Source organism: Carya illinoinensis, chromosome 9, assembly GCF_018687715.1.
Source record: "Carya illinoinensis cultivar Pawnee chromosome 9, C.illinoinensisPawnee_v1, whole genome shotgun sequence".
Lineage (NCBI taxonomy): Eukaryota > Viridiplantae > Streptophyta > Magnoliopsida > Fagales > Juglandaceae > Carya > Carya illinoinensis.
Window position 1 is genome coordinate 5,597,311 of NC_056760.1, and position 60,948 is coordinate 5,658,258.

Consider the following 60,948-nt stretch of genomic DNA (forward strand, 5'->3'; position numbering starts at 1 on the left):
TCCTACGTATTCGTCAGTAACATTCGAACGTTTATATAGTACGTTCGAACGTACTGTGGAAATTTGGTTTAAGCGGGAAATTTCCCTCCGAATTTATTATAACGTCCGAACGTTTCACATGAACGTTCGAACGTAAAAATTATTATTTACATATTAAAATTTAGTATATTCCTCATAATATATTTATATATTAAATTATAAATTATAAAATATTAATTAATAAATAATTTGTACCAATTATAATATATATAACATAAGTATAATATAAGAACGTACTACATATATATTATAACCTTATATTAACTAATAATATAAAATATATATTATATTATAACTATAATATAATAAGTATATTATATATTATAGTTATAACAAGTATATTATAATATATTATATAGTACAAAAATTGTATATTATCCTAGTAATTAGTATAGTATACTTTAATATAGTATATCTAATAACTATATTAAAGTAATATAGTTATTAGATAATATAGTATAAATATTATATAATATATTATCTATATTATAGTCTATAATATAGTATTATTATTTATATAATATATTATCTATATTGTAGTCTATAATATAGTATAAGTAGTATATAGTATGTTAAACATACGTAATAACTATATAATATCGTATAATATTATATATAGTAAATATATAATAGATATAATATAGTACTAGTACTATGTTATATATACTACTTGTATATAATATAGTATATATACTACAAATATCGTAATATATAGTATACTATACATTACTATACATATATATATACTATATATATTATATACTATATATTACTATAGTTAATATATTACTATATATTATATAGTAGTATATAATGTTAATATATATAGTACATACTATAGTTATTATATAGATACTATAGTATATTAACTATAGTATTGGATAAATAAATAACTATATAATACTACTATATAATATATACTATATAATATTAACATTATATACTACTATATAATATATACTATATATATAAACATATTAAATAGTATTAAATATATATATTAATATTATTACAATAATATATACAATAATATTATATAAGTATACACTAGATATAATATAATATATTAGTATATATAATATAATATATTAGTATATATAATATAATATATCATAACATACGTATATATACTATATCTATATACGTATATAATATAGTATACTATATTACTATATACTATATAATATAGGTTTCAATAATACGTATATAACACTATATACGTATTAAAACTACATACTATATAACAGTATATAGTATACACTATATACACGTACAACAGTATATAGTATACGCTATATACACTATTAACACTATATACTATATAATATACGTATATTATACGTATATAATATTATACATTATATGATATATAATATTACCTATCATATTATATAGTAATATATAGGTAATATAATATATATTATAATAATATATTATATAATATATATAATATAATATATAGTATAAAAACGTTCGAATGTTATAACTAAAACGTTCGGACGTTTTGATTGACGTCCGAACATATACGTTATACGTTCGCATGTTAACACAACGTCCGAACGTAAAAGTTATACGTTCGCACGTTTGATTCAACGTCCGAACGTAATCTACATAACGTTCGCATGTACATTTAACGTTCGAACGTTAATTAATTAACGTTCGAACGTTAACTGTATATAAGGCCAGGCACGACGGTTTCCAGGCCGTAACTTGTACGAAACCGGCCACCGAACTCAAACTCTCTCTTCCTCTCCGCCACGCAAGCCGCCGCAACCGTCGCCATCCTCCACCGCAACCGTCACTAAAAGGTAATGTGCCCTCTCCCTCTTCTATTTCCTTGCTTTTAATCGGTGGGTTTCAAAAATTCGAAACCCACCGTACCCGGTTATAAAACTTGCATTTTCGGCCACCATTCGCAGTAAATTGATAAAATAGGACCGTAGAAACATTCCCCACTGTATATAAATGCTTATTTTGGTTGTTTGTGGCTTCGAAACATGCGTTTCGAAGCTTTCGGTAATGGCTGAGTCGACTCAGCGATTACGTGTCGTAACGTTCGGACGTCACGACACAACGTCCGAACGTGCGACCTTTGGTATTCTTTACGTTCGCACGTTATATTGTAACGTGCGAACGTATTAGTTTCACGTGCGAACGTTTTTATCCAACGCTTTAACAGAACGTTGGATAAAAACGTTCGAACGTAAACCGTTGGTATTCTTCGGCTAGTAAGAATGTCCGAACGTATGACGGTTCAAATTCATTACGTCCGAACGTTTAGATAATACGTCCGGACGTAATGAACTCATTCGCACGTTTTTATCGAACGTTTGAATGAAACGTTCGATAAAAACGTCCTGTACGTATCATCTTTTTGTCGAACGTATCCTGACTAACGTGCGAACGTTCCTTCAATAACGTTCGAACGTTTCCTGTTAAAATATTTTTATATTGTTCCTTTTAAGTATTATTATTTTATATATTGAAAAAGTGAAATTATTTCAAAGTTTTACTGGCGAAATTATGTAAATTTATAATAGATGATATTTTAATTTTCTGTATAATCCATATATGTCATAATACGTATGTATCTGTGATTATAATCATTTTTTTTAAATGTTACAATTTATATATTTTTTTTAATTTTCAGGATATGGCTCAGTATATGACGACAAGGAAGCGAGGGAGGGATGGAGGCAATCCGGACATTGCTCGACTGGGGGCACGAACTGTTATGGGGGAACGAGAAATTCTCATTAATGAGTTTGATGAGCTCAGCTGGGAGCAGAAGACGCTGAGAGACGTCTTCGTCACCAGAGGCTGGGGCCCCATATGCACATTGAGGGGAAAGATTTACCCCACAATGGTTCGAGAGTTTTACATTGGGATGGCCACCATGCCTAACGATGCATCATCCCATACTCTCAGTGTACGCGGTGTACAGTTTCAGTTCTCGGCAGATGTTCTCGCTGACTTACTCCAGATTCCGCGTATACTACCTGAGTCGACAGCTGCTCAGGCTGATGACATAGCAGCTGCATTTTCCCCGGGCATATTCGAGGCAGATCCAGCCGCTTCTGCTTCATCTTCGGGCCCTGTTGAGTTTATGCCCAGTCATGAAGAAGATCGACCCGAGGGCGATCCTATTGCTGCTGAGGTTGGTGACGATGAGCGGGACCAGGATTTCTACATCCTCACTGGCACGGACCGCACAAAGCTCGATAGGCCGAACTCCTTCAGCCAGAATCAGCTGCTGCCTTTCTTTCGCATGTTGCACATTTTTGTTGCAACAAATGTAGACCCGGTGGCACATAAGAGCACATTCAGTCGGGCTCGTGCACAGTTCCTGATTGGCTTGGCACGTGGTGAGCCCATTGACTTGCCCCTTGTTATATTTGAGCGGATCCGTTACGAGGCCAGCATCGTTACCACGGATAATCTCCCGTACGGAGTCATCATCAGCCGCTTATTACTAGCCCGGGGAGTGCCACTCCAGGCGGAGGAGATGGTGATAAACCAGATGAGCCCTATCGACATAACCACACACCGCCGGAGCATTGCACAGGGGAGAGGCTCAGCTCGGCGTCAGTCTGGTCCTACGCCAGATCTTGTTCCCCCGACTGAGTCTGGGGCCGATGTTGCTCGCCCGTCGGCGAGTACTAGTCAGCAGCCGGGAGTTACATCTGCTGGGGATGTGCGACCTGCTTGGGTTGATACAATGATGACAGATATGAAGGCGCATATAGACCGACAGATCGATAGACAGATTGCACATATAGATCAGGCTGTCGCACATCTTGCACATCATGTAGATGTGCTAAACAATAAGGTTGAGACATTGACTGAGGAGTTTCGATCTTTTGTAAACCAGCAGTTCTGAAAGTGATTTGTAAAAATTTATCATTCGAACGTTTTTTATTTTCGACATATGTAATGGACACAAATATTTAATGTATGTATTGTGTAGCTTAATTTCTACTCTTAATTTTTTTTAATATAACGTTACTCAACCTTACTATTAAAAAAATATATATTATGGTTAATTTATGTAATTTAACATATAACGTTCGAACTTTATCACATTAACGTTCGAACATTAGCGCTAATATATTCACGTTCGCATGTAATAAGTTAAAACGTTCGAACGTTCGCGCTAAATTTTTTTACGTTCGCACGTAAATATACATAACATTCGAACGTTACTGTGACGTGCGAACGTATTATGTAAAACGTCCGAACGTTTTGAAATTCTTGCCCAACATTTAGTGACAGTTCTCACAAACCGTCACAATAAATACCTTTTAGTCACAGTTTAGAAACCGTCACTATTTATAATCTGTCACTAAAAGCCATATTTGTTGTAGTGTATGTTTTATATTGAAAGTATTTTTATAAATTATATTGTATATCATGTATCATTTGAGCTTATATTCCTTTTTAATAGTAACAAATGGCGGCCCCCAAAAAAGTATTAGCACTTTATTTGAGAAACATGAGTACTTATACATCTCAATTACAATAATATAGAATTAAAAATAAAACCCTACAGATCATGTGTATTCAAATTAGATGCAACTTTAATATATTTTAAACCATATTACAAAGTGCAAAAAAGCGTATAATCAAGCTCTAAAATGTATCAAGTACTGAAATAAATCAATCAGTACAATCTTTCAAACTTGGTTTTTACAATTTGCTAGTAAATATATATATATATATATATGAAATCTGTAGGTATCCTTTAGTAAGCTGATTCAAGTGCCTCAACGTACCAAAAAATATAAGCCCATTCCTGACAAATATCCTGACCTATCAAATAAAAGGGATGAAATATCTTTGATTTGTTGTCCATTTCACAATCTAATTATGAGTTCCAAACAAATAAATGGATAGTGAAAAAAAAATAGGGAGTAGATCAGCAGCATGCAGCATGCGGCAATTTGCAGATCCGGTAGTGACGATCGATCGACACTACAACAAATATTGGTTTTTCTCACGAGGTAATTTGGTCAAAATAAGTGGGGACTATGTGAGAAAAAATCTTTTTCCACCAATTTTGTTTGTGAGATGTTGGTGGCATATAATTCATGAGCAATAAACTTTTTTCAGAAAAAAGTTATTTCGTGGGAAAAAACTACCTTTTGTCACGACTAGAAGTTGTGGCAAAACTTGTTTTCATCCGTGGCAAATGAAGACAGAAACCTAACCCTTTGTGGTGCCAGTAACATCAATTGTCATCAGAGTGGAGACCGAAAAAGTGATTAGTCACGTATGATTTTGTCACACATTTAGTGGTATAAAGTTTTTGGCCACTCCCTAAGTCGTGACTATTATTAGTATTAGGATGACACCGTCTAGTGATAAATATGTTTTAGTCACCTTTATATTTGTCGAAAGAACATTATTCACTTGTTATACTATTGGAAATAAGTATTCCCTGTGATACAATATCGTAGCTAAAGTCTTTTTTCCACCAAATTTCCTGGTGAGAGGCTCGTGGCATATAATTTTCATGGGCAATAATAATTTACCCACCATTTCTACACTCATTGGACAAATACTAGTGTAATTAAGGAGTAAATATTAAATCTGTCCATTACAATCTGAAATTACTCTTAAAACCCATGAACATACTAATAATAAATCCATAGTCCACTTAAACTCAAGCCAAAACATAAGGCTACATACAATCAAAACAGAACATACTATTAATAAATCCATAGTCCACTTAAACTCAAGCCAAAACATAAAGCTACATACAATCAAAATAGAATATACTATTAATAAATCCCTACTCCACTTAAACTATAGATTTAAGTGGTGTTAAACAAAAAAAGGAACTGTTGCACGGCACTCACAAACTACAGCATGTAGATGAGTCAAAGCCAGGGGGTAGATTCCCACCAGGGATGGGCTCCCTATGCAAAATTAAAATTAAAAGGAAAAATGAATAAAATAAAGCCTAGCAGTTCCAAGATAATGTCCTAGATAAAATTAAACAAAGATGCCAAAGAAAACATAAGCACCTAACAGAATCTACAAGCCTGGTATAAATCTAACCTCTGTAACTTTTTCATAAATACTGAAAAAACAAAAGAAACCATTTTATTTATACATGCCTTGGGTAGGGCATATTCAACAATTGGGAATTCACTCAAGGAGGAACAAAGGGAATATAATCAAGAACTAGATCTCCACAATTTAAGCATAGGAGAAACACAAAAAAAATATTCAAGAAGCAATCATGCCCAATATAGATAGTTGATGCATTAATAATAATGTCGACCAGGAGAATATTCAAAATATAATCATGAGTGAAATGTTGAAAAAAGGTCCAAGTGAATCTATAAATGTATATAAACAAGTCTGAAGAAAATTTTGTCTAAATTTTATCTAAAGAAAAAATTAAATGAAATTTTCGAAAAAGCTTTCAAGGAATATAAGCCTTGACTAGTTTATCTCTAAAATCACCATAAATTCAAACTAAGAATACATTTCCACCACCCTCGTCCCTCCTCTCCTCCAAATAAGAATAAATTCAGTTCTTCTACATACCCAACAAAAATAACTCCAATATTAACTCAAACTCATCAAGTGCAAGTCTGCAACATCCATCCTATTTTAATTACTCATGCGGGTTCAAGATTAACATACACATCAATAAATTCCCACAGAAATTTAAGCACAGATCAAATATAAATTCAATTTAGACCAAAATTTTCAAAGACAAGCTTGCATTAACTATATATAAACGAATTTCAAGAGAAATTTTAAAATCCTGTTTTACCTTCAGGTTCTCCACGGCGCTAGAAAAGTCGTTCTTGCCCTAAACTCCATTAGTCCTACAGAAAGGAAAACCAAAAGAATTACATTTATTTACGAAAAAATTGTAAAACAATAAAAACTCAATGTATTAAATCATCAAACACAAATGGAGATAGTGAGGCTTCAAAGGTGGCGAATCGGGGCTGGGGAAGGATGCTTTGGGTTGCTAGAGGATCGGTAATGAAATTGTGAGAAGATGGTGTCCAATGGTGGTGCGATGGCAGTGCGGGAATGATTTTGGGCCACGGCTTGCAGCCGTGCGTGGAGGAGTTTGGCGGCTCGAGAGGGGCTGAAAATAGAGGGGTGAGGTTGCCAACTGATGGGGAAGAAAATGGGAGCAATGACGACATAAATGGGCGGCGCAACAACCCACAACCCGAATGAGTTTCGCACGACCAACTGGGAGGGGAGAGAGAGAGCGTGGGGAAGCAAGGTTGGGGTGGGGGAGGTCGTCGGAGTGTGGGGGAGCTGGTGGGCTAGACGGTGTCGCCGGACGGCGGGGCACGGCGTGGCTGGGTCGCGCACGGGCGATCGGGAGGCTGGGTCACGCACGGGCTGGGGGAGAAATAAGGAGGAGAAAAAGAAAAAGAAAGAAGAAAAAACAAAGAAGAAAGAAAAAAGGAAAAAGGAAAAAGAAAAGGAAAAAGGAAAAAGAAAATGAAGGAAAAGAAAAAAAATATAGGGAAAGAAATAAGGTGTAGTCTTTTTAACCTGAGTCTCAAAATAGATCTAACGAAAAAGGTTTTATAATGGTAAATTTAAATAATATAATTTAAATGTAGTGATTTAGTAAAATAAAATAATAAAATTTATTAACTACAAAATAATAATTAATAACAAGAAAGTATATCAAAATAATTTTCACAACTAAAAAAATTATAAAATAAATCCATTGAGAAATCTGATAAATTTAAAACAAAAGAATTAATCTTTTAAATCTCTAAAATAATCTCTAAAATAAATCTATAAAAAAAATAAAAGAAAGATAATTGACGTTAGGTGTGGGTGTGAGGTATACAGTAGGCTGATATATAGTATTCCTCTATTTAAAAATATATAGAGATTTTTATGGCGAGTAGTATTTGTGGGAATTACTTATTTAGTAGCGGGCAAAAACAATAAGCCACAATGATGAGGGTACAAGTTAAATAGTAATTTTGCGACAACTTCAATCCGTGGTAAAAAGTCAATTTAACTCGTTACAATAACTATTTTTTTACTAAAGGTGCATATGTTGTCTATATTTATTATCCAAGAAACAAGTTGGTGACAAAAACTATAGAAGTGGTAGAGAAAAATTTTTTGCCATCAAACACTATCGACCAAGACAATTTCATGGAAAAATGTCTATATTTATTCTCTCCAAATGTTTTGGTGACAAAAAGCTACTTTTTTCCACGATAGCTAGTCGAAAAAAAAGAATTCATGGCAAAATCCGCAAAATGTTGTAGTGCGATATTGTCTTCCTTAAAACTTGTTTTGTTGATATTCTTAGTCCCAACTTCAGTGAAGCTAAAATAGCAGCAAAAATGGCAATGCATAGAGCTAGGAAACAGAAAATAGAAACATAAAAAAATAAAAATAAAAATTCCTTATTGATCGAAGGAGACATATATGAGCCAAGTGGTCACAACGTACTACTGTTGTATCTCAACCACGTCCTGTATCGACAAACTGGTCCATCAATTCTATCCTAACGAATATCAACCACTTTCTACGTAGCTTTGAAAGCTTGCATTAATATATATCTTGAAAATACAAAGCAATTAGGGACGATGTTACCAATAATTTGCATGAGAAATTAAAATTTAAATATTATTTTTATAAAAGTATTATGTCAATAACATAATTTCATGATAATAATTTGTAAATATATAATCTTTCATTTGTGGGATAACATGATATCATTGTCAAGATCCTCCTATTCCTTATATGTTTTTAGATTTCCCCTGACTGTGTCTTGTTATTAAAAACCTATACTATTAGATGATCTGTAACTTCCATTAACGAAGTAGCTTGCTTAGGAATTCAGAAAAACAAAAACAGAAAACAAAGATATGGATTGGCAATCAACTGGGCTAAACTGTAGAGAGAGCTCCCCCAAAACAGTGATCCTAGACCCCACACTCTCAAAGTTACAAAGCCCTCGCTCTCCCTGTGTTAACTCCCTCGCACATGCTCCATGTCGAGGTAGGTGGTGTTGTCCCCCCTCATGGGGCCCTTTGAACCTCCATTGTCCCCACCTGTAGTCTCTTTCCTCCACGTGTCATCCAAATAACCAATCCCAGTCTCTCGCCACGTGGCATGAGCTGGACAGGTCGGGTACTGGGTTGGGAAAAGCAATAAAACGCAAAGCCAACGATTCCCATTAACAATGTAACGTAACACAAAAACCGACATAGCAGCTTCTCATGTCGGTGTCGGCCTTTTCAGCTCCTAATCAACTTGTGAGAGACCCCGAATCCTCAAAATTGTCCCCCACTTGCACGGTCCCGATTCCTTTCTCACAGTATCGCCGAATCTCGGCCTTTGATGCGGATAGCAGAGTCAAACTCACACGAGTTAAACATCAGTTTCAGATAGTTGGTGAGGAGGTAGAGAGAATCTCGCGCGTGCGTGGGTACAGTTGCACGTGTGATCGCGTGTCCAATGTAGAAATTGTCAAGGTCACTCTGAAGGGCTCTGACAGGGACTAGGAAAGATGTTAAGAGTGCTAAGGGTGTGTCAGTAGTGGGTCAGCGGTCAAGAGTCATGTCAGGAGGCAGGGATCAGGGGTCAGGGCTGTGGCTCGTGTCGTGGGAGAGCCTGAGCTCATGGCTCACGTGAATGATCCATCTATTTTCTCTTCTTTTAACGTAGGAAAAAGCTTGGAAAACTTGACCACTTGAGAGCTAGCTGCAGCCTTGGGCTTGCTTTTCGGGGCTCACAAGCCTATGGACAGTACTTTAGTAGTGACCCAAAACTATTTTGAGGGTGGGTGGGTCCTACTTTTTGATCGTGGCCCACCTAGACATGGACCCAGAATGGGGTATTGCCTCTTTGCTTCATGAAGAAGGTCCTGCCCATTTAGATTTAGGGTTGTATCTTGACGAGTACAGGGACTTCCAAAAGAATGGGGGAGCATATGGGGACATTCACAGGGTCCAATTTGGAAAACAAGGTTGAAGTAATGACACTGTGTCACTGTCTGAGACCATATAAACAAGTCATAATCATAATTTGGGTCACTAGGAAGAGGAACCAGTCCTTTTCTTTGATGAAGATTAATGGAATGTTCAAAACAAGCCTAGCCTAGTGAGAATATAATCATGATTTGGGTCAGTTAAGTTCTTTCTAATTCTGGACAAACACCATCAAAATGCCTCAAACAGATCCTAGCTGGTCTGTTAGTTTTGGGTATTAAAGGTATTATGATCTGGTTCTGTACTGGACCATTTAATATAAATCTTCGCAAAGCTCTTCCTCAGACGATTTGTATAAATTTCCAACAAGAGTGATCATATATCCCATGACGTACACATTAAGCTCTACCTTGTCTCTATATTAAGACCTAATGCTTACATTATTACATAGTCACACTCCATGTGTGCATCCTAATTACAATTGCAAATACACAATCTTAGTTCCTTTTTTTCTGGTTAGTGATGCAATTCGTACAAACAATATCATAAAGACATCAAATTTCAGATCACACTCGAATCTCAATTGGAATAATCAAAATCGTAAACTTTAATAAAATTGTAGGCAATGATTCCTAAATCCAAGACATTTGTATGTTTTAAAGTCCAAGAAACGCAAAAGCTTAATTATATGGTACAAGATTTTTCTTATTTGTTACTAAAGGTAGGAAAAATCACGTGGAGTGTGGACTCCCTAGTGGTCACAGTTTGAGTAATTAATGCATCCGACCAAGATGCCTAGGATACAAACTTAATATAAGTGAAATTGGTACGAAAACTCACACGCTATATTACTTAGTCCACTAAATATTTGAGCCGGTAAAATGATGTCGATCCATCGACTGTTGCTGGCTAGAAAGCTTGCTGCTGGACTTGAAAAACACAACAATGGCTACAGAGCTCTCTCTCCCTCCTCTTCCATCGGCTCAAAGCTCCTCCACGTCTTGCTAGCGGCCGCCGATGTGTCGAATACATGGACCCTAGACATTGTTCTTGATGAATCCCCGGCCGTCCGACAGCCTGTCAAGAAATACAAATGGGTCCCTATTGGTGCCATTGGGAGGTAAAGCCGTTGATTTTGTCGCCAATCTACATTAAGAGCACGTTCTGACCCATCGAGTTCGTTCCATATCATGTTAACACCATCATAGACCTCAGTATGACCCTTCCTTGCGTTTAGGCAATCCCCACATCTAAATAGCCTGCCATTCATCGTGACAATTTGATTAGGTGGCACATCCAGTGGCCACATCCTGGGCACGTGGCCCCAATTCCCCGCTTGCGAGTCCTACACGTCAGCCGAGCTACGCAACACCATAAATAGCCCCGGGTCTGAGTCCTCTCGCTCTGCGAATCCCCCGACCACGTAGAATTTACCTTGCCACGTCACCCCTACACACTTGTATCTCAATATGCTCATGTTAGGCAACGGGGCCCAAATGTCGGGTTCCGGATCATACACCTCAGCAGAAGAAAGACCCCTTAACTAGCCAGAGTGGACTTCCCCCCTGCAACGTACATCTTATTTTCACAAATGGAGCATGCAAAATCATAACGTGGTGTGCCTAATGGTGCACATGATTCGGACCATTGGTTGGACCCAACATTAAAACACAAAACAACGGGCAGGACTTTAACATCCTCTTCTGCATAGTCATCTGAATCTTGAGAGCCTTGAGCTGTCTCTTTGTGACATAGCCTCCCACCAATCACGTAAATGGAGTCTCTTAGAGAGACCATTGCAAAGCCCTTCAAGACATAGTTTTCAAGTAGGCCAGGGATTGAGGTAATATGACTCCAAGTGTTGTTAGAGGGATTGTAGGAATCTATGGAATTAGATCTGTTTGTGTTTGGGAGTTGATCCCTAGGGCAAAAAGAGCCAAAAACTTGATAATTGGAAGTAGAGTTTTCGGGTGAGGGTGGTGGCGTAACTGGTCGTGGAGGGGAAGGGAGTGAGCCCATTGGAGAGCTGGAGGAAGTACTCGTGGCTCCTATGGTTTTTCTTAGTGTCAAAGAGGAAATGAAATATAAGGGGATGTAGATGTTATAGAGAAAGCCGGAGTACTTGTGAGCATCGATGGGGAATAATTGGAGATGAAATCTAAACTTTTCTTCTTGTAATGAATGACATGATTGAGGGGATGGGTTCGTGGGTTGTTGTCCCTTTCCTTGTCCATTATTAATGCTGAAAAAAGATTATTTTCGGAAAAATCGAGGACTAACTGATCATGGAAAGTTGAACAAGATTACTCCGTCGAGAATTTTATTAGCTTAATAATGAGTACTCTCCAAAGCTTGTTCTTTTATCATACCAGTCCATTCCCACGTTTTTGGATGAGAAGGACGTTTTGGAATTTCTGATTGAGAAAGTTTTTTAAGGGTCTGATGACCATAAAGGTGTCCTAAGATGGTAAAATTAAAAAAATGGCCACTCAATTTAGGTGGAAATTTGGCTTCAAGTGTCTTGATTTCCTTTGAATTCGTCCCAAAATGTTGGGATATTACATTCCGATTTGACCAAAGGAACATCATTTGTTAGTTAGGCAGTTGATTGGTGTCAGTGGGATAGCATCTCTACTTTTAATGGTTTTACTTTTCAAATGATGCAAATCGAGGAGTTGGGGGGGGGGGGGGGGGGGGGGGTGGTGGTGGTAGAGTCTATATGGGCAGGCTACAAACACCAATGAGCCATTCTGAAAAGGCCCACAAAAAGACTTGGGCAGCAAATCCATACAAGGTACCGCTGCATGATACTTGCAGGTCTAGAATCTTTAGACTTTCAGCTTTTCTTTTCTTTTTTCCTTTTTTTTTTTTTTTATATATTTTTTTGTGGGCGACTTTAGCTTTCATCGAGCCAACACAAATTCGGGGTACAGGAGTTTGGATTGTTTTCTAGAAATGTGAAATGTCCCTTCTTTTCAAGTACCAATACGTTTTGTATATATATATATATATTAAGTAAAGTTCATGCTCCTGGGATCTCATATCTTGGTCCGCTTTTCATCATATAGATTTGATACAGTTAAAAGAAGTATATATGTTTTGGGGAACAAATAGCAATCAAGGTATGTGACAAGAAAGCAAACCTACACGAGGATGTACTCTTGTCAAAGAATATGGACAGCCCAATCCTTTTGTAACATGTGTCTTCACTGTACCTTAATCATGTTACTCGTCTCAACATCTGCCATTAGCAATATTTTAAGTTTTCTTCTACAAGGGTAGCAATATTTAAGTTAACAGTTATGTGTGGGGGCTTTGACAATACCCATCTACAGTCTACTGAAATCCATCAACTTAGACCTAAATCCAACACAGAATTGTTGTTAAAAATTCCAAAAGCAAGGTGTTGCAGCAGCGTAATTTTGAATAACTCAAGTTTAAATTTTGAAAAGAATGTTCTCTTCAATCTGTATTTTCAAAATAAATTTTTCTATATATAAGTAAAATCGTGTACTAATTTGTGTATCAATACTGTTTTTAAAATTTCAATTAATATTATTTTCAATAAAATCTACTTTTTGACTAATCACATTAAATTAATGCAAATATTAACGCAAAGTTATTCTAACAACTAGATTTTTCTTTTCACAATTGGCAGAGTATCGTTGCAACTTCTTTGAGGTTCATAAGAGCACCCAATATCCAATCTTTAGAAGCGTTTCATACCTCTCCTTGACCTGGATGTGCACTGTTTGTGACATTTAAAACGAAACCAACTCCAGACAGAGCATCCTAAGTCTTAGAAAGATAGAATTACAGATACAATAAATTAGACAGGAGAGGGCACAGTTACAGATATGTGAAAGTTCCAAATAGAAAAGGCCATAATTCTACGGACTGTTCCAGAGAAACCATACAAGCAAATATCGTGAAGGAAATAAGACAACTAACTCCGATGTGAATAATTTGGGCGGACAGTGTGTGTTCACTCTGCATGAGTAGCATCCAGCTAAATGAGAGAGAGAGAGAGAGAGAGTAGCATTTAAAAATTTGGGCTTTACTGTTCGGCTTCAATGGGCATACCAAATGGGTTAAGCTCTAAAGCCAGATTCTGTTGCAATCAGCCAAAAGAGGGACCCACTTCCAGCAAAATGTCAAGCAGCAAAACCTAATCCTTGAAAATCCAAATTCACCCAAGGCTAAATAGAAGCCCAAATCCACACAAAGGTAAAAGCTTAACAAAACAGTTCACAGAGAGGAGACCAAGGCCTAAGACAACGGTTGCCTGGTTGACAAGAATGACAGGTCATTTGTGCGAACCCACATCCCAAAAGAAACCACAGTAGGTCGGGGTCTATATTCTACAGTGAGGAGGCAATAGGCCGAAGCAAAGATCTGAGAAAGGGAGCTGTGGAGATAGACAAGGGAGAAATAAAGGTGGATGTAAACAGCACATGGATTTTGGAGGTCAAGACAAAAACAGAAGAGAAAGTAGGAAAGATGATCAAAGTGACCACATCCCTCCCACATTTCATTCTGCAGGAGACAAAGCAGTTAGGAGCAAAAAGAAAAGTTTGAATTGATTGATCACTGTAGGATTTCATAGCCGATTTAAAATGTTCAAAAGAATGGACCACTCTCATTCTGGCAGTGACAAAACCTTGACGATGACTCTGCAGCTCACTCGCTCGGTATTTGTCAACGAGCCACATGCATTAATGCCAACGAAATCTGCAGACAATATGCATACATAATATATAGAGACAAGGGTAGAATTAAAGCGAGGAAAGATGGGTTGAATTGAAACTTTTTTTTTGAGCGTTAAAGGACGAGATAAATCCAATGATACAATGCCTACATGATTGGCTAAACAGAAATTTTGGGATACTTAGGTACAGTTTGTGGGGGTGAAAAGTGACTTTTTTTTTTTGGCGTAGGGAGAAGGGTAGGCCCTAGCGACTAATGAAGGCTGGTTTGAAACATCATAAGGCGTGATGAAATAGGGTAGCGATAACTAACAACTCATTCACAATTTATAAATAATTTTAAATATAGTAATATTTTTTATTATATTTTATCACATCAAATCAAAAGAAAAGTCAAAATAAAATTGAAAATAATGTAATTTTATTAGATAGTTGTATACAAGTTGATAAGTGATAGGGTTAGCCAAGAAAATCAGTGAGAGTGGGGTGAGTGGGGTGAGTGTGGGAGCTAAGTGGACGGGGTCTCACAAATCACAATACGTGTCCCGGGAAGAAAGGCAGAGCCCAGGAAATCTACATTTTAAAGTGCCGAGGAATATGGATTCGTTATGCTACAGCTTACACAACCACATTCTGATGGTGAAAGGACCTTAGATAGGCTCTCTGCCCACTACACCCCTCCCCCAAAACAACCTCAATCTCTCTCCTCTCTGTGGATGATGGAATTTCAGCATCCCAATGCGATTCCCAAAAAAGTATATTACTGTGAAGGCTGCTGCTGAAGCTGCGCAGCTTCTTTGAAAGACCAAAAAGATTGCGTTCTTTCTCATTTTCAATTTCCCATTTCCCTTTTCCTTGTCCTGTCCTACTCCCCCTTTCGGAGCTTGAATCTGTTTATAAGTCCTCTTATTCCATCGTTGTGCATTGTAAAATATTGGATCGCATTCTGTTTCTGTGTCTCTCTCACAGGCCCGCAAAGAACTTCTTATAGCCTGGCTGTTTTTTCTTCTTCGAAGGTATTTTTATTGAGACTGCATCAAACCAACGAAAAAAGAGCAGCCTCTGCCAATCAACTGAAGCCATTTGAAAAAAGAAGAACTGGGTTTTATATCGAGACTGCTAGATGCCGATAGATATGGGTTTGGGTGGAAGTTTAGAGTGGGTGAGTGCTTACAGTAAGAAGCAATGCAGGAGTCTATTCTGGAGGATGAGAGCGGCAGTGAAGAAGGCCGTCAAGAATGCAGGAAAGCAGCAGCAGCTCAAGTTCCAGTATGATCCTTCCAGTTACGCTCTCAATTTTGATGATGGCTGTGGCAATTTGGGAAAGGGAGGAAATGAATTTAAACGTGCAAAATCTCAGGATTTTCCAGATATTAAAAAGACTGCTTGGGTGTATGTTGTCTGGGTCAAAGTTGAGTGTGCCAAGGGGTAAAGAGCAGTTTCATGCTGTTTCAATTTGTTTCAATTTTAGACTGCATCCGCATTTGCATATTTATGTGCTTTGCTTCAGTTTATGTTTTTCACTTGGTAAATAAGGAACACAGTTTTCGTGATCAGGGGAACATTGCTAGTCAATGATTGTATCATTTGCCTGGAAATGTGCGAATTTTGTATTACTGAGTGACAAACATGGCAAAAAGAGGTCCTTTTACAGAGCTCTAGCATAAATCTTAGTTCTCCATAATATGGTAGACAGCATAACAACGAGATTAAATTGTATCAACTTCAGCTCATCCATTCTTCATCAAATTGGATTTTAGAGAAATTCTCAACCACCTAAGTAATGAATGTAATAATGAGACAACATTCAAAATCGTTTGTACAACAGAATAAGGCCACTAAAAAGCTTTAGGAAAGGAATTAAATCCAATCTGAATGACAGGCAAGAGACGACTAGATACCCTCTTTTTTCAAATGAAATTGCATACATCACGTTCAATTACACCAAACTTGATCTAAAGTCTAAACGCCTACACCTCCACTCTCGGACCCGAGGTCACACCGAGTTTTACTTTTCAGAGAGCAGGGTCTTCAAGCATGGCCCCTTCTCAGATGGCAGGGTCTTCAAGTATGGCCGTAGACAAGTCGTTAATGTGAGGATAAGCAGCCTTCTTATCAAGCTGGTTTTGGGCCCATATCAGCATCTTTAACAAGCTGGGAAGCTTTGGGTCTGTAGTTACAACCAAATTATAAAGAAATCATTAATTTGGAGATTTACGTTAATTAAAAAAAGTTAGGTGAGCTAAATTAGCAATGACTACCGAAAGCGACATGTAGCATTTGAGAAAAACATTGCTTACAAACCAAAAGATCCAACTCCCAACAACCAAAGTTCGCAGTTATACAAGGTCACTTGCATTGCTTTGTTTTGCTTTGTTTTGTTATAAGCATTCTATGGAATCCGTATGACATAAAATTATTGAAAATTGACAATAAGAGTAGAAGTTAAAAAGAAAAAGGGCTAACTTAAAATGTGCTGTCATTCCCAATTCACACAGGTCTTCATTTCTATGTACACAGAATGTCACCGTCCAAACAAAACTTGCCAATTTTACCCAAATTCTTCATTCAAGCAGAATAGGTTCAAGACTCACGACCATCTGTAGGAAGATGGTGACATAGACCCAAATTAAATTGGGAGTCTAGGAGGATGAAGAAATTTGTTGAAAATTATATGATTTTTTGCAGTCATATATATATATATATTAAAGATCTGGCAACAATACTTTACAACGAGAAAACCACGTATCCTAACAAGATCCCTGGTACTTTTATTGCTATTAAAGATAAGATGGCAAACACGCTAACCTTTTTCATGACTCTGGCTGGTAAGGATGGCTGCATTCACCTCACTAGCAGTCTTTAGCCGCTGTGATATGTCCAGAAGCTCTCCAACAGGACAATTGGAAACATCTTCAAAAGCGAGAAGTGAAACAGTCCTCTCCAACTCTTCTAGAAAGCTTTGCTGTAGACCACAAATTTTCTTAGGCCAAATATTAGAACTAAATTTTATCCAATGAAACAAAGGTGAATGCTCATATAGTTGCCACTTATGAAGTTCTATGAAGAGACACCTATCTTCATATTTGCCACTATATTCAACATTTCAACTTTCACTAGTATCATGCAGGGATGGCAACAATGAACTTCATCAAATCATGAACAATGAAACCAGAACAGACTTTGAAATCAAATATACATGCATGACTTGAAACCGCAATGGTCATAAAGAATGAAGTCACACATTTTCTTCTCCCCTTGGTGCAAGCTCCTCCTGGGCAAACTCTAGAGCCTCTTCTATTTTCCCATTCCGAATTAACTCTATGAATCTTTGCTGTTGGAGATGGAAAAACAAGTGGGGATTTGTGTCCAGTATCTGCACATTAAATTTCCACATAATAGCAATTAAACCTGAAATTAGAAACGATTGGCTCAATGAAATTATGAGAAAACTTCAGATGAACAGCCTACATCGTTAAATATCAAAGATACCAGTTACGCATGTTCTCGATTTGGACAAGAGAATGGGCATAACATAATTATTTTCTCAAGGTTCCAGTTTAGATTCTCAGCAGCAAGTTAACAAATAGAAAACAGCATATAAATAAACAAGCAAACTTCTCAAAAAATGAATTTAATATGTAAAATTACGTGCAAGTACTATTGCTTATCCCAGATCAGATGAAAATTCCTCATCTAGAAGGTTTTTCCTGTTTCTGTAATACCATGAGGGCAATATGATACAGATAAGTAACTTAAAGATTGAGTAATATAGTAGCTTGCGTTGTTTAGGCTGATTCTTTGTGTTTTTGAGGATTTTTTGGTACTCAAATGTAGGCCTCCTTTGTTGTCTCACCTACTCAAAAGTGATTTAGAAAAAGAAGAAGCTACAATTCCTCAAATGGGAAAAGGTTTTGCAGAGCACAAAGGACACACCTTCATCAGTAAAGATGAATTCCTTCTGGCGGTCAAACCTTGGTGCCATGAGCCTAACAACAGGTATATGATCTCATGGGAAGCTCTTGTATCTGGATGTGTTGCATTCTTTAAAACAACCTAGTACCTGTCTATTTGAGAAGAATTCTAGAAGGAAGTTGGGGCTATTTAATGGGCATGAATGGCAACTTATTCTTATTTCTAGACGTATCCACAAACTTTTGAGGTGCTTTTCAACAACCAATCAGCAAGGGACTTTGTGCAGATATACAGGCATCCCATACATTCTCTAGCAAGCTAAATGGCAGTCAGGCTGATTACAGAAGTACCTGTAACAGAATAAATCTGCCAGATTCTTTGCCCCTACAAATATAGGACCAGAAATAAGTGAATTCCTGTTTGATGCTTTCAAGCCTCAAACAATTGAATCCACTCGACAACAACATTAAGGAACTAAATGGTGTGACGAAAAATATAAAAAAACTGCTAAGTGCTAGGGATATAACTGCTTCCCTACATGAAAAACAAATATCGACCACTTGAGTTGTAGCTATATTTTCTATCTACAACAATAACAATTTTGCCTGAAATTAATATATCCATAATGAAGTGAGGGAAGCATGGATAACAAGCAACATGACTACCTAATTTGATACAGTTGCATGATTCATTCATTTTATAAGCCGTATTGATTGAATATAGGTTGTGATCAAGTCAACTGCGACAAAACAAACGAGAATAGTCCTAAATTAACAAATAACTTAAATATGCAACTACAAAATCCTATATTATAGAGGTGATTTATAAGATGTGATTTCCCAACTGTCGGCAGAACAGGTGTAATATGCCAAAGGATCAGCAATAAGCTATAGATTAGGATATCCAACCTCAGGATTTAAGTCATTAACTTTCTCAATTGCGTCCTCCACATTACCACACTGAACCGCCTTTTTAACTGCCATGCGATCTGTAATTGTTGCAAGATCTATATCTGCTATTTATGCATAAGAATTAACAAGATAGCACTAGACACTCTGAGAGAGAGAGAGAGAGAGAGAGAGGCAATCATTATAAACCAAGGATACGTGCAGTTCCAGATTCGATACGGAATTTTTCAGCAGCATCAACAAAACCTTCCGTGACAAGGAAATTCATCACCAATTTATTCACGTCTTCTTTCCTAATCTTTACATCGTTGAGCTTTTTCTCCCACTCTTCTTTCGTAATCACTTTCTTTGATGTGGCCTGAGTGCAGATAAATAAAGGAAAAATCACAACGTCAATTACCAAAGTATTTATGCCACGTTAATACACCCCATGCAACTTACACTTCTTCATTTCCCATCCTAAGTTCTCTGTTTGGTTGCCAAGGAAATAAAGGTCAAAAAGAATATGAAATTATGTCATCTTTGAACCTATCATTTTCCAATATCTAGAACCTAAACAACAAACCACCACTCCACTGAACCTACTTTCATCCCTTGAGTTTGGAATTTTACTTCTCATATTCGAAACAATACAAGAAACGCTTCTGCCAAATTGCCAACTTCCTTTCTTCCTCTAAGTTTCTCCCAACCAAACAGAGACTATAATGCCACGCACATAAACACTTCCATTTACTTTAAAGAATCAAAATAACCACCCCCAATTAATTAAAGGCGGAGGATTTTTAAAAGAATAATTACCATTGCTCCGATCTCTGCAAGCTGACGAATCACAGTCCAGAATAGTGACATCAGTGCACCGTGTTCAGAGTCATCCCCACAACGGTTTCCCCTACAGAATACAAAATCAGAGACTGTTGCATTCGGGTAGGACTGGTAGAAAAAATCCCTAGACTGGCCAAAATGCTGGCAAAAAGAGAGAGATTTTCCTAATCTCAAACCCCGGTTCTCTCCAAACGAGATAATGTATGGAACTGACGCGGAGTAGAAAGCTTTCGCCTGGGATTCGAGTTTTCTTTGTTTCCAAGAAAATTGAGAAGCAAAGGTACCTTGTAACGTTGATTTTTTTTTCGCCCCGACGTCCGAAACTGTAAAGAAGGAGTTGCTTGCGGGCAACAACTTCCGTCTGTGAGATTGCGTCGAGTTCCGGGCTTTTTTCTTCCTTTCTTTTGGATGCAGCCTTGTTGGGCCCGGTTCGATCTTCGATAGTTCGTCCCGGTTTGTCTTGTACAGTTTTACGAAGAAATTAAACGATATCTGGAGTTATGGTTCGGTTTGGCATCAAAATTTTTATTTCAAATTTTAAATTTTTATTTTATTATTATAATTTTTTCGAATTTTTATATAAAATATAATAAATAATTAAAATTTTTTAAATTTTAAAAAATAATAATATTAAAATTTAATATTTTAATATTTTATCTTAAAATTCAAAATTTTCATCTCACTATCAAACTATACGTAATGCAAAAGCAAATAAGCAAATTTGTGATTTATACGAGAAAATAAATTTTTAGTATAGTGTACTTTATTATTATTTTTTTAAAATGTCTGGAACTTGTATAACCAATAACTATATCTAATATTATTCTTATCCACATTGACTTATAAATAAAAGATGCAAGCACTTTACTAATTATGTCATGGAGAGACTGCGTATGTTCATATGTTACCTGCATGGATATGAAAGATTAACTACATTATCAAAACATGATAGGCATGTAAAATTAGAATATGTTTTCACACAAGCTACATATTTGTTGTCAAGTTAAGCTTCTCATTGACCATATTAATCACAATCATAACAAGAGGATTTATGTTAAAATATAAAATAAATAATAAAATTTACATCTTTTTATTAATTTAAATTTTTGAAAATATTGATAATTTTACATAGTATCAGAGTAGATCTTGAGTTTGAACCTTAATGTACACTTTGCTTTCATTTAATTAAATATTTCACTTGTTGAGTTTACTCATTGGGAAAAATTTTAGCCTACAAATGAGGAGAGCATTAAGATATAAAATATATATATATATATATTCTCATCAGTTTTTAAGATCAATGATAATTTCATAATTTAGTAGTGCAATTCTATATGAATTGAGTTTTGCTATATACAAGCAAAGTCGCGTACTAATTTACATACTAATACTGATTCTTTCATACTTAAAATTTAAATTAGTACTGTTTTAAATAAAATCTAGTTTTTGATCAAATACAATAAATTAGTGCATATATTAATATACAAGTATACTTATAATTAGACTTTTTCTTAAGAATTTAGTTCTCAACCTAATACAAATTTAATTGGGCTCTTTTGCCTCTGCATACAAGAGCTATTTTTTGCTCACATTCGGATGATCTGTAACAAAGCCCACTCTCCCATCTCCCTCGCACGTAGTACAATATTATTGGAAAACTCAAATTAAATGGATCAGGATGCAAATGCCCATCAACTCGCCGAAGTGAGAACATATATTAATGCAGCCCATGAACTCAAGCAGACGGAACCCTTTTGGGCAAGCGAACCCTATTGGGATGAGTTCGGCTAATTTGTATTGTTTTCTTCACATCATTCTTATATGGTTAGTGGTTTATTGTCATCAGATTACAATTTCTTTTTTGTCCAACTTGATTCTCGTGAATGAAGTCGAAGTTTAGAAAAAAATATTACACATTAACCATATATCAAAAGTTATATTAATGTGCACCAATCTTGATATTTGGTAGTTGAGATTTTATTGAGGTTATGCTTTGTTGTTAAAGATAAATATATGTATATATCTCAAACTAATTATTGATGAGACTTATTACTTTTTCATTTATCATGAAAAGTTAAATTCATCTCAACCTATTTGATAAATTCAAACATATGATCTCAATGAGACTAAAAAAACACTACAATTTATAGATCAGCTCAATTATTCAATCATATGAGATCACTTCAGCGTCTAAACACAGCCTAATAATTCGTTATTTACATTTCCTCTCTGATCTTAACTATTAAAACTGTACAAAAGTATAAGTTATTGTTTTTTATAAATAAATACTGCCTTAAGTTTTTTTATAACAAAAAATACAAAATATAGATCTTATATATTATATAAACTCGGTGAAAACTCGTGTGTAATTAGCTAGCTAGCTGGACCCTTTGGTACGTCGACCTAACATCATACATCATTGTTGAGCATATGATTCTCATGTGTCAAGTCTTCGTAGGATCGAATATTTTTATGGTCGTTATCGGTTTGCAAGATGCTATATATAAGTCACAGTCAGGTGTGTCAGAAATTCCATGTTTGAATGGGTTTAATTCCTAGGTTAGCCTTTAGCCCTGCCATGGATATGTAAGAATGGGATTCAAGGTAAGGTAGCCTAGCTAAAAAGTGCATGCAACACATGATCATGGACTGCTAGCTAGCTAAATCTGATGCTTTTTCTTTTTCTTTTTTCTTTTGAAGAAAAGATAGCTGAAATTAATGAAGCCTCGTGTCAGATCTAATAATTAATTGGCTGTTGAAGTTAGGTAAAATTGCAATCAGCCCTAGTAATGTTTGTTTACTGATAATCTCTATTGCATGTAAGTAACCTCAAGAAGCTTAATTATAAGAACACGATTGTATTGGGCATATGATCAGATGCAATCAATGATGGGCATGATCTATATATGTGCCTAGCAGTAGCTTATTTGCTCAATGGTTTGCATGCATGGGAACAACAAACCCAAGTAAAAAATGGCGGTTCCCTTTTGGCCTCACCCGCCTTTACTCTCTTCCTAAATTCTCAAATCTGACTGAAGTTAATTGGAGGAAGTTGATTATTATTATTGATCCTGGTTCTTCGCTCGAAGGTAATCATGATCATGCGCGCTATATCTATATATATAATGTATTTTGGAAAGATATATATATATATATATATATATATTACGTACGAACAAACGGCAAAGATATATTTGGGACGAAGACTGCCAGCTTCCAGTGGTGTTGGATGCGTGGACAAATTTCCAAAGAAAAAGAAAAAAAGAAAAGAAGTATTCATTGCATGCTCTTAGATGACAGTAAGATCATCAGTACTGCATGCTTGTATAAGGTTTATCCGTTTCGCACAATTGGGTTCGGTTGATCGGATATATATAATGCTGCAATCCGAATGTTTGATTAATTATATGTATGATGAATGCCGGCCACTTATCCAGAAGATGGTTCAATATAAATATATATATATTAACTAGCTAGCTAGCTAGCTAGGAAGAGCTAACATAGTGTTAACTTTTTTTTTTCTTTAAAAGAACATAGTGTTAACTAGAAGTATGCATGCAGGATGGAACATGCATATATATATATATAGTTCCGGTGGTCTGATCCGTAGGTACGTAGGTAGCATTTTGCAGAAGTTTAATGATAGCTAGCAGACTAAGAGTATTGGTAATGGATTTTCTATTTTTATGTGTAAAATTACATATTTTGAAGATTGATTTTTAATATGAAAAAAAATTCCTATATTTTTTGATCAAATAATAATAAAATAATAAAGAGAGAAAAGAAAAAAGAAAAGAGAGAAAAAGAGAGAGTTGGGAGGAGAGAGAAAAAATAATAAAAATATAGTTTGAAGAATGAAAAGGTGGTCTTTATGTTTGAATAATAACTGTAGCAAGTTATTTAAAATTTTACATATGAATAAGTCAATGTAGATGATTTTAAGGGCATATTTTTCAAATTTAAAAATAAAAATGAAGATAAAAAATCCATTGCCAATGCTCTAATTACCATCATCTCCATCTGCATCCTCCCATCTGCAGGAGCCGCTATAAAAAAATTATTTATTTATTGTTAATTATTTTTATTTGTTAATGTGATAATTTTTTATCAAAATAAGTCTATTCCCGTCACAAATAATTCGTTATAGATATTAGTTTTTCTTATAGCTAGTGATGTACGTCTTTCCCTTGGGATTTGGTTTGTTGGCTACGTGCCTAATTATTTGATCTACATATATATGTTTCTTCTCATGAAATGAGATTATCTCATTTATCCAAAAGATAGAAAGAAAAGAAGATTGATAATCTTAGAGTTCCATGTTATATATCTAACATGCATCATCAACAACATTCATGCATGGTTTCATTGTATTGAAGTCGATCGACTTTCGTGATGAATGGGTACGTTCAGATAATACTCGTGACAGCACTATTTCCAATCATAATCTATCACTACTGATCTCCACATGAGTCGTACTCTCTAGCTAGCTAGGTCATGATGAAGTTGATAACACTCATACCTACCAAACAAAATGCAAAAAACAAAAATTTGTGCTATATATTTATGTCAAGTACGTACTTGAAGTCCATTGGTTAGATCATCATGCATATTCCAAGAAACATACACTGGCACTTTAAGTGAGGCTTATCAAAATCTAATATATATTCAGTCAATGATCTAGAGCTTTATGCAAAGTGAGTCCCATATAAAAATGTCTTTCTATGCTTCATTATAGTCAGAGAACCACTCAAATAGAAGCTAGCATGCACCAATGGCTCCCATACAACAAAGGCTCGATTACTTGAAAGTGCTTCCCTGCCAAATTAGGGGTAGTAGAAGTTCGGATGAATGGCTTTGGTCGTACCATATCATGCGGTTGGAACTCGGGATTGAAATACTTCACGATCGAGCATTTTTCATACATCAAAGATTTGTATCAAATTAAGAGTGATTGCTATTAAATATCGATTAAAGTTTTCAAACTAATTATAATTAGAAAACAAAATAGATCAGTAGCTGTACAAAAGGATGATGATGAGTCTAATCAAGCATCGATCCATTAATTGAGGATGGAAAACCTAAGTTGATCATAGGAAGTGGTACTGTAAATTAAGAATGGGATTCCCCAAAAATTGTTCTGCATGGTCCCTTTAGTGTCTGGTGGGTTGTAGCAGATTTGACACCACCGTCTTCACTTTCGAAGGGTGATGTTACGTTAAAGATTAGTGCGCTTTATCTCAACTTTGATCAGAGTAGTACTGATTTCAGATTTGGTCGTTCAATACCAGGCGATCCAGTCTGGAAAGCCGGAAATTAAATGAAGATAATATGTCACGTGAGAGAAGTTAGACCCTTTAGGTATCCATCGTATATTTACTACATGTAGGTGGATATCCATTTAAGCCAACACTTAGTCCCGTTTAGTTACAAAGATGAGATAATATGTTTTGAATAGTAATAAATAAAATATTATTATAATATAATTTTTTAATATTAATTTTGTATTGAGATTTGAAAAAGTTAAATTATTTATTATATTTTGTATGAGAATTTAAAAAAGTTGTAATGATGAGATGAGATAATCTTTTTAATTTTGGTTAACCAATTCGGGCATAAAATGATAGCAAAACAATAAAAAAAAGGGCCAATACTAAGATCAAGATAGATGCATGGGGAAAGTTCCTTTGTTGGTGGCCATTTTCTGCTGCAAAAGATAAGGACGATGCATGCGTCGGCCTGTTATTAATAATGTGATCAAAGATTAGGTACGTACCCATGCTAATTAGTTTTCATATGTTTTAAGAAATTAAGGTTAAAAAAGGATATATAATACCGATCGAGATGAGTATGTACTTAGAAATATTTTGCAAACAATAAACATAATGAAATAACATCGATTCCAGTCTATATATATATATAATCAAGCGTATATATACTCCAAACATGTTTTAGTTATGTAAGGAACTGCGTACTAAGAGCTAGCTGGACAATAACGTGTATACAATTTACCTAGAGATTAAAGATCAATTATGTTTATATCATGGGTATGCATTATCTTTTCTTTTTTTAAAAAAAGAAAAAAATTTATTGGGCACTAGGTGTCCAGGTATGTATCCTGACTAATCCCAAGAATGTTCTCGGCAATTAGAATTTTCCCTCAAGTGCATGCCGGACGGTAATTCAAAAAAAAAATCTTCCAATCTAATAACTCTTATGTAGGAATTGTTTATATCTAAGAGGATTTGAACATTAAATTTGGAAGAAGTATACCACCAAGACCAACCTCTTTACCACTTGAACCAACTCTTAAGGATTTGGGATTTCATTGTGATCTACTGCTTATACCGCCCGATAAATTCCTTTAATTTTGTCTATGATGTATATCTGATTGTTGATCAAAAGCGGACCTTATAGTTTAAAATCACTTGCTAAAAGTGGAATATTATATATAAAAGGAAAAAATATTCTTTTTTTTTTTTTTTTATGGAGAAAAAATATTCTATTGAACAATATATATATATACAGAATATTTTCTTCTTTAATCAGTAATATATGGGTACTGATTAGAACCAGTATATTAAATGCATGGTTTAGTATATATTAATAGAGAATAAAATTAATTTGATTAGCTCATTGGATCGAAATCTTTGAATTTTGGAAACCTGATGATCTCCTTTATTCTCTTTTAATTCTTTTCCCCCTCCAGGTTTAATTTCTCGTGATTTGGTCCCTTAATCTGATACCTTTATGTCATGTGAAAGAGAAAGAAGAATATTGGACTGGGACTTTGCAAATAAACAAAAAAGTCATGTAGCGACAACTTACAAGCATAATGAAAGAATTTCTGTCCTCTGAATTCTTCTTGATCTGCTTCTTCTTTCTTTTCTTTTCTTTTTTCTTTCTTTTTTTTTAATTTTTTTTAATTTTATTTTTAACTATCCATTATGTCCTTCTATTTATTTTGATAAGTTCCAGTACATTAAAAAAAGATAAGGTACATATGCATAGCCAAGGTGGCGTCACATGATTAGGAATATTTCTTCATTAATCTCAGGCTGTTAGAAATTTCATTAAAATTCGAGCAATTAACCTAATTAATTATATATAAGGGAGTACTCCATTAATAATTAGCTGATATATGGGTTTATTACCATTGCAAAGATCGTATATATATATATACCCTCTAGCTTGTGAGAACCAACAACAAACTTATTGTAAGGTTATCACGACATGCAATGGAATGCAAGATCACCAGCAGTTATGATCATCGATCTAGAGTTTAAATATTTTATAAGAAGATCACAGGATCGATCCAGAATCTCGAAGCCCCGAAAATTACGCAAGGAAATAACTTTTACCCTAATTTTGGGAGGGAAGATAGACAGAGAGAGAAGATGTACGCACAAACTTCTTCTCATGGAGCTAGCGTGGTGGGTGGCTAGCAGGCCGTACGTTTAGGGCGAAGATCATAAATTAGTGCTTTAATTTTCACCTGACACTTCATATATGTACATAATATATATACATGTATGTATTATATGTAGGTACACGCGTGCATTTTTAACAATATATATATTGAAACTAGAAGCCATGTAATTATTAAGTGAAAAGTCATGTAAACATTATATTGCTAGATTATAGTAAAATCAACATTATAGTGAACATCATAAGTGAAAAGTGTAATTATTACTACTTTGTTTTTTTTTTTTAAAAAAAAAAAAGATTATTAGACCCATAATGTTTGTTGTATAAAAAATTCAATATTGTGTAGTCATTTTTGTGTACTCCACTGATGTAATTGGCAGCGTCACTTTTTTTAATATAAAAAAGCTGCTTTGGTCAATCATTTCATGAGTGGAGTACGCAAAAATGACTGTATGTAGCAGAACTCATTTCATAAAATATTGAAAAAATATGATGATGTAGTTTGTGAGAGGATGAAATATATTGAGAAAGCAGCAGGGAGAGAATCATGATCTAAAGGAAAGAGAAGTTAATTAATTAAGCGCATGGTTAATTCGTAAATACGTTGATCTTCCTTTATTCGTAGAAAAATCTGAGGAAGAGATTGTGAGTTCTAATTCCATGCATGGGTGCGTTTCTCCCTCTGTAGCAAAAGGTGGGAGTTGAGGTCTTGAATTGTATTTCCCTTCGAGGTGTTAATGAAGAAGAAGAAAAGTACTCAATTCAGGAAAGACATGATGTCCCACTGTTGAAAAATAAACTAAGGAAATCTACATGAATTGATTAGCGTACGGTTCAATATTCGATGCATGGTGATGTGTATATATATATAATGAATTTATAGATATATGATTAATTGAAAAATGGATGTAGTTAGTACTCTAAATTATATGCCCCTCAAATCCAATGTGAAAAACTTTGGAACGACTTGAAGGTTTAAAACGGAAATTGAATTCTTTTGCACTAGCTAGTTGATAATCTTTTAGATCAAAATAGAATGGGAATTGTTCAATTGATATCTTGGTAAGGGAAGAATTAGTGGTCAAATCTAGAATTAGATCAGATCGAATCTAATTATTACTAGATAATTACAACTAATTAACTAGCTAGTTCTTTTATATCGATCATTTATGCATGCACTTCTTTCTACGAATTGAAAACTCGGGATTAATAATTTATATAAGAGTTCTTTTATATATAGTCACTTTTACATACTTATAGCATACTCCATTAATTCGATTGATGAAAACAATTTTTTATATTAAAAAAAGGTAATGTAACCAATCACATTAATAGAATATGCAAATAATACACAAAAGTAACTCTATATATAGAATTTTTGAAACTGTTATTTGTATTTAAAGATCAATCTCTTTATTTTATGTAATGCGTGTGTATATATATATATGTATGTGGGTATAATATATATGCTTGGTATTGAATTCTTTTTTCTTTTCCACTTTTTTAGTTTCCACCACAGACGCATATGTGCCTATTAATTAGTGCTATCTACTGATCTGCTTAGCTATTAGAAAACAAAAGGAACATGGCACGAAACTCATTCAAGATCTGTTCATCTGACTATTTATTTCGACAACAATGGATCTTCCACTCATCCATCTCAAATTAAAGCAATTAAGAATGCTCTAAAAGCTGCCCCAAATTCCACATCAGATGCCATAGGCTAGCTAAGATTGCCTAACCGACTAAACAAAATAGGTTACCACGTGGGACGACACTCATCCGTGTCGGTGTCTAGCGTTTCTAATTTCATAATAATTACTTTATATAATCTAGAGATCAATTAATATTAATGCAATTAGTAGCCCCCCAATGGGTATAAATAGGCATGCGGCTTCGCTTGTGTTTCATCGTCTTGCAGTTATATCTGGAAGCTCTCTATATATATAATAATTTGGTACTTCCAGTATCAGTATATATGGATTTTGTATCAAAGACGACAGTTGATCTCCGCAGTACTCTACTAGCTCTTACTGTTCTTCTGGCTGTAAAGCCTGTTGTTTGTGACCATAGACGTTTGGAATTATGGGATATTGGGAAGAAAGGGACATCAGGAGGGAATGGGGATCTTGTGACTGACTTGCCTGCACAACCTAATGTAGCCTTCAGGCATTATGCTGGCTACGTTACGGTAAATGAAGCAAATGGAAGGGCACTCTTTTACTGGTTCTATGAGGCCTCGGCTCGGCCTGATGAAAAACCATTGGTGCTGTGGCTCAATGGAGGTAAGCATATTATATAGTACTACAACTAGTATATATATATCATCTTAGTCCATTAAAAATCTGTGGTACGGTGTACCTTCATGATCATGATCGATCGATCCGGCCCTCAACGATGGTTGCCTAGCTCTAGACGGCCTTGTGGGAAGAGCTGATTAATGATTGAACGTAGGGAGAAAAACTTTGAATTTTGAACCGATCATCATGATATATGTAGGGTTAGATGACCTACGTACTATCCTATGCGCGCGGATATATAAAACTTCCTTTAGTCTTCATCTTGCTTAAGGCCATCCATTGTGCAGAACAAATCTTTTGACCGAATCAAACATATATAGCTATATATAATCTGCCATATATAATATTTTTAGGCATGTATATGCATGGAAGAAAGCGCAGTTACTTTTCCCTTCGAATTTTAATGTTGCGTAGTCTTTTAGCTAGCTAGACAGTCCACCCTCCATTAAAAAAATAAAAAAACAAGATGATTGTAATTATGAGTGCGAGTATCTTTTTTGTGTGTGTATGTTTATTAATTAATTTAATTATGCGCTCTGCTAAGGTGACATTAACGCGGGTTTCACGTACCTTTCAGGTCCTGGGTGCTCTTCTGTGGGATATGGAGCAACACAAGAAATTGGTCCCTTTATAGTGGACACCCATGGGAATGGACTGAAACATAATCCCTACTCATGGAATACAAGTATGAGATCATCAGATCAACAGTACTATATATATATTCTCAATATTATAATCCCTGCATAGCTCTAGACGGCCACTATGTAGTATTTTTTTTTAATCAAGGGCGGAGGGAGACTTTAGCTAGAGCTAGGGACCTAATTAATATTATCTTAATTAGATGCTGATGATGATGCAGAAGCCAACATGTTGTTCCTGGAATCTCCGATTGGTGTCGGCTTTTCATACTCAAATACAACTAGTGATTACAATAATCTGGGCGACGATTTTACTGGTGAGGACCATGATTTGATCATGCGCATGATGTAGTTTATTTATTTATTTATTTTTGTCAGTAAATAAGATATGCGCATGCACTTAGGTGGGATATTGCGAGAAGCATATCCCTCCAACCTTTATTAATTATCGAATTAAGATGCCATTTTAGTTTCAAGGTAATAGTTCAATTTTTATTTTTTATTTTTGGTAATTAATAAAGCTTTCTTTTAATCTTAATTACGTGGTAAGCTTGTATTCTTTCGTTCCATTTCTGAATTCAATCTTGACGTATGTCTTTGTCATGTTTCTGTACTAATTACTCGTATTACAAGCTAATTATTCTGATCGATCCCATTTTGGTTGCTGTCAAATGATATATATGGGGAATTTATTACAGCAAAAGATGCTTATATTTTCCTCCACAATTGGTTCCTCAAATTCCCATCATATAGAGAGCGAACCTTTTACATTGCAGGGGAAAGCTATGCAGGTATTGCATTTTTTACCAAACGATTGCAGCTACATTTTAACTCATGAACTCCTATAAATCATATACTGATCAGACTCGATCCCCACATCAACAGGAAAATATGTTCCAGAGCTTGCTGAGCTCATATATGACATGAACAAGGATCCTAATTCCCTTCAAATAGATCTCCAGGGTATTTTGGTATGATCCTTAAAAATAAAGTTTAGAATTATACACATTTCAAGCCCATGCATGTTCAAACTTAGGGACGCGTATTTCTTATTTTTGAGAAATATACATGGCGTGCGAACTTCATTAGTAATCTTTCCCAAACTGCATGCAGTTGGGTAATCCCGAAACATCTGATGCCGAGGACTGGAGAGGCTTAGTGGATTATGCTTGGAGCCATGCTGTGATATCAGATGAGACTCATAAAATAATCAGAGAAAGCTGTGATTTCGAGGGCAATGATACATGGAGCAACAATGATTGTAGGGAAGGCGTTGATGAAGTACTCAAACAGTACAAGGAGATTGATATCTATAGCCTCTACACTTCAGTCTGCATTGGCAATTCAGCTGGTTCAGATGACAAATCATTGCCAGTTATGATGATGAAGCGCACATCTAAGATGGTGAGCAGTACTTCTTAAGATTTTTAAGGGTATATTACGGTTTCAGCTCTGTACATGAGAGACAACATTCGAATACTGTCATGATCAGACTCTAAAATAATATTAGAAAGGGATCTAGGCATCTAGCTATTTACTCTAGGAAATCGATATATTTTTACGGGATGGATTTTTGATGTGCCAGATACCAAGAATCATGGGTGGTTATGACCCGTGCCTTGATGAATATGCAAAAGCATTCTACAACAAACCAGATGTTCAGAAGGCTCTACATGTTAGCGATGGCTACCAGCTCAAGAACTGGAGCATCTGCAAGTAATTTGTCCCCTCTATTTTTCGTTGATAGCCATCACTAATCTTAACATTCTACCACTGAACCTAAAATTTTGGATGTAGCATGAAGATATTTGAGGAGTGGCATGATTCAAAGCCATCTGTTCTCCCTATATACAAGAAGCTTATTACTCATGCAGGACTTAGAATATGGGTGTATAGGTAAATGTTCCCTAGGCTCTAGCTACCTAGCTAATTATATATTAATTTCTTCATATTGTGACACGCGCACACACATTAAATACATGATCTTTAATTATGGTGTTTCTTTGTGGGTGTCTCAGTGGAGACACGGATGGAAGAGTACCTGTACTGTCCACCAGATACAGCCTAAGTTCACTGGGACTGCCCATCACCAAGGCATGGAGGCCCTGGTACCACCAGAAAGAGGTAATGATTACGATGATCCAGATCAGGACGGCAAATTAAATTAGTCAATGCAGAATCCAAATGTATCTTTGGTTTAGTTAATACTGATATTGACAATACAATCAAATCCTTTCTTTAATTGATTGATTGACAGCTAGTAATCTTAATATATGGATAATCATGTCTGTCTTATATATATGCACTTGCACATTTTATACTGCTTAAAAAGTTTTCTCCACTAGATAATTGGGTGTCTTTCGTCTCAAATATGATGGAAATAGCCTCGCAATTAACATTAATTATGTGCTCTTAACTTTTTCACTAAGCGAGGAGTGGCCTTTGGTTCAGGTGAGTGGTTGGTTTCAAGAATACGAGGGGCTTTTGTTTGCTACATTTAGAGGGGCTGGCCATGCAGTGCCTTGCTTCAAACCAAGCAACTCACTGGCGTTCTTCTCAGCTTTTCTCCTTGGGGAAGCTCCACCTTCTGCTCGTTAAAGATTGCGTATTCTGTTTGTAGCACTACTCCAAAAGATTTTGCTCTTAATATATTATATATGTAATAGAAAGAGAAGAAAATATGCCCGATCTTGCCCAGTAGTGTGCTTACAAATATATGATCTTTTAATTCCTTTGTGCTGGGCGCCAAAGACATGACTTCTTTTATAAGTAATTAGTCTACTAAAAAGAAACACATTTCTTGGAATTTTACCTGCTAAAGTTGGACTGCTTTCTTTTGCCAAACAGAGAATAGGATTTCATTAATATTTCTACCTTCTTTGGAAGGAAATTAAATACAAATTCAGGGATTAATGGTACTTCATGAGTTGGCAAATTAACCTGTGACTCGTGTAACCATCGTACTAAGCATGTATATATCCTTATTAAGACGCATGATTTTACTGTTGGCATATGCAAGATGAAGTAAGGGGAGAAAATATAATTTTTCTTGATAATTAAGAGTGTGATCGATTATAATGAGTACTCTTTTTTCACTTGCGCAAAGTTGGTGTTGAGGATAAACATTATTCCATTCCAGACAATATTCAAATTTGATAAAATGATGGAGTTTGGCCTGCTGCAATCTATTGGACAAATTTGTATTTTAAATCTTGTATTTAAATATTTGTAAACGATATCACATGTAACAACACGATCTTATCTCATGTAACTACACGATCCTACGCAATCTTCTTTTCTTGATTTTCTGTAATAAGCTTCGGTTATTTATAGACGAATAATATACTCATCTCTGGTAAGCTTTCGAGATTGGATTTCCAATTATTTCATGGTACCAAAACAACTCATATATAGCTAACGCTTTTGTTGATCCTATGGTTGCTTCTAAAGATTCTTCCGCTACATTTCATCTTCCATTTCAAGTTATTGCCATCAAGCTTGATGGTACTAACTTTCTTGCATGGAGTGCTCAATTGCTTCCTTTTTTTCGAAGCTATGGTCTCACGGGAATGTTGATGGTTTCGACCAGTATCCTCCTCAATAGCAACGAACTGAAGGCCTAAGGTATTCTTAATTTTGCTAATGTGGTTTGGCAGTATAAGGACCTAACGGTGCTTGGTTGGATTGTTTCATCTCAATCTCTTGCGTAGGTTTCCACCATTTATGGACTGGAGACTTCTCGGCTTGCTTGGCAGGCCCTTGGCACACGGTTTGCTGCGCCTTCAACATCTCGGATTTCTCTTATTAAGAGGAAATTGCAATCTTTACAACAAGGCTCCATCTCTTGCCAAAATTTTTTGGATGAAGTTAAGTCCCTTGCCGATGAATTATCAGTTGCTGGGAAACCTATTGATGACTCTAATTTGATTCTTTCTGTTCTCAATGGTTTAAACTCTTCCTTTCACTCATTTGTCACTACATATATGCTACTTGCTAAGGAGAAGTCTATGCCTTTTTCGGATTTTCTTGCTAAATTATTGAACTATGATCTCATGCAAAAATTTCATACTCAATCAATTCAACCCAAGGCCGGATCATATGCTCTCTATTTGTGTAAACCCGGCTCCAAACCAGGTGCTCGCAACAACAACAATAAAAATCGTTTCTTAGGTGCATCAAAATCCAAAGGCTCTGGCGCAACTCCTTCCCAGTTTCGGAAACCCTTGCCTCATTTACCGCCATCATCACATGTAGCTCCTTCCCCTGATTCTCGGTCTCGCTCTCCATGTCAAATCTGCAAACGTGAGGGAGATCAAGCACTGGATTGTTTCAACTGGATGAATTATTCTTTTCAGGGACAACATCCACCAACTAAGTTAGCTGCCATGGTTGCTGAGGCAAACACCTCTTATCTTAATCAACATCAGTGGTATGCGGACAGCGGTGCCAATATTCATGTGACTTCAAATATTTCCAATCTTGCCACTTCTCAACCTTACGAAGGTGATGATGCTGTGGGCATAGGTGACGAGGCTGGTTTGCTTATATCTCACACTGGCAATGCTTCAATTAAAACTCCTTCCTCTACTCTAACTTTGAATATGTTGCCTATTGTCCTCAAGCTTATGTTCATCTTCTTTCTATAAATAAATTTTGCCACTATTTCGGTTTTTTTTTTTTTTTTTTCCACTCACATTATCACATATGTTGATGGGCGCTATATATATACATGATGCATGTTGTACTTCGATCATGAGAATTCTAATACATCTAGTCAAGCTTGAGAATATCAATAGCTTTATCACGAAATTCTAGGAGTTCTTTTATTCACAAATTTCTATATATACACAAATTTACAACGTAACTCTCAATATATAACTTCTACTGAGGAAACTTTGTCGAAATAGGAGGCCAAATCAAATGAAAAACTTAATCCCGATGGTGCGTGCAATACATCGAATCTGCACTAATTACGCGAGGGATAAAATATCTAGGCTAGCTCACCAGGCCACAACCACTACGAGACAAGGAGAAAAGTATGAAGGTAAGGGAGAAGAGTGTGTCAAGAGATAAGGGTGATAGTGTCAGGAGAAAAAGACGAAAATGAAAAGAAAAAATTAGAAAGAAATGAAAGAGGTCAAACACGTAAAAGTGACGATGCCTCATCACTGTAAATGGCACTTAGAGAGGGGTCAGATAAAATGCAAGCGGCCAGATAATGAGATGGCTTCTTCTTTGACTTTGACTTCTTCTTCAACCTCTTGAAGGGGAGCTCTAGCGAGAGAGTCTTCTTCAATAAATATATTCAAGATCTTCATTATACAATGAGAAATGAGAGGCTGTGAGAGATTGTAAACAAGCATATTATGGTGGATTTTTTCTCTCCAAACGTCCGTGGACGCAAGCATTATGACAAACCACGTAAATCTTTATCTCAATCTCTTACTATCCTTGCATTTTTTTTCTATACACCACCATAGCAATAAGCACCATGTGATACCCTAGTTTTTGGTATATTTTGATTGAATGAGTATTTTAAATTATTTAAAAAATTGGTTCTCTTGTTTGAAATTTATCGAATTTTAGTTGGATTTATTTTATGATTTTTAAGTTGTGAAATTTAATTTGATGTGCTCTCTTAGTATTAATTATTGTTTTGTGTTTAAATTAATTTTTTAATTTAAATCAGTTTATTTTTGGATTTTAAATTATTGTGTTGTTGGTTTTTATTATTTATTTTATTTTAGGGAGTTAATGCATTTAAATTAATTTATTCATTTTTTCTGTTTTAAATTTATTTTCGTTGGATCAGTTTTGGTGACTCAAGTTGTGAGAATTGGACCTTATCTCTTTCCCTTCCTTTTTCTTTTTTCTCTTTTTCTTTTTCTCTTTTTTTTTTTCCCCTTATCCATTTTCTTCTTTCTTTTTTCATTTCTCCTCTGTTTTTCCCCAATCCGTGCGCAATCCAGGCCCCCTCTCATTCTCTCCATGGGTTTCTCTCCCACTAGCCTAGCCACCGCGGGCCGCCGATTGTCACCGCCCACCTCAACCACTCCCCCTCACGCTAGCGACCTCACTCACCCCAACCACCACCCCCAAGCTCTCTCTCTTCCCGTTGGCCTTGTGTAGCCTAATCTGGTTGACCATTTTCTGGGTAGCTGTTAGCTGCCCAACGGTGCCACCACCCACTACCACATCTTCCCTTTTCGCTGGCCAACATGCTCCACCAATCTCAGCCCTTAGTTCCCAGCCGTTTACTCCCACGAAGCCCATCAAGCTGCATGGTCTTTACCTCCCCGTGCAGCCGTTGGCCACCACCTCTTCACCACCAACCTTCCAACTACCTAACCCACCCATCCTTAGCCTCAATCCGTCGCCAGTGAAGCCCAGCCATCTCACTTTCCGTTTTAGCCTTTTTGGCTTTCAATCGCAGTTTGCACCACCGCCCATGGCCAATCACCACTTCTATTAGCTTTACTAGCACCTCTAAGCTCTGTCCTAGCATTTCCAAGTCTCAGTTTATCCCCATTCAAAAGTGGATATTTTGAGACCTACGACCATAATGCATTTTGCACTGTTACGTTGCTTTGCCACTGTCTCTTACACCTTTATGATCCTTCAAAAATTATTTTATAGCGCTATAAGTATTTTTTCAAAGAACTTTTGAGATTTAATTATATTTTTGCGCTAACTCTGATTTATTGTGAATTGGTTGGTTGTGCCAGACTGAGTTCCAAGAGTCAGGAGTTGGATGGATTGGAGAACAGAGTTATTTGTGTGATTGGTTGACTGTTGATTATTGGTTCCGTGTCATGTTTATGTGAATGGTGCATGCATATTCATGTTTGTAAAATGAAAACTGGGTTTTCGCATATTGCATGCATGTCATGTGTTGGAAATGAAAACTGAGTTTTCATGTGTTAAATGGAATTTTGGGTGTCTGTGTATCATGACCCCAAATCGAGATGTGGTATTATTTCGATGGAACTCCTTTGGTCATTCGGAAGCGGAATATACTGAGTGATGTCCCCTAAGTTATTGCTGGGCGACAATAGGCTCGGACGATACTGTAACGCTGTCGTACCGGCTCTGTGACTCCTATGCTGGCGGGGGCTAGAGGATGCCTGGTCATGGTAAGTGCTGAGCTGGAGCTGAATATTGCTAGTTACGAAGTCACATGCATAGTCGTTATCTGCGGTGTAGCGATGAGAGTCATAGTATGTAGATGACCCCTATGGAAGATCAGGGTGTATACGGTAAAATTGGATAATTGGATAATAGGTCATTTTCTGGGAAAATGACAAGTTTTGGTTAAAGAACATGTGGATCATTTTCTAGGAAAATGATGGATTTTTCTATGTGGGTCATTTTCTGAAAAAATAGCAAGATTTTATTAATGGAGATATGTTGAACATTTTCTAAAAAAATTGTGGATTTTCTGTTGGGTCATTTTTTATAAAAATGGCAGAAAATGACGTATGATTGTTTGGTCTCATGCATATGACATCAAGTTCATGCATATTTGTTGATTGTAGCTATATATTTCTATCTCATGAGTTCTTTGGATTATTATTTACCTGCGGTACCATTCCGCAGTACCGTAAATTTTGATACAGATGATGAGGAGGCTGAGCTTGAGGAGGCAACTCTGCCGGATGAGTGATTTGGATGCCTCTTGCTTGTATATGTTGGAAATTATTTTTGCTATTTCTAAATTATGTGTTTTGGTTTATGACTTTGTTACTAGAAATTTGTAATATTTTTTGTACGCTTATGTTTAAGCAAATTTGTATTTAAGTAAATTCTGGTACTTAGTCGATTGACTTTAATTATAACGCTGCATTTTTGTTATATATGTATTACTTGTATACACACTTGGCACTTAGTGATAGGATGCATGACTCATGCTGTCATCATCCCGGACGTCTCGATTCCCGAGTTTCCATACGTAGGGGTCGGGGGCATCACACACCAATACCGTATGGCCGTACCGGAACACTATCGGGGGCATCAGACCACGCAAATTGAAGCCTGAATCTTCATAGTAGATCGTGAATGACTCTTTCTCCCTTTCGGGCTTGTTGTGTTTTTTTTTTTTTATGCATCAACAAATTAAATTCAATGTGACAAGTTCTATGGAAGGATTCACTTCATCTATGCAGACATGGTTTCAATTTTCTTGGCGCACAGAAAATTTTTCCATGACAATTTGAATTAAAAAAAAAGAGGCAAAACACAATTCCATAACAATCGATGATTGATTGCTTTGCGTAACAACAAACTGAAGTTATGTTTGGATGTCAAGATCACATTAATCCATTTCAGACCAATTACTGATAGAACTTATTATCTTAATCCATTTCATACATTCAAATATATATCTCAATTTATTTAAATTCAATCACATCTTATTAATAGGATCCACAAAATATTACTATTTATAAATTAACTTAGATAATTTGAGATCTCCAGCTAACATCCATATGAAACCTAAATCACTCCATGACAAATCATCGATCGATTTGTATCTCTCAAATGCTATAACTCATCACAAATAATTGGTATCTTGTAAATGATTTTTTAACCTTATCAACTGATCCCACGCATGTGCGAAAGCTCGCATACAATGTTTTAGACAACAGTGACCACGGAGGCGTACGTTCCCATCTCACCAGTGTAGACGCCATTAAGTTCGCCGATGCACTTCGGCAGCCAATGAAGAGTCAAGACGGCCTTGTAGTTGAGCCGCAGCCACCCTAGACTTTGAGTGCGTAAGCCTATTATCTGAGAATATGATCCAGTCGATTCCGTGGATTCCAAAAATTTCTGTCCCAAAAACCGTTTATTAATCCTGCATATATTTTGCACGAGGATTCCGTGGCGACATGATAAAAAAAAGGCTGATAAAAGTCAGATATAGATTTTGAGAAAATTTGGATTTATATATAATGTGAGTTTTTTTTTTAAAATATTTTTATTTTACGTAGGTTTCGCATTATTTTTTGAAATTTCTGTGCGGGGCTTAACCTATTCTAATATTAAACCTGTATAAATCATTTTCTAATAAAATTTGGCCATATGTCTATGTTAGATTATAAAAAATAATTTAAAAGGAAAAAGAAGAAAAGGTAATTTTATCCTTCCTGCATGTAGATCATTGGATGCATGGACGTACGTACTTTATGCAAACTTGGAGGCGTTTGTAGTCTATTTTGCCTCAACTTGATTAAAATATTGAACTCCGAAGTTAAAGTACTAATTTTTAACATATTTTACCCTACTTTTAATTATATCCCTGCTTTTTGATCCATCCATGCATCCGGCCGTGTATTTTTCTTTGTTACGTTTTCTTATAAGTTGCCACTTAATAATTTTGAGAAGTCTACTACAGCTGCCTACCCTGGCAGTCAAGATAATTTCCATTAGCTCATGTGCAATACGTGCAATAAATATCTTAATACCACAAATGTTATTTGAAGTCTTTAATTTTTAAATATATTATTATCCTTTTAACAAGTGATTGGTTAGAAAGAAAGACAATCAAAAGGACGATATTAGTGATTAAATCACAGTCTTAGGGTTGGTTTTGGAAGTGGGATGAGATGAAAATTTTATGAATAGTAACAAAATAATTTGTGAATGGTAGTAAGATAATTTAAGTTGAGTATTTTTTAAGTTTTGAAAAATGATAGAGAAAATGTTGAATGAAAAAATATTATAAAGTTAAAATATTATTAAAATATTGTTTTATAATACTACTTTTGTTTAGAGATTTGAAAAAGTTGAATTGTTTTTTATTTTTTGTTTGAAATTTTAGAAAAGTTGTAATTATTAGTTTGAAAAGATTGTAGTGATTAGTTTGAAAATTTTTATATTTGAATTATGTTTAGAAATGAGATGGGATGAGATGAGATGAGAATTTTGAGATTAGATCTATTTCCAAATGAGCCCATAATGACCTTATTATTATATCATACAAATTGGTTCACACTAATATTAATATTCCAACATATTTTCACATGCCAATAACATGATTACACAATCTACTAATTTTTGGAGCTAATTAATACATAAAATACATTATTTCGGGAACCGACTTAATTAAGTGAAGCAAAATCTAACTTTTTGTGGTGTAGACACTCCCCAAAATCTAACTCTTGAAGCAAGCTGCAGCCTAGAGACCTGTTGTGTTGCAAAACTTCCCTTCATCCAATGCTTGGAGCTGGGACGGTTAAAGTACTGAGAGTTGATTTTCAGCTTGTCGCTCGTTGCTCCAGAATAAAGAGGTATTGGCTTCAGTGGCTTCAGATCTGGCTTCAGATTAGGCTTCAAAGGCTGCTTTTCTTTTCCAACTTCCAAAGGAATATAGATTGCTTTATTAATGTCCTGAAGCATTTCTATGTTGGAGTCGTATCGATTGGCAGAGTTGAAGAACATCTGAAATACTTTCAAACAAGATAGGTGGAGATACTTGCATGGTTTTGAAAAATCACTAAATCCATCCATAAGAACTTGTTTGAGAAACTCTTTCTTCTTTTCATCAAGTATGTCTCTCACATAAGCGATTGACTCCTCAATGTCTGCCTCCGGGTTTTCTTTTAGGTAGAGTGAAACGAAGTTCGCTTTCCCTTGCTCTTTTTCCTTCTGTCGTCGGTGCATGCAGTACTTGTTATTAGGGTTTAAAAGTTTCATATATAATTTGGATTAATTGGTGGAATTGAAACAAATTAACTAGGAAAAAAAATAATTAAGTTACCTGGTAACTCTGTGTGTCGTTCAACAAACGAGCGATTATCATGAGTAGTTTTGTAATGTTCTCATATTGGGGTGGCCCGAGTTTGGAATTAGGAAAACTTGGGTCCAGGAAAAATGAAGCTGGAAGAACAAGGGTGTGTGTGGCTATCGAAGTCATGCCAGTTTCAAGGTACTCATCCACTGAGGGTATGCATCCAGTTTTACTCCACATCGATTCCGTAAACCATGATAAAAAGGTTTCATACCACTATAACACAAAAAAGAAAAATGACATCATCTCGCAATTTAAAAGATTAAAAGAAGATACTGGATTTTTTTTTTTTTTTTTTGTGGTTGGGGGGGGGGGGGGGGGGGGGGTGACGTCTAAATTACCAAGTAAACATTGACTTACTATATCTCGGAGCTTGGATGTTACGTCACGTCCTTCTTCTTGAAAATATTCTGCTGAAATCTCAGTCACGAGATTATCAAGGGCATCAAATATAACCTTACTATGGCCACTCAAGCCCTTAGCGTCCCATCTGATATTCAAATTAAGAGAATACAAAAAACAGGACTTAATGAATTAACAAAAAAAAAAAAAAAAAAGAATTAATGGTACGAGCAATAACAGTGATCTACCTTTGAACTGCGTTGGTGAGACCTTTCAACTCAATTAAAGAACCTTCGGTGTCATAGAAATCATCAGCCACTGTAATAACTATTGCACTCTTTGCGACCATCATTCGTATGTTTGAATCAAAAGGTAAGGAACTGCTGGTAGCAATAGCAAAGTAACAATACGTAGTTTTCTCTCGACCAAATCCCATATCAGTAAGTCCCCACTCCTTGGACCACCTATCTCGGTCGAAGAAGCAAGACATTAATGAGTACTGGCGAGAAATTGGAAAAGTACTATTTGCGTATATATGGGGATTAATCCCCTCAAGTTCTTGTCCAAGTTTTAAAAGTTTAAATGCGAAAGATATAGACGCATAAAATGGAACTACAACATTTATTATTGCTGCTATATATAAATATTTTGAACTGCAGCCTTAAATAAAAAACAAATGATATATGATTTATTTTATCTCAGTTAATTATGATCTATCTCTCATTTGAAAAGTCAGATATCTTTTTTCTAAATATATATATATATATATTGACACTTGCATTTGTAACGTTCTAGCTAAAAGAAACAAATTAAAGGTCAATGATTAGGTCTAATTGAAAGCGTATCATACCTTTTCAACGCCTCCAGTTCATTTTGATAGATTGACTGCCTTAACTCGTAGTTTTGCCTTGCAAGACGTACTAGTGCACTATTATGAGAGCATGGAAACCTGATTTCATCAAAAGATTTGTTAATTAGTGACCGGATGCGAAGATCAAGTACTAGCTCTGCACTCCGAATATTCCATTCTCTTTCACTCTCTGCAACGTAGAAAAGGACAATGCTCGAGTCCACTCTAAATATGCACACTAGTATAAATTTTTTTTTTTATATTTATTTTTATTTTAAGTATTTTTTAAACATACTTGATCATTAAGAAAAATTAAAAAACATATATAAATTCACTAATACTCATTTCTTTAACTAATAAAAAAATTTAAAATATATAAATAGACACATTTAATGGATACTATTGAAAATCATACTAACATTAATTTCCTTTAAAAAAAAAAAAAACTTTTACAGAGACTATAAGAAGGGAGCTACATATACAATACCTTTCGGTTGAAGCCTTTCCCATCCAGAGAAAATTGGAGTAATTTTCCTCGATCCACATCCTATGTTCCAGGTGATCCAGTCGAGCAAACCAAGGCAGACTTAACTCATGCTCAATCTATATATACAAGATGTTAATTTGCGCGCAGTAAGATCATTATTATTGTCATGTCTCATTTTTATCGATCTTTAAAACAAAAGTTACTGGTGCATGCATAATTTTAATTGAATTTGTATTTCTAGGAATAATATCACTTCAGAAATGTCAGTACTTTCTACTTTTCCGGCCAGGTGCACGTTCCGAGGTAGTAACACCAGCGTGCGGCGTGTCATGTAAACTACTTCAGCATGAAGAAGCAGTATCTTTGACCTTAATGATTAACGACAAAACGTGCAAACAATGTTATGGAGACGTTTGTCCCTAGCTAGTTAGGTAGTAGCAGTATCTTAATTTGAACTTCATGATTAACGACAAAACGTTTGTCCCTAGCTAGTTAAGTAGTAGCAGTATCTTAATTTGACCAACGACAAAACGTTCAAACAATGTTATGGACTTCATGGTTAACGACAAAACGTGCAAACAATGTTATGGAGATGTTTGTCCCTAGCTAGTTAAGTGCTACTCCAACGCCATTCTTTGTTTTATCTTAGAGTATATTATATGCTTCTTATCATAAATCCTACTATTCTTTCTCGTATCATATATTCATACGTAATTTATTATTTTTATTTTTTTATTTAAATATATATGACATATTTACACATCAATATATATATATATATTTAAATAGAATAATAATAGCAAATTACTTGTTGATGTATGGTGTAAGATATGATAAATAAAATTTTTTTTATTAATTAATTGATATTAAAGTTTCCACCTTTCAATATTAATTAAGACTGATGTCTAGGACCTAGGTATATTTTTAGTAAGTATAATTTTCGCGCACTCCACGAAAAAGTGATATTCATTGTGAATAACTTAATTTTTTCACATGAGATTCCAATTTCCTTCTTTTTTTTTAAACAAAATAAAGAATACGTAGAGTATCATGCTATGTTTAGATATTGAATTGAATTGAGTGATAAATAGTAATATTTTATAGATTCTATTGAGATGGATATAACTTTTTTATGTCGAAATTGATTTAATTTTCTAGGTTAAAATAAATGAAATAGTTTGAAATAAAGTAACATTCCATCCGTAAATCTTAACACAAATTCAGACATTATTATATCTAGTTAATAAAAATTACCACTCTCTGCCGCAAGTTCGGCGATGAAAGATGAGTTTGATCTCTAGTTCCCAGTGATAAGATTTTCTCAAGTATTTGTTTCGAAAATGATCTGGCTTCCTGAAGATCATGTTCTCCTGAAAACATGAGATCTGTTGCTCTATAGACATTAAGCAGGGCATTTGAAAAGTATTCGGGGTTGTTTTCTATTTGGACTCGAATATCTTCATGGTTTAAGAACCAGCAAAACATATCTGCACATGGAAAGAAAGATGCATATATAGTTTTAGGCCAGACAGAAATGTATCACGTCAAAGAAAATATATATAGAGGGGCAAATGGTTATAACTTGCAGCCGGATACATACCCGATGATACACTATACCCATGCATCCTCAGGAGGCGAAACGCTAGTGAATTTTTGAATAACTGTGCTGCAACGTCTGAATTGATCTTCGGCCAAGCTTCTTGATTCAGATAATTCCTGAAAGTTGTGCTCAACAAAATGATGGTGAGATGAGCGAATGGAAAACAGGGAATATATATATATATGGGAAACAGAAAAAAGAAAAAAATGTTCTTTGATCGATGTACTTTAGCAACAGCTTGCATGGATAACTAGCTCTCTCTCTCTCTCTCTCTCTCTCTCTCTCTCTCTCTCTCTCTCTCTCTCTCTCTCTCTCTCTCTCTCTCTCTCTCTCTCTCTCTCTCTCTATATATATATATATACACGTATACATATATATATATATATCTTTACATATATATATATATCTTAAACGAGGAAGAATATACTGACGTGAGTCCGCGAAAAGAATTATTTACAAAAAATAGATGTGTACGTTAATTTGCTTCCTTAATACCTGTAAACTTGTGCCAAGATTTCTTCTATCTCTAGGAAAAAATGCTCAGCTATGCCCAACCGTACGAGCTGATTGACCACGCAAAGGTTTATGAGGTCTTCATCCATGGGATAGGTCCTCGGAACTGCGATAAAATCCAACGTACGTACGTTTAACACAAAAATCTTAAAAAAAAAAAAGCGTTCTACGGTTTGTTAAACCTATATAGCTATAAGGATAAAGAAACTTTCTGATCATCACCTCCGTTATCATATCCTTGTACGAGTGATACTAAGTAAGCCATGCATTCTTTGCTTCCCGTGGCCATAAATGCACGTGCTGTGGCGGAGGGGGATTGGAATAATGAGCCATCATTGCTCAACTGGTTAAGTATAACATCTTCATCAATATCATAAGATGCAGGCAGCGCTTCAAGATATGCCAATAGTGGGGAATTTTGGTGCACATCCACAAGTTTCTCCCTACATAGAAAGAACAAAAACTATGGTATTTCGCTTCGCATCGAGGAAACCGGCCAAACAGTAATATTGAAATCATTCACAATTCGCAAAGAAATTAATGGCCTGGGGGTGTGTGGGTACTTTTCAAGAATCTGTTGCCGTTTCTTTAATAATTCTGAAACAACTCCTATTGAGCTATAGGGGAAGACAAGCTGTTCGCCAACTACTGTATTTGCAAGCTCAACCATTGCAGGGAAAACAATGGCAAACCAACGGTCACAGTATTGCTTGTTCATCTCTCTGATAAGCTTCTCCGTGTTTGCATGGACGAAGGCCAATCCTGCAGGATTAAGAAGAAGTTACGCCTACCAATGTCAAAAACGCCTAATAATACAAGAAGAAAGAGTCATATGCATTTGTGGACTCATATGGACGATATCGTACGTGCATGTATCTTCTTGGTTGACATGGTACGAATTAGCTGTAATGATCTGATGACAAATTTAGTGAAAAACGCTCGCTTCATAAAAAAGAAAGGTAATGAAAGTGACGATGCATGCAACCTAACTGGTACTGAAGAGAGATGGCTATTTTGTAAGCCAAGTGGGGAACGAATGTTCCCGCATATATATGGGCAACATATATACTTCTATTTCATATTTATAAGCAGCATGTACCTTTCTTGATACTTTCGCCTCCAGTATTCCACTTTTTGAGTGCAACTATACAAGCAAGGGTTGAAGGAAGGCAATCAATGGTGGGCATGCCATGGGCATCACACTCTCCCCAAAAACCTTGTTCGTTCTGGTTGCAAAGCACCCAGTCCAAGCAATTCTTGAACATGCATGTGGGTTGGCCTAAAGGTTTGGTTGGATCAGGTATCATGGCTAGCCATGCGGTATCATAAGCAGAAGGAGAAACGAAGGAGTACTGGGGAGCATGAGTTGAGAACATCTTTTCCTTGATCATATTAACTTGAGATTGGATTGAAGATTGTGATAAATCCATGATGGAAAAAATAATAATAAGCCAAGGATAGATCTTCAAGTGACTTAATTATAATTCTACTTGCAAAGGCCAGCTTATGTGAGCTTCAAGTAGATCATAATGTATATTGCTATTTATACTGATTCTGCGGTCGTACGTGAGTATGTGAACCATGCTTTTACATATTCTTGTTCTTGTGTTTCTTTCCGGCCACATGTATACGTGGAGGTGTGAAATCTCATGGGTGCAGACTCTAACGTAATGATCCTCCATCGTTAATGTGCCATTAAGTCAATCACGTGCTGAAGTCAGTAGTCAGATGTTATTAATTGCCTTGTCATAAGAGAAGCCCCGTCAAGTACTGGACCCATTCAGCACGTACATAATCCCGACAGAGGCGGCCAGCGAATTACCGCAAAAGAAAGAAGGTCAAATCAAAGTAATGTTGCAAAATTTTAAAAATTAGACGTGACCCCAAATATTATTAAGAAAAAAACTAAACAATATCTTACTATTTACATAATCTTTATAAATTATATTCTTTAATTATTATTATTTTTTATTATTAAATATTTAATATATGAAAAATAAATAAAAAATTCAATTAATTTAATACGAATGAACTAAAAAAATATTAAAAAATTTAATGTATAAAGGTTAGAGAGGTTGAGTGACATTACTTATTAATTATAAGGTGTGCAACTCCTTCAAATCTCTAGAATCAATTATTTAAAAAATAATTTTTTAATTAACTGAGTTTTAGATTTATCTAATTTTTTTAAAATATAACGATACCCTTACACCTTATTTACAAACCAAATTTTTTTGTTCATTTTATTATTTAAATCCGAATTTAAAAATCCTATAACATGAGGTCTTCTTGCATAATTTAAAAGAAAATAAATTCAATTTTATAAAAGAAAAAATGACTGAGAGTAAACGAATGTCAGTTTTATATTTATTTCCAATTAAATTATATGATTATGTTGATTAATTGAATTTATTTTCTACTAGATTATGCAACTCATGTTCTAGAATTTTTAGTTCTGATTCAAAGAGCAAAAGAAAAAAACAAATAGCCGGGTAGAAAAGAAAGCGTAAGGGTATCATTACCTTTTTTCAAATGGAGTATGTGAGTCTTGCACACCTAGTAATGCTAAATATATTTATGGATTGTACAAACATCGCACACTCATTTTTTAAAAAATGTAGGGTTTACTATTAAAAAAATAATTTTTTATGTGGGTCTCATATTTATCAATTTTTCTCAACAGAAGTGCATTGTACTTGTACACTTTATGACTATAAATATTATTTCTCATTCTTAAACATTACTTAAACACAAAAGTTAAAACCCTTTTCAATATTAGATTTTCAACCTTTTCATTTAAGAATGCTTCTACTTTGCCGCCCAGCTCTTACCACTGGTGCGCCCTTAGTGCAATCTCACTTCTTCTTTTTTTTCAAACATTTTTTGAACATCTTTAAACATTTAAAAAAATAAAATACACAAATTCATTAGTAGTAACTTCTTTAAATATTTAAACAAAAAATGAAAAGAAATTAGAATGTAACAACGATCAAACCCATGAGGCAAACTAGCATTTCCTTTCATGTAATTATTACAACTTCTATAAACTTAAAAGTTATACACAACAATCAACACAACTTTTTCTAACTTCAAAACAAAAATAATATTAAAATTTATATTCAAACAGTTTTTAATTTTATAATATTATTATTCAACTTTTTGTCTATCATTTTTCAAAATTCAATAAAAATATCTTAATTTAAATAATTTTATTATTATTCACATATTATTTTATAACTATTCACATAATTTTGAGATACTCGATCGAAAGTGTTCAAACGAGCCATATATCTTTTTCAATTTGAATGATTTAATTCAAAAAGAAGAAGATATAGCATATTATAACAGTTATCATTTTATGGTATTTGATTCTTGATTATTTAAATTTGTAGCATGGCAAATCTCGCATTAATTTAATTAATATTGTGTATATTTATCTTTAAATCCAACAATCTAATAATTCGAAAATATAATTCCAAGGAATTTGAATCCGATTTTGAGTTCCCTTTCTTTTCAAAAATCTGTTACCGACGATTTGTACGGATGACCTCTAGGAACAAGGCAAACACGATTTTTTTTATATTACAATGGGGCATTGAACTGTTTCTAATAATTTGAGAAGGTAACCACCGAACCAGAGCCTGATATTTGTCTCCGAAAACAGAGTGCAAATGTCCAATCGATTTCGTTTCCCCTAAGAGATCATAAAGATAATTACAAAAATGATACGGTATACTTCATCTTCCCAACATAAATATGTCGATGGCCATCACACGTACATCACGTAATTAAACAAAAGCAGGCACTTGTTTATACGGCTGAATCTAGATCCATCGACACCTTTGTGTTTTTTAGGTCCTTTAATCGAAACCGCGGCCTCATTGTCGATTGTTGTATTTGCAACACACCATTAATAATTGATAAGACTGGCCAAGTCATGGTGTACGTGTGGATGGTCTTCGTCCAAACATTAATAGAGCGCACGTGTAATGTTTCCTACGCCTTCGAGGAAATTCACAAATCTAAAATAGACACGCACGCCAAAATATCATTCATGTCAGAATTAAAATATATGTTGCGGCGATATTAATTATGTTTGACAGCTAGGGCTTGACGTACGAAGTTCAGAAGAAATCATGTTATCGCGTGGTATTCGTTCAAAACCGAACTGTCTGTCTTTTCTTGATTCGGAAGATCGTGTGATTCGCGCGGTCTGAGGCAAAATGATGTACTACGTACGTGTCATGTGATCATATCTTAGGACCCGTTTGAATATTATAAAATATTGAAATCAATTTAATTTAATTTAATTTAATTTAATTTTAAATTGAGTTTAATATTTAAATATTTAATTTTTAAATTACTAAATTCATTTTAAGCGGACTTCATAAAATTTACTCAATTATCTCAATTCACTATTATTTATAAAGAGTTTAATTCAACTCAACTCAACATATAAACAAAATCTTAAACACTAATGATTGATCTTCCATATTGTTGGTAAGTCGGATCCATATCCTCAAAACAACATGTCACGATCGACAGTCAAATTTTGGGACTTATACATGAAGAATTGTGTAGCTTAGATAATGTCTATCTGATATAGAGGATCCGAGTTAGACTGCATGTTGATAGTAATGAAATACCTTGAGTTGGAAAATCAGCACAGAGATGGTTGGAAACCATGATCTTTTCTTAATTATGGCAGTTTTAGATACGTTTCGGTATTTTGACTATAATTTTGACTATAGATATCAAAACTGCATATATAACTTCAATTCAAAAAGCACTTTTCGACACATATGTCGTTGTCACTAAGCATACTAAGAGAAGTAGAAAAAAACAAGCGAGTTCAAATTGAATTTTTCGATCTCCTTACTGAACATTAAATTACATTTGAAATCTATCGATCGACAACGTGCCAACAAATTCACATGGAAAATATACAGAATGATCAGCAACGTTGCTGGTCATGATAATTATAAATTAGTAGGGTATAAATTATAATCATCTGCGCGCGGATGATGATCAGTATATATGGCCGTAACCACGTACGGAAAGGAAAAAATAAAAAGAGATATATCGATCTAGGAAGATCATAAATCTTCCATTTTAAATAAAGGATTAAGATTTATAGAATTCAAAGAATATTTTTTTTCTGTTTTATTTCCTCTTTATTGCGGCTTTAATTTGTTGTTTTGCCCCATCTAATTCGGTTCTTCCAAAGATGAAGAGAAGTTTAGATGCAAACTTTTATATACCAATTATGGTCTCATATGTGCAGATCATGATTTATGCATTACATGATATGTGTATATATATATATATATATATATATATATGTACGTCATGTCTCAATTCTTATTAATCATGTAGTCTGCCATTTGAGTGGTTGCTAATTTATAATTTCCAGGCGGCCGGGATGAAAATGTTGAAAGAGTACTGTTTATATATCCAAGATATATGTATACACGAGAATCACGGTTACAGGATAGCTTGCTATATACGTCTCATTGTTGACGATGATCTCCACACGCACATCATGCCCAGCGCCCCATGCATGCATTCTTGGTCAAAATGTCAAACCAGCTAGCGTGGGGTCCTAACCGGGGACTTAAATTGGTTTTAGAATATTGTAGGCGGCTAGTCTATATGCAATGTACGTGCATATCTTAGTTAAAGTGGATGGTTAGGAATTAATTCCACCAGTACGTTTGATTATTTAATTTCCACGTACATGACTTCAATTTCAACTGATGGATACATGATGTACTGTCCTTTTCCAGCAATGATTCATGCATGGGGTGCCTTTCACAAATTAAGAAAATGTTTATTATTTATATATGATATTTATGAAGCTTAATTATAATAACTTTCAATTCTAATGTATATATAATCCAACATGTAAATTAGTCCCAAGCGGAGGTCATCATATTGTCTTTATCCTTAATTTGTTAAAATCACGGCTACTTAATTAATAATTTCTCGTATATGTTTCACACTCCTTTTTAAATAAAATATAGTAAGATTTATTATTGAAAATTAATTTTTCATTTAAATTTCTTAATTATTTATATTTTTGAAAAAAACTTATGCACTTATCTATAATGTATAAGATACTAATAAACTTACTACTTCCTATTATTTATTTACCCGTCACTGCAAGAAAAATAATTTTTTACGTTATTCAAATTGATGCAAAAAAAATATAATATAGCAACATATTTCTTTATATTTTAAGTGATTAAAATAATCGATTTTGTGAATCCGACCAGTTAGCAAAACTGCATATGTTCACATGTGTTGTCTCCTTGCAGTTAGCAAAACTACTTGCACGCATGGCGCATTAATTCCTTCGTTCAAATCGCGGGTCCTTTCTAGTTAGCCTGCTTTTGCATTGTAGGCGCCGGTTTTTGTAAAATAATGCGGTATCGGATGCACTTATTAAATGGATAAGATATCACTTTCAAAAAAAACAAAAAAAAAAAAATGGATAAGATGACTTATACGTACCCTTTTTTAGAGTCACGATAGGTAGATCATATAAGTTTTAAATATATAAACTTGGTGTAGATCTTTTTTTGATAAAATTGTGAATTTCACTAATTAAAAAAGAAAATATTGATCTCTTCTATTTTTTCATAATGGGATCTACTTTTCTTTTATAAAGGATTTCATGTACGGTACTTATCTATTTAGTGCTTATGCAAATAATTTTTCTTTATATATTTATTACACCATATGTTTGGGTGTTTTAGTTGATGAAGTGATTTTAGTGTATACAAATATCGTATATTTTCTTAAAATAAAATAAACTTTATTATTAAAATAATATTCTTTTATGTAAATTTTATATTTAGGGTACATTTTGGAACACATGAGCCATAATTCTTAAATGGAAAATCTTATACACCACATTAGCATCCCACTATTCATCTCACTATATAAGATATGAATTATTCTTTATCATCTAATGATGATAAATGTAACACATCTTATATAGTAGGATGAGAGTATGATATATAATATATTTCCTTCCTAAACATCACTCAAATATATATAAAATATTTTCAATTTTAAATATTTAACTTTTTCGTCTGATCATTACCTAATCATTACAACTTTCTCAAATTTTTAAACAAAATAACAAAAACAATACATTAATATTTTTAAATTTAAAAAAATGATATTCAATTTTATTTTAACTTTTTGTATTTTATTCAATTTTTTCACTCTCATTTATCAAAATTCAATAAAATATTTTAATTCGAATAATTTCACTGCTATTCACTTATATTCTAAGATAATATTTTACATATCGGCCTAACGAGCCATTGGTTTTCTTTTAAAAGAAGTACCCAAAGTTTATAAATTTTAAAATTTTACATATCCTAACGAGCCATTGGCCAGGGGATGAGGTTTGCTCTCCTGGAATCTACCCCCATGCATTATAAGCTGGGTGCCTCGTCCCCATGTTGAGGGACAGATTGGCCCCGTGGTCCGTCAATTCCCTATTGTCCACCATGCACCCACCCACAGCGTAAAACAACAAAAAAACAACATCAAATCTACAGGTCCATTCCTAAACTCTACAAACCTATCTTCTAGCAATAAATCCAACAAATTACAAAGTACAAAAAAAGATATATAGCAGAAAAAATAATTTAAATCATCGCCACAGCACACGGCAAGACTACGATTTGAGCAAAGGATCTACAACTAAATCGTGGTTGTGGTTCCATGGAGAATGACATTGTTTTATGCTTAGGATTTTTTCTGTGTGTGTGTGTGGCTGGCTCGGGGTGGGGTATAATGCAGGCAGGCCAAGGCCTAGCCTGCCCAGCCCCTTCAAAACTTGTGGGCAAGGTTGCCCACTTTGCCTAGGTGGGGCTAGGGAGGTGGACGGCGAGATGGTAGGGGGTTGAGCCCCATCACAAAGTCCTAATTAAAAGTAGTGAAGAAGGATTACAACAAATGAACTCTAGGGTCCTACCTGGGGAGTCTTATCAATTTAAATAGGCATGTGTAGGGGTGTACAAAATTCGGTCCAGATTGAAAAAACCAATCGGACTGGACCAAATAATGTACCGGTTGGTCTCGATCCCAAAAATTGTGGACCGAATAAATTTGGTCCAGTTTCGAGGTCTATAAATTTTAGACTAGATCGGAACGAACCCCTATCTATATTTTTTATAAATATTTTTTTTCATAATTTAATATATTATTTTTATATAGTAATTATATAAGTTAATGATGTAATTTTCATCTAATTTATACATCCTCTACTATTTATACTTAGTAATTAGGTATTTTTTTTTTTTTTTTGCAAGCAAACATGAATAATCTATGTATAATGAAATTATTTGATATTCATTAATCATATATAAAATGTATGACATTATTACTAATTATGCATACTAAAGAGTAAAGTACAATTTTTATTTTTTTATTTTAGAGTAAAGTCTAAGTTAGTAAGTAACTATCAATATCATAAATATAATTATAGTTAAATACTTTTTTAATAAATTAGTTACATAATCAACATTAATAATTTACTTAATTTTAATAATCTTTTTTATTAACTTATTTGCAAAAAAAATAATAATAATAAAATAATTAAGCCAAACCGAATGGATTAACCGGACTGGACTGATAATTTACACCCCTAGGCACGTGGATATATACGCAACACAGCAACCAATCTTTTAAGCATTATCAATACGGTACGGTAGGATCAAAATCTTAGTCCCGATAAAATTTCATACAAATCGAGTTTGCAATAAATCTCAGCTGCCGAGTGAGACATTGAGCATTAAGAATTTAGGTAGCACAAACATAGTCGATGACGACTTTATTACTATAAGATAGGATAAACGTCGTAAACCATGCACCTACTTAATATGGCAGATTGTTCCTGCAATATGCAGATGCAATGTATATATAGGAACTGGCAAAGCGAAAGAGATATAGCAAACATTACTAATACCGGAAACACATCACTAATTAAGTGAAACAAAAAACTTTTGTTAGCATACACATTTTCCCATGTCCATGATCGCTTGAAGCAGGCCAAGAGACCCACTGTGTTGATAAAGTAGTACTTCTCCTCATCATGTAATGCTTGGAGGGCCGGTTGAAGAGAACATTGCTGATTTTCGTATTTTCATTCATCTTTGGTCTTGAGAAAAGTGGCACAGGCTTCAGAGGTTTCAGAAACTTTTTGTTTCCAACTTCAACAGGAATATAGATTGCTTTGCTGATGTCTTGAAGCAATATTTCTGTGTTGGAGTAGTATCGATTGGTAGAGTTGAAGAACATCTGAAATACCTTCAAACACGATAGATGGAGATACTTGCATTGTTTGGGAAAATCACTTAATCCATCTATAAGAACATGTTAAAGCAACTCTTTCTCCATTTAATCCAAAATGTTTCTCACAAAAGCAATGGACTCTTCAATGTTAGCCTCTGGGTTTTTCTTCAAGTAGAGTAAAACAAAGTTTACCGTCCCTTCCTCTTTTTCCTTCTGTCATTTTGCCCCTTTATAATTAGATTCTTAAAATATCTCACAGGATATATTGGTACTGGAAATGAAGAAACTATATATATACGAAGATATACTCATTAATTAAGTTACCTGGTAGTTCTGTGTGTCATTCAACATGAACGCATGATTGGTTAGAAAGAATAACGATTAAAAAGACGATATTAGTCATTAAATGATCCCAGTCCTAATGACCTTATTATTATATCATACATATTGGTTCCCACTAATATTATTCCAACATATTTTCACATGCCAACGCTACACAATCTATTAATTTTCGGAGCTAAATACTGCAAATACATGATTTCGGGATCCGACTTAATTAATTAAATGAAGCAAAATCTAACTTTTTGTGGTGTAGACACTCCCCAAAATCTAACTCTTGAAGCAAGCTGCAGCCTAGAGACCTCATGTTGTACTGTTGCAGAACTTCCCATCCTCCAAAGCTTGGAGCTGGGACGGTTAAAGTACTGAGAGTTGATTTTCAGCTTTTCGCTGGTTGCTCCAGAATAAAGAGGTACGGGCTTCAGTGACTTCAGATCAGGCTTCAAAGGCTGCTTTTCTTTTCCTCCAACTTCCACAGGAATATAGATTGCTTCATTAATGTCCTGAAGCATTGCTATGTTGGAGTCGTATCGATTGGCAGAGTTGAAGAACATGTGAAATACTTTCAAACAAGATAGGTGGAGATACTTGCATGGTTTTGAAAAATCACTAAATCCATCTATAAGAACTTGTTTGAGAAACTCTTTCTTCTTTTTATCAAGTATGTCTCTCACATAAGCGATTGACTCCTCAATGTCTGCCTCCGGGTTTTCTTTTAGGTAAAGTGAAACGAAGTTCGCTTTCCCTTGCTCTTTTTCCTTCTGTCATCGGTGCATGCAGTACTTGTTACTAGGGTTTAAAAGTTTCTTAATTTAATTGGTGGAATTGAAGCAAATTAACTAGGAAAAAATATTAATAAGTTACCTGGTAACTCTGTGTGTCGTTCAACAAACGAGCGATTATCATGAGTAGGTTTGTAATGTTCGCATATTGGGGTGCCCTGAGTTTCGAATTTGGAAAACTTGGGTCCAAGAAACATGAAGCTGGAAGAACTAGGGTGTGTGCGGCTATCGAAGTCATGCCAGTTTCAAGGTACTCATCCACTGAGGGAATGCATCCAGTTTTACTCCACATCGATTCCGTAAACCATGATAGAAACGTTTCATACCACTATAACACAAAAAGAAAAATGACGTTATCTTCCAATTTAAAAGATACTGGATTTTTTGTTTTTTTTTTTTTGGGGGGGGGGGGGGGGGGGGGGGGGGACCGTCTAAATTACCAAGTACTAATCATTGGCATACCATATCTCGGAGCTTGGATGTTACGTCACTTCCTTCTTCTTGAAAATATTTTGCTGCAATCTCAGTCACGAGATTATCAAGGGCATCAAATATAACCTTACCATGGCCACTCAAGCCCTTAGCGTCCCATCTGATATTCAAAATATTCAGAGAATATAAAAAAGAGGACTTAACTAATTAACAAAAAAAAAGAAAAGAAAAAAAAGAATTAATGGTACGAGCAATATTTAGTTTATGCGCTACCTTCGAACTGCGTTGGTGAGAACTTGCAACTCAATTAGAAAACCTTCCATGTCATAGAAATCATCGGCCACTGTAATAACTATTGCACTTTTTGCGACCATCATTCGAATGCTGGAATCATGAGGCAAAGAACTGCTGGCAGCAACTGCAAAATAACAATAGGTAGTTTTCTCTCGGCCAAATCCCATATCACTGAGACCCATGTCCTTGGACCACCTATCTCGAAGAGATCGAGCCAGACATTATTAATTGATAGTTCGTTTCGAAACAGGCAAATCATGATTAGCATATATATATATATATATGAACGACATATAGATATACTTGTGACGCTCTCAAAACTGATCTAAATTGTTGAACAAGTTAACATATTCGAAAGCGAATGATACCTTTTCAGTTCCTCGAGTTCATTCTTGTATATTGATTGCCTAAACTCAAAGTTTTGCTTGGCAAGACCCAGTAATTCATCATTATAAGGATATGACAACCTGAGTTTAAAAGATTTGTTAGTTAATTGATATACTAAACAAATTAATAAAGACGTCTTGGCCGTGGTTATAAGAGAATTTAGAAGTATTAATATCCTTTTTAGGGTTACTGTTTTACAATGAAGCTAGCTGCATACCTATGGGAAGAAGCTTTACCCATCCAGAGAAAGTTGGAGTCCTTTTCTTCAATCCACATCCTATATTCCATGTGATCCAGTCGAGCAAACCATGGAAGACTTAACTCGTGCTCAATCTATACGAGTCGTTTTCAGAGTAATTAATTATGAATTATATATTGGTACAATTAATGGTACGTACATATATAATTTAAACTGAATTCAATAAACGAGTTTTCATTTAATTCATAGATTCCATTTCCGCTTTTGTCGCTATTTGTTTCATTTTAAAGGTCGTGATCTATCTGATGCTCGTGCATGAAACTTCCCGTCTCCCGCACACATATGCAACGTCCTATTCAACATCAACGTTCATGATGAGATATGAGTGGCCGGACCCTTATAATGACTTTTGTTTTGTCCACGTACAATTGAGACGTTGATCATGTGTTGGTTTAGTCTTGACGATTTTTGTTTTTTCACTGGTTTTCCTTCAAGTTATTGATCTTAATACTTTTAATTTACTACTATAAAATAAAAATAAAAATAAAAAAGATGATGCATAAAAATGGACGAAAAAACTCTCATCTTGTTTAAAAGACTATCCAGTTTTTCAACATTAATTCCCATTTCTGTTTACTTAATGGTTATACGTTTTTAATATTTTAAAATATTTTGTCAAGAAAATGAATGAATTACCACTCTCCTCAAGTTGGATGACGTAACAATATCATGAGTACTTTGGTCTCTAGTTCCCACTGACACGATTGTCTCAAGTAATTCTTTTGAAAATGATCTAGCCTCCTCGAGGTCATGTTCTGCAGAAAACATAAGATCTGTAGCTCTATAGACATTTAGCATCGAACTTGAAAAGTATTCATGGTTGTTTTCTATTTGATCTCGAATATCTTTACGATGCAAGAACCAACAAAAGCTATCTGCACACGGAAAATACGCATATATAATTAGTTAAATTATCAAATTCCAAGCGAATGCAAGAGGAGCTAGCTTGTAACGTGAATCTGGAAACATACCCGACGGTACATCATACCCATGCATCCTCAGGAGCCGGAATGCTAGAGAGTCTCCGAATATCTGTGCTGCAACCGAATTTCTTGGTTTCGACTGGAATTTTTTATTCAAATAATTCCTGAAAGTTATGCTCAACATGGTGTTATGTGGGATATGTATTAGCTAATAATTGAAAAAAAAGACAGAAACGTACGTCTGTTATGCTCAACATGATATCAATTATGTTTCTTTTTTTCAACCTGTAAACTTTTGCCAAAACTTTTTCTGTCTCCTGGACAAAATGCTCAGCCAGGCCCAGCCTTTGTAACTGGTTGACCATGCAAAGGTTCATGAGATCTTCATCCATGGGATATGTCGGCGGAACTGCGATAAAAAGATGATCGGTACATTACTCCCCCAGCAATAAGAGACAGAAGTGGATATTGTATTAGCTGTGTATTTAACCATGCATATAAATTAAATTATTTATCAAACACAAGTCTTTTCATCATTTTAATTTTTTTTTCATAAACAATGATTTAATATGGTATTAAATAAATATCTTGATTTTGAAATGACTTTACACTTTATCTGTCTATTTTAATTAATTATTATTTTACATTCATTTAAGAAATGTTTGACTCACACGTGAATAGTTTTAGGATATAAAAATTAAAGTTTAAACTATATTATATATATATATATATATCAGATTATCACTTTTCATTTGTTGTAGCTTTTAATAATGCATTTTCTGACCTCCATTATCACATCTTTGAACAAGGGACCCTAAATAAGCCATGCACTGTTTGTTTCCCGTAATCATAAATGCACTTGCGGTGGCGGAGGGGGATTGAAATAATGAGCCATCATTGCTGATCTTCAAGTACTTATTTATCTCGTCTTGATCAATTTCGTAAGATGCAGGCAGTGCTTCAAGATATGCTAATAATGGGGGATTTCGACACTTGTCCACAACTTTCTCCCTACAAAGAAATTAAGCATGCGAAATAGATCAGTATTTCGTTTGAAGATGAAGGAAAGCAGCCATTAACTTAAATACAAATTCACAAGTCCAAAAGAAAACGGCCAAGTACTGTTCAAGAATCTGTTGCCGTTTATTGAATAATTCTGACATCACTCCGTCCAAGCTATGGAGGAAGACAAGTTCTACTCCTACTGTATGTGCAAGTTCAACCATTGCAGGGAAAACAATGGCAAACCAACGAGGACAGTGGTGGTTGATTTCTTTTAGGACCTTCTCCGTGTTTGCATGGAGGAAGGCCAACCCTGAATTAAAAAAAAAAAAAAAAAATAGTTAGTACTTAAATATGTAATTGTTTGGTCCACGGCCTGATCTAGCTCGGTGATCATAAAGCACCTAAACTACAAGAAAGAGCCATGCATGCATTTAGATTTTAGAACTCCATATGGAAGATATCGTCGTGTATCGTCTCGGGTTGACTTGGTCTCACGATCGAGGATGAGCATTTTTCTTCAAAGTTTATGTACACATTTAGACCTATACGTTAGGTAATTCAAATACAAGTGTAAAGAATATATAGCCCGTATGCTATATATACGTACTTACCTTTTTCAATGCATGATCCAGAGGCAGTATTCCACTTTTTAAGTGCAACTATGCAAGCAAGGGTTGCAGGAAGGCACTCAATGGTGGGCACGCCATGGGCATCACACTCACCCCAAAACCCGACTCCTTTCTGGTTTTGTAGCACCCACTCCAAGCAGCTCTTGAACATAGGTTGCAGAGGTTGGTGTGGATCTGGTATCATGGCTAACCATGCAGTGTCATAAGCAGAAGGAGAAATGAACGAGTAGGGATCACAAGTACTTGAGGACATCTTCTTCTTAATCTTATCGACTTGCGATTGGATTAATAAAGAGTACTGTGAAAAATTCATGATCGCAAAAGATAAGCTAAAGATCAAAAGGCATGTAACCTTTTCTACTATAAGATGCTTTGAGTGTGTTTATAAGTATGTGTTTTCTCTGAGTAGGGATCACTGGCAGATGTGTGGGATTTATACTGGTTCTTGCTGAACTATTTGTCCTGTTCAAGCCTGAATCACGTGATCATTTCGGCGGGCTCAGCATCAGCTTAAGAGCATTCACACTGGTTTGGTTAAATGGGATATTTGGTCAAATTTTATATAATTTAACTTAAAAATCTTTCACATTAAATTAGATAAATTTAAAATAATTTAGACTTTTACTATAGTAGTTGGCTAAAGATGAAAGACCACTATTTATTCATCAAATATTAAAATATTAATTTATCATTTCAAACAAATAAATTAAATTAATTAGATCAATATAATTAACATTTAACATTTAGAATATAATTATTATTAACATTTAATAATATTTTTTAATACTAATTAAATATAATATAATTATTATTAACATTTAACAATACTTTTTTTAATATTAATTTAATTAGAATATAATTACTATTAGCATTTAATAATACTTTTTTGTAATATTAATATAATATAATATAATAATTATTATTATTAAAATTTAATAATACTTTTTTTAATATTAATTTAATTAGAATATAATTATTATTAACATTTAATAATACTTTTTTAAATATTAATTTAATTAGAATATAATTACTATTAACATTTAATAATAATTTTTTGTAATATTAATTTAATATAATATAATTATTATTAACATTTAATAATACTTTTTCTAATATTAATTTAATTAGAATATAATTATTATTAACATTTAATAATACTTTTTTAATATTAATTTAATTATAATATAATAATATTAATGTAATATAATATAATTATTATTATTAACATTTAATAATAATTTTTTTAATATTAATCTAATTAGAATATAATTATTATTAACATTTAATAATACTTTTTTAATATTAATT

General features: G+C 34.6%; 4 protein-coding genes and 1 pseudogene across 5 annotated transcripts; 1 reads left to right on the forward strand and 4 right to left on the reverse strand.

Moving 5' to 3' along the window:
• Positions 1-10,612: 10,612 nt before the first annotated feature.
• On the reverse strand, positions 10,613-12,039 carry LOC122277705 (annotated as a pseudogene).
• Positions 12,040-16,401: 4,362 nt separating this feature from the next.
• On the reverse strand, positions 16,402-20,772 carry LOC122276658 (protein GID8 homolog). The gene is made up of 7 exons (XM_043086534.1): positions 20,622-20,772; positions 20,314-20,404; positions 19,714-19,873; positions 19,516-19,622; positions 17,937-18,068; positions 17,501-17,657; positions 16,402-16,862 (listed from the first exon to the last, which is right to left on the reverse strand). Exons 2-7 carry the CDS (start codon positions 20,362-20,364, stop codon positions 16,741-16,743), a joined length of 729 nt encoding a protein of 242 aa, XP_042942468.1. The 5' UTR covers positions 20,365-20,404; positions 20,622-20,772; the 3' UTR covers positions 16,402-16,740.
• An 8,891-nt stretch (positions 20,773-29,663) lies between these two features.
• LOC122276657 (serine carboxypeptidase-like 31) lies at positions 29,664-33,506 on the forward strand. Of its 2 annotated transcripts, none has more exons than XM_043086532.1 (10): positions 29,664-30,047; positions 30,640-30,747; positions 30,904-31,017; positions 31,399-31,491; positions 31,586-31,671; positions 31,814-32,104; positions 32,286-32,416; positions 32,498-32,596; positions 32,719-32,824; positions 33,152-33,506. In XM_043086532.1, the coding sequence occupies exons 1-10, from the start codon at positions 29,741-29,743 to the stop codon at positions 33,296-33,298; spliced, it is 1,482 nt and encodes a 493-aa protein (XP_042942466.1). In that variant the 5' UTR covers positions 29,664-29,740; the 3' UTR covers positions 33,299-33,506. The 2 variants fall into 2 exon arrangements, with proteins under 2 accessions (XP_042942466.1, XP_042942467.1); XM_043086533.1 differs by having other exon boundaries at positions 29,665-30,047; positions 30,922-31,017.
• A 7,104-nt stretch (positions 33,507-40,610) lies between these two features.
• LOC122275634 (S-linalool synthase-like) lies at positions 40,611-46,805 on the reverse strand. Its single transcript, XM_043084774.1, has 12 exons — positions 46,378-46,805; positions 45,842-46,040; positions 45,501-45,721; positions 45,261-45,384; positions 44,766-44,881; positions 44,420-44,652; positions 43,166-43,281; positions 42,679-42,777; positions 42,077-42,292; positions 41,847-41,976; positions 41,457-41,702; positions 40,611-41,344 (listed from the first exon to the last, which is right to left on the reverse strand). Exons 1-12 carry the CDS (start codon positions 46,706-46,708, stop codon positions 40,802-40,804), a joined length of 2,574 nt encoding a protein of 857 aa, XP_042940708.1. The 5' UTR covers positions 46,709-46,805; the 3' UTR covers positions 40,611-40,801.
• Positions 46,806-54,978: 8,173 nt separating this feature from the next.
• LOC122277255 (S-linalool synthase-like) lies at positions 54,979-60,033 on the reverse strand. The gene is made up of 12 exons (XM_043087191.1): positions 59,623-60,033; positions 59,129-59,321; positions 58,791-59,017; positions 58,292-58,415; positions 58,055-58,170; positions 57,720-57,958; positions 57,042-57,157; positions 56,806-56,904; positions 56,417-56,632; positions 56,174-56,303; positions 55,794-56,039; positions 54,979-55,690 (listed from the first exon to the last, which is right to left on the reverse strand). Exons 1-12 carry the CDS (start codon positions 59,951-59,953, stop codon positions 55,151-55,153), a joined length of 2,577 nt encoding a protein of 858 aa, XP_042943125.1. The 5' UTR covers positions 59,954-60,033; the 3' UTR covers positions 54,979-55,150.
• Positions 60,034-60,948: the final 915 nt, after the last annotated feature.

What these genes read in the sequence shown, in the direction of transcription:
- LOC122276658 (XM_043086534.1), bottom strand. Translation starts at nt 20,364, where the DNA reads ATGTCACTATTCTGGACTGTGATTCGTCAGCTTGCAGAGATCGGAGCA. An exon ending in TTGCAGAGATCGGAGCAATG is followed by an intron (nt 19,874 to 20,313) that starts GTAATTATTCTT and finishes ATCTGCACTCAG; the next exon opens with GCCACATCAAAGAAAGTGAT. An exon ending in TTAATGACTTAAATCCTGAG is followed by an intron (nt 18,069 to 19,515) that starts GTTGGATATCCT and finishes TTTAATGTGCAG; the next exon opens with ATACTGGACACAAATCCCCA.
- LOC122276657 (XM_043086532.1), top strand. Translation starts at nt 29,741, where the DNA reads ATGGATTTTGTATCAAAGACGACAGTTGATCTCCGCAGTACTCTACTA. An exon ending in AAGAACTGGAGCATCTGCAA is followed by an intron (nt 32,417 to 32,497) that starts GTAATTTGTCCC and finishes TTTTGGATGTAG; the next exon opens with CATGAAGATATTTGAGGAGT. An exon ending in CTTAGAATATGGGTGTATAG is followed by an intron (nt 32,597 to 32,718) that starts GTAAATGTTCCC and finishes TGGGTGTCTCAG; the next exon opens with TGGAGACACGGATGGAAGAG.
- LOC122275634 (XM_043084774.1), bottom strand. Translation starts at nt 46,708, where the DNA reads ATGGATTTATCACAATCTTCAATCCAATCTCAAGTTAATATGATCAAG. An exon ending in GGAAAGGCTTCAACCGAAAG is followed by an intron (nt 42,778 to 43,165) that starts GTATTGTATATG and finishes TGATGAAATCAG; the next exon opens with GTTTCCATGCTCTCATAATA. An exon ending in GAACTGGAGGCGTTGAAAAG is followed by an intron (nt 42,293 to 42,678) that starts GTATGATACGCT and finishes CGACCGAGATAG; the next exon opens with GTGGTCCAAGGAGTGGGGAC.
- LOC122277255 (XM_043087191.1), bottom strand. Translation starts at nt 59,953, where the DNA reads ATGAATTTTTCACAGTACTCTTTATTAATCCAATCGCAAGTCGATAAG. An exon ending in CGGCAACAGATTCTTGAACA is followed by an intron (nt 59,018 to 59,128) that starts GTACTTGGCCGT and finishes ATTTCTTTGTAG; the next exon opens with GGAGAAAGTTGTGGACAAGT. An exon ending in GAACTCGAGGAACTGAAAAG is followed by an intron (nt 56,633 to 56,805) that starts GTATCATTCGCT and finishes TCTTCGAGATAG; the next exon opens with GTGGTCCAAGGACATGGGTC.